At 55.3% G+C, this 60948-nt stretch overlaps 1 protein-coding gene across 1 annotated transcript; it reads left to right on the top strand.

The window, feature by feature from the left end:
- Positions 1 to 13048: 13048 nt before the first annotated feature.
- Positions 13049 to 60208, top strand: ACSF3 (acyl-CoA synthetase family member 3). Its single transcript, XM_008491269.2, has 10 exons — positions 13049 to 13074; positions 15990 to 16724; positions 18194 to 18349; positions 27731 to 27885; positions 28353 to 28498; positions 33667 to 33779; positions 42880 to 43006; positions 57889 to 58023; positions 58419 to 58530; positions 59949 to 60208. The coding sequence occupies exons 2-10, from the start codon at positions 16020 to 16022 to the stop codon at positions 60064 to 60066; spliced, it is 1767 nt and encodes a 588-aa protein (XP_008489491.1). The 5' UTR covers positions 13049 to 13074; positions 15990 to 16019; the 3' UTR covers positions 60067 to 60208.
- The last annotated feature ends 740 nt before the right edge of the window (positions 60209 to 60948 follow it).

The raw sequence follows: 60948 nt of genomic DNA on the forward strand, positions 1-60948 counted from the left end.
GTGGGGCACAGGGGGAGGGATCAGAGCAGCGGTGGGGTGGGGGGTCGCGGGAGGGGGGGTGTGTGTCTCTCGTTAGAGCTGGGTTATTCATCAGCAGCTTCTGGAGGGCACCATCTGCTCCCGGCGGTGTCCCGGCCCGGTGGGGCTGCGGTGGCCCTGATCGGGCTGCCACCAGGGCTGGCACCAGGGCTGGCACCCAGGGAAGGGTTTGCACCCTCTGGGACATGCAGGGGGTGCTCAGCCCCGGCCAGGATCGGGCTCTTTGCAGCTGCTGCCCCAGCCTGGGATGGGGCTGTGACCCTCCCGACGGAGCCTTTTCCCCTGCAGCCGAGTTCCCCCTGCACCCCCGGCAGCACCTTCACTCCCTCGGTTTTTAATTAAACCACTTGATGAGCTGAATCCCGAGAGCTCAGCACCCCCGCCGGCTCTCCCCGGGCTGTCTGTGCTGCAGGAGAGGTGGCAGCCCAGGGGACATCCCTCGTCCCGTTTCTGCATCCCGCCTGAGCACCAGAGCACTTGCCGGCCCGGGAGCTTGCTGCTCTCAATTGATAATTGCCAGGTTTTAATTACTCGGCGGCCAAATGACCTTTTACATCTGCCAGCGAGGCCAGGAAACATCTCCCCGAGGGCAAGCAGCAGACGTGCAGCAGGGGACAGGAGGGGAGCAGGGGACAGGAGGGGGCTGCCACGGCCACCAGCTTCACTGAACACACAGGGACAAAACAAGGGGATGAGGAGCTGGAGGATGATCAGGGAAACCCTGGACCTCATGTCCCCGGCACCCCCGGGACAGAACCGGTGCCTGCATCCCGGCAGGGTGCAGCATCCCCGGGGCAGAGCCACGACCACCTCCCCCCAGTCCCCAGCCCAGCCTCAGGGGGTCCCTTGCACCCTTCCACCCCTTTGCTCCTCCCGCAGCACCCACATCCCACTTCTTTTCCTTTTTCTTTTTTTTCTCCATATAAACCCAGCTTTTAATAAGGCAAATCTCCCCTGTGCCAAGGCTGGGAGAGCAGCCCGTGAACCAGGCAGGGCTCCTGCCTGCACCTCGCGGAAAAAAATCCCTTCTCCTGGCGATAATTACTGCAAAGTTCAGTGCAGAGAGAGACGGGGGGGCTGGGGGGGTGGGAGCAGGGGGGATGGTGGTTGGTAGGGGGGGGATGTATTAAAATGCATGTGCACAGCTTGGGCCTTGCAGCAGATGTTGGCATAATTAGAGAGGAAAAAATTATGAAATTAATTTGTGGTTGAATGTAAATTTCCATTTTTTTTTTTTTTTTGGGGGGGGGGGGGGAAGTGCCGTGCCGCTCACTGCCGCCGGCACAGGGTACACACCCGCTGCCACCGGGACCCTGCTGGGGGGGCTGGGGGGGACACCCAGCCCGAGAGAAGGGGACAAGGGGATGGGTCTGGCCTCAGGGGGGGGGTGTTTGGCAGCGCTGCTTCCGGGCTCCACACAGAGGGGGTGTGGAGAGGTGGGGACTCGGCTACCAACCTAGAGAGATGGGCTACCAGCCTGGGGAGGTGGGACCACCGGCACAAAGGGATGGGCTGCCAGCTGGGGAGCTGCTGTGCCAGCCCAGGGAGATGGGCAACCTCGGGAAATGTCCCTGGAAATGAAGAGGCAAAAAGAGGAGATTTGAGGGGAAAAGGTAACAAGCCCTGGCCGTGGTTGGTGTCTCTGTTGACTCCCTCAAATCCTGGTTTGCTGCCACACTTGGTGGCACCATGGGCCCGGGGGTGATGAGTGAGCTCTCCTGAAGGAGAAGTAGGATGCAGGATGATGCTCCCAAAGGTGGGGATGAGCCAGCCCTGGGGTCCACAGAAGCTGTTGCCCAACCAAGAACTCCCAAAATGTGTCCCCAAAGCACAGCCCCATGCGGGAGGGAGCTGCAGCCCCCAGCACCTCTGGGGATCCTGCTCCTTGTTCCCCCCAGCTCCACAGTGGAGCTCCTCTGGGCAGCCCAAGGCACTGGGACCCCCAGGATCTTGAGATTTGGGCAATCACAAGATTGTGGCAGCCCCTCCTTGGCTGTCCCTTCCCTCCTCTTCTTCAAGTGTTTCTCCAGAGCTGGCCCCATGGCCCGGGGGTCCTTCCCACCTCCCAGTTAATCAGCATCCAGATGGGAGCACGGCGTTAGGATTTATGGAGTGATGTGCTGGGGCTGCCATGCTGGGCACGGGGGGGACAGAAGGAGGGGTCTCGGTGGCCCCTGCACTGGGCAGCGTGGGGATGCTCTGAGCATCACTGCTGGGGAGAAATAGGATGGAGAGACCCCAGCAGTGCCCCCCACCCCCCCCCCGTGTCCCTTTGTCCTCTCCCCCCGCAGTGCTGAGCCGGGCACGGGCAGGCTGGGCACTGGCACCCCCAGGCAGGGGCTGTTCCTGGTGCCCGTGTGCTCCTGGTGTGACTCCATCTGGTCCCATCTGTTCCTGCCCGGGCTCGGCGGGACCAAATGTGGGTCGGGGCGAGCAGGGGTGACACGGCGTGGAGCAAGAAGGGAGCAGCTGAAACCAAACCCCCCCCCCCCCCAAGCCCCCCCTGAAAGGCTGCGGCGGGTCCTGCCGCCGGCCGGGATTACCCAGCTGCTGCCAAGCTGGCAGAGGGACCGTCTCCTCCGAAAGGTTCCCTTCCAGGGGATTATGGATGATGCATCTGGAGCAGCACTCGCTCATCCAGGTTTGTGATTTATCTGAAAATCAAATTGCAGTAATCTCGCCTGCCATCTGGCCCCTCCGACACGGCCCCGACCCTGCCTGCGAGCCTGCCTGCTCCAGCCCTGTCCCCTCCCCAAGGCATCGGCCCCAAGCTGCCATGGGGGGGGTTGTGGGGTCCCTGAGAGTGGCATGGGGCACCCTGGGTAGAAGGTGCTCCAAGAAAGAGTTTTTGGGATGGTGAGGGGTGTACTAGGATGCTCCAGGGTCCCTGTGTCCTCACTCTGTAGATACTGGGATGCAGGTGGGACCTGGGGAGCTCAGCCCCTTGCAGGGATGCTCCAATGTCCCCACACATCCATGGATGTCATCCCACGTTGTTTCAGTGTCCCCATGTCCCACACATCCCTGGGTGCCAGGGTGCTCCAGTGTCCCTGTGTCCCCACACCCCTGTGGATGCCAGGAAGCTCCAATGTCCCCATGTCCCACACATCCATGGATATCATTCCAGGATGCTCCAGCGTCCCCGTGTCCCCACACCCCCCTGGATGCTAGGACAGGGGCAGGATCAGGACAAGCTGGCAGCAGGGATGTCCCAGGCCCATCGAGGAAGGCAGGAGGAGGCAGGATCCATCCTTCCCCCCCAGGGAAGGCCACAGAGCCCCCCAGGGGGGTCCCCCCCCCGGTGCTGCCCTCCCCAGCCCTGGTTCCCAGCTCATTAAGGCTCTCCCATTATTCTGACATTTGTGCGCGTCACGTAGCGGGAAGAAGTAATTTACTTAGAAGAAATTAAAAGTTCATTTTAATTGAGCGCACACTGCAGTATGCAAATGAGGGGCGCATTATGTACACTGATGCGGAGACAAAGGCTGCAATCAGCTGTTAACCCTCGGTGTGCCAGGCCTGCAGAGAGCCACAGAATCATGGACGGGTTTGGGTTGGAAGGGACCTCAAAGCTCACCTGGTTCCACCCCCCTGCCATGCCCAGGGACACCTCCCCCAGCCCAGGGTGCTCCAAGCCCCATCCAACCTGGGCTGAGACACTGCCAGGGATGGGGCAGCCACAGCTTCTCTGGGAAACCTGGGGCTCAGCACCCTCACCCCAAACAATTTCTTCCCAGAATGTCCTCTTAATGTCCCCTCTTGCAGGTCCCTCCAGACCCCTGTCCCAAGTCCCTCCACAGCTTTCCTGGAGCCTCTTTAAGGAGTGGAAGGTGCTGAAGGTCTTCCTGAAGCCTTCTCCAAGCAACCCCAACTCTCTCAGCCTGGCTCCAGCCCTCAGATCATCTCCATGGCCTCCTCTGCCCTCACTCCAACAGCTCCATGTTCTCCCTGTGCTGGGTACACACAACTCCAGGTGAGGTCCCATGAGAGCAGGATAGAGGTGGAGAGACACAAGATATAGAAGATATGTTGAAGCTGGACCAGGATGCCAGTGCTGGAGGCTCAGATCCTTGGGATGTGCTGGGAAGGCTCCGTGGTGGGGCAGGGACATTCTGGGGGTGATTCAGACCTTGCAGGTAGCACGGATGGGATGAGGATGGAGCCACAAAGCTCAGATGAGATGAGGATAAAGCTCCAAAGCCCAAAATTTAGCTTGTCACACCTGCGACCCCAGGAATTCTTTTTTTAGGCTTTTCTCCACATTTTTTTTTAAGGGATCCAGTTCACAGCTGCGAGCTGACAGCCCACTGTAGGAGACAGACAAATTGCCTCCAACCTCGCCTGGAGACGCCCACAGACTCCCAGACAAAGGGAGGTGGTGGCAGGAGGAGGGGGCTGTAATGAGTTGTGGGTGCTCAGAGAGGCCACCCCCCCACCCCAACCCCCCTGGGCCTGTGGGTGCTGTGTGGGTGCATGATGCCTGCAGGAATTTGGTGTCATTTATTCTGTGGGAATTTGGTGTCATGTTCCGGGTTAGTGATGCTAAAAACCAAGGGGGGGTGGGGACAGAGCTGGGGACAGTCACAGCCCCAGGGCAGACTTGGCAGGGAGGCAGGAGGGGTGATGCTCTTGGGGAATCCCTGCGTGCCGCCTCGACTTTCCCAAAAAATCGCAGGGACAGACCCAAAATGGGACCCTGGCCCCTCCGGGGGAGGTGTCAGTGGCACTTTTCACCCCAGGGCCACCGGAGGAGCTGGAGGTGCCAGCTCAGAGCTTGCACTGCCACCTCAGCCACCTTCACCTGCCCCGTGCTCCCAAGGCTGCAGCCCTAGCGCTCCCAGTCTGCTCCCAGTAACAAAGCCAAGCAGGGTGGTCCCGGGGAGGATTTAATTGCCTCTGGGTAACCTTTGGGCCCCGTCCCACGTGCCGGGCTCCCGGCTCGGCAGCTCCAGATGGCACCGGGGAAAGAGTTAAGTCCGCTGTGATCAACAGCAAGAAGCAAGTGGTAAACAATTTTTCTCTCCCTCTGCTAAATTAATATGCAAATCCCCACCCCCCACCCCCCTCCCCGAACTCCCGAGCTCCCCCCCCCCCCCTCAACCCCCCGTTCTTGCTTCGAAATTAGCGAGGTAGAATGCTTGGGCTAATTATGCATTCAAACGAGCAGGCTTCGTTAATGTGGCACTAAGAGGAGCCTGGAAAATGATTGTGAGGCGATGAAATTGAAATTGGAGCACGGCACTTGGAATGCATCTGGAGTCACTCTTTCGTGCCCCCACCTCTCTCCTTCCCCCCCCCCCGGCAGATGTAACCTGGCAGTGACCGGCAGCCCCCCCAGCACCCTGCCAGGCCACCCCCTGCAGCACCCACAGCGACACCCACAGCACCCACAGGGACACCCACAACACCCTCCTCCTGCTTTTCCCCTTCTCCAATCTCCCAGCCTTGGGATGGGGGGGTGGGATATCCCAGAGCACCAGTGTGGGGTGGGAATGGGGCAGCCCCCCCTGGAGCATCCCCAGGACATCGGGGTTAGGACTGAGGGTGGGTGCTCTGGGTGAGCAGAGGAGCTCCTTGGTGGGTCCCTGTGGGTCCTGCTGGGTGGTGCCACCAGCAGCCTCCGTGCTGCCAGGGGCTGGAGCAGAGCTGGAAAAAGGTTTCTCCTCTTCAGGATGAATCCTCACCCCTGGGGTGGCCAGCAGGGCCTGAGCATGGCTGGTAAAGCTCCACATGTCCTGGTGTTTGTGTGGAGAAACCTCTGGATGGACAAACCTGCTGTTCCTGGACCTGCTCCTGGAGATGCCAAAACCCAACAGCTCTGGGGGGTCCCATCCCCAAGTCCCAGAAGGTTCAGTGTCCAACAGTTGTTGCTGCATCCCAGCAAGGACCAGCCTGGTGGCACATCCACCCTTGTCACATCCTGCCACCATCCCAGGACCGGTTTGTCACAGGGCAGGGTGGCACAGGGGCATCCTGGGCTGCTCCATGCTGCAGGACCTCGTACTGCCCCAGGAAGGTGGCACCCTGGGACCTGCAGAGACAAAGGCAGGAGAAAAGAAGAGAAATACTGAGATGTTTTGCACTTATGGGACAACAGACACGGGGGTCTATGAAGGATTCATGGGTGAACCACCCTGGGGTGTCACCAGTCCCAGTCTGCTTGGGGTTAACAGCTCCCTGCTCCCTGCAGGGGCTTGGGCTTTGCTGTGGAAGGGCTGAACCTATTTTTTTTCCACCCCAAAGGCACGGAATTTGCCCAGGAATTTTCTCCCCTCATCTGGGGCACACTGGGGCAGGGGGAAGGAAGAGGGATGCTCTGGAGGAGCTGTGAGCCAGCAGAAGTGTCAGTCAGCAGGGAGGATCTGCTCAACTGCCAGGAATAAACAGAAGAAATAAATAGAGGAGGAGATGAAAGGGCCCCAAAAAAGGAGGGAAAGGGACTGGGGAGCAGCGAGGATGCTGAGCCTGGAGCAGAGGGTCCCTTGGAGCAGGGTGGGATGCAAAGGCACCGTTTGGTCCAGAAGGGTGTTGAGCACCCTGGGGGGATGCTGAGGATCTCGGAGGGATGCTGAGCACCCTGGAAGGAAATGGACCATCCCAGCTGGATGCTGAGCATTCCTAAGGACACACTTGGGCAGAGGAGGCCGCGGGGCTCCGAGCAAGCAGCCTGCCCTCCGTGTTACAGCCGAGCAAGGCTGGGGGGGGGCAGGGCAGCCCCCGGGACCCGCAGCAGCCGGCTGGGCTGGGCAGGTCGCCCCGGGGCCGGGGCTGGCGTGGGGCCGGGGTTGTTTCCCTCTCCCCCCCCCCTCTTCCTATCTCTCCGGTAATTTTTCCCTCTGACTATGATGCATAGCAGTGCTAATTCGGCACGTTGCCATTAATTCCAGCACAGCTGCCGCTCGCTCCCTCAAGGCATTTCGCTAATACTCAGCTTCAGAGCCTCTCAGCAAATTAACATCATTTGTTCTGCAGAACATGTTTTATTTCTACACTACATGCATAGCTTATTACTCCAGCAGCAACTCGGGGCGTGCGGGGAGGCAGCGCCGGCGGGCACGGCTCCCTCCGGAGCCTCCCTGTCCCCGGGTGGGTGGGGGACAGCGTGGCACAGTCCCCTGTGTCCCCTCCTGCTGCCGTCCCTGACGCGGGCTGGAGCTGCAGGTGTTTTCGGTGGGTACCGGGATGCTCCGGTGGTGTCGGTGCTGGTGCTGGTGCTGGGGGGCTGGGGAGGGTGGTGGCAGCGTGCTGGCACCTTGTGTGTCACCTCCCGCACCCCCCTGGCCTGGTGTCACACCTTGGTGCCAGGGGATGCTCCCACCTTTATGGAGACGTGTGGGACGGTGGTGACAAAGGGTCCCGGAGGCTCAGAACTGGAGGGTTGGGTGCTCGGACCTGCACCCCAGCACCTCCCTACTGCCCCCTCCTCCACAGCCACCCCACGCAGACCTCAGGTCATTAATGGCTAAATAATGGCTCTGGAGCTGCAGCTGGGGATCCCTGGATGAGGAGGAGGAAGAAGCAGGAGTGCCAGGCACCCACAGGGCAAAGAGACCGTGACCCCCAGCACACCACGGCCACAGGGCTGGGGCTTGCAGGATGTGTCCCCAACGGGACCCCCGTGACAGGGGAGGTGGCTCAGACCCTCCGGCAGCAACACCAGGCAGAGTGCCACGATCCAGGCTGGGTGTCACGACCCAGGCTGGGTGTCTCGATCCAGGCAGGGTGTCCTGCCCCCACCCAACAACCCCCAGCCCCCACTGGTGACAGTATCAACTCTTTCTCTTTGATTAAGGTTATTTAAGCTTTTTACCGAAACATAAAACCTGATTGTTTGCATAAACAACCTAATTGGATTACAGTGCTCAGCATGGCTAATGCCGAGGGCTGGCTGGCAGCCGCCGGCACCATCGGGGTCCCACCAGCAAACCGGGATGGTTTGGGCAGGGCATGGGTGAGACAGCTCCGTGCAGGGGTGTGCACCCACCCCCCGCCCCCCAGAGCCACGCGTGGACCCAGCCTCGGGGTGGGTGACAGCCACCGGGGGCCCCAGCACACGGCCCATGGTGATGCCTGGATGCAAGGGGAGAGGAGATGAAACCCCAGCTCTGGGATGGCTGTGGGGAGGAGGAGGAGGAAGAAGGAGGAGTGGGATGAAGAAGCAGGGAGCTGGGAGCTTTGCAGGAATGCTGCCGGCAGGGTGTTTCCATGGCAGGGAGCTGCAGAAGGCTTTCATGGCAAAAAAAAAAAGCGGAGAGGCTCCATGAATATTTCATTAGGAAAGCAATGTGGTGTGCTGCAGAGAACATCTGGCTGGAGTCCCTGGAGACCCTTGCCTTGTGCAGGAAGCAGGAACTGTGAAATATGGAGGAAAACGAGGGAGAGAGGGAGCTGGGGGGGGGGAAGCATCCCACACAGCACAGGGAGCGTTCCTGCCCTGCCGGCCCCGTGACGGGCAGGTGTGGGACTCATCCTCCCGGGAAGGGTTTCTGGTGGGGGGCTGCATGAGGCAGGGGCTTTTTCTGATCCTTCTGCAAGGGCTGCTCTGGGGACTGCTCTGTCCCTCACAACCAGGGTCCTGCCTTTAATCTCAATCCAACAGGGAAATGGGCAGAGCTGCTCCTCCAGCTGGGAGGTGAGGGGTGGATCAGCCTGGGCAGCAACACCTGAGAGTGGGATGGGATGAGGTAGGATGGGATGAAGTGGGATGGGATGAGGTGGGATGAGATGAGGTGGGATGAGACGGTGGCTTTGAGACATCAGGGGTTCTGCTGGGCACATCCTGGGTCCCTCAGGGGTGCAGAGCAGCAGGCAGCACTCAGGGCTGTGCATGGGCTCAGCACTGCCAGCATCTCTCTTTCCCTGAGATGTTGGCTCCTTCCCCTGTTGCTGGGCAGGTTTGGTGCTTGAGGCCTGGCCAGAGCCCTTTTCCTTCACGTGATGCTGCTGGAGCTGTGAGGCCACGGTGCTCCCAGCACACCCGTGTCTGCTGCTGGCTCCAGGGCTTCTCCTGCACCCAGGCTCTGCCCTGCACCCATCATCCCCCTCCCCAGAGCCCCCAACACCCACCTGCAGCCCCAGCCCCCTCACCCAGCACCCTGTGGCCATCACAGTCACCACGTGGCTCGTGGCCACAGGGCCATCAGCTTCCCAGCCCCTTTCCCAGTGCCCTTCACCTCTCTCCTTCCCTTCTCCTCCTCCCCAGCATGGTGGTGGCTGCACTGCCCACCCTCCCCTTCCCCCTTTTCACCCATCCCCAGGCTGGGCTGTGCCATCGCCCCGGTGTGGAAGCAGGGGCTGGGTCCCAGCCCTGTTTTGGTTCTTTGGTGGCACTCTGGATCACTTTGGCTCCGCCACGGCCGCCCAGCACCCCATGCAGCTCCCGGCAGACAAAGCCCAACCAGACAAAGCCACAGCTTCCCTCCCAGCCTTTGTGGCCAAAAAAAGGTGCCAAATCCCCTTTCCCAGCCACTATCCCAGCCCGGCTGGCGCTCAGAGCCCGTGTCAGACAGCAGCCAAGGGTCTGGCAGTGCCAGGAGCAGGAGGGTGATGGGATGGCCGGGGAGGCCGTAGGCAGCTGGCGGGGTGAACATCCCCAGCAGCAGCAGACACACGCACACGCAGCCCTGAAAACGAAGGCAAATACCTCTTCTCCTCTCTGGCTCCTCTGGCCTCCCTGGCCACGCTGTCTCTGCCACGCTGCCCGTCCTCCATGTGTCCCACGCCGGGACGGGGGCTGCCAGACCCTCCTCTCCACCACCAGCAGGTTTTGGCCCCGTGCTGCCTGCTGTCCTTCTGTCAGCCTCGCTGCTCCAGCCATGGCACGTGTCCATTATATATATATATATATATTTTTTTTTTTTTCCTTTAAATATATCTCTCTCCCCTTTCCATCCTCCCCGCAGCCTTCGCCAGCGGTGGCTGTGGAGCTGCCTGTGGTGCCAGCTCGCGGGGGGAAGTTGGCAGCGAACCCGGCGCAGGGATGGATCCTCCCGCAGCTGACGGAGCCCTTGCCAGGAGAGCAGGCAGAACCTTCTGCCAGCCACCAGCCTTGGCACAGGGGGCCGGGGGGCCGCGGGGGGCTGCCGGGCTTTGCCAGCCCAATCCTGGCACCGGGTGCCCCAGCCGGCGCGGCGGCTCCACTGCCAAGTGCCAGGAGAGGGGGAGGAAAAGGGGAAAGCGGCGGCGAGAGGAGCTGGCATGGCCGGGGAGACCCTTCCCCTCGCCATGGACGATGCCTTTGTCCCTTGGTGGAGGGCATGGGGGATGCTCAGCCATGTCTGTCCCCACTCGTGTCCCCAGCCCGGCCACCAGAACCCATCCTGAGGATGCTGAGCTCCGGCACAGCCCGGCTTGGCGATGCTGCGTGGCAAAAACAGCTCCCCCAGACACACCTCTTACCCAGCATCCGTCTGCTGCCTTGCAGGACCTGGGAAATTGGGAAGGGGAGAGGGGAGGAGGGACTTGTGGTGATGGGGTGGGTGGTTTTGGGGTGCTCCTCCAGCTGCCTGCCACCCTGCATGACCGCCTTGGCCTCGTGCACCACGGTGTCCCCACCCCAGGCCAGTGGTGCCATCCTGCCATGGCTGTGTCCTGGACAGCCACCAGCGTTGCAGCCATCGTGTCTCACTGGTTTTCCTTCCCCAAACTCCTGTTCTCGGGGTCTTTCTGAAGGGAGAAGCAGGAGTGTGGCGTGAGCCCAGGTGCTCCTGGTGATGGTGCCCCAGGAGAGTCCCTGAGGCCAAGGGACAGGGGTGGGGACAGCCAGGCAGGAGGCATGGCACATGCTGCCACCCAAAATAAGGCATTTACTGGGAGGCCCATTCACTGGGAGCTGCTGGGGCTGCCCTTTCCCCAGCCCCACGGCACAACCTGGCAGGATGGACCCGTGGGAGCACTGGCCCGGGTGACAGCACAGAGGGACACTGCTGCCACCGCCATTTCACAAGGGATGTGCTTAATGGGGTTGGCAGGAACCACCAGGAGCTTGCTACGGGGCAAGCTGGGGCTCGCCGTGTGCCGGTCACAGCGGTGTCCCCATGCAGCACCCGGTGTCCCCATGCGGTGGCACTTCCCGGCCCGGCTGGGGCTACAGCAGCTCCCGGGATGGTGGTGATGGAAGCAGAGCCCCAGGAGGGGTTCCGGGGTGCCCCCTGCCCACGTCCCCGGTGTCAGAGGTGCGGCTGCCACCTCCCCGAGCAGCCCCGCATCTCCTCCCCTGGGCACCCCGCACAATTTTGGTCACAGGGGACATTCCCCACTTCCACTCCCACACCCAGCTCCGCTTCACACCCGGCAGCTCCGAGCTGCTCCCAGCCCCCGGGGAGCCCCGACGGCGACCCCGGCCCCCCGAGAGCCCCTGGGGGACACAGAGGCGTCCCCTGCCACCCCTCGGCGAGCAGAGGGGGAGGGTGGCAGGACCCTGTCCCCAGCACCGCAGGGTTAAGCCCCCGGGGGATGGTTAATCCGGTTCCTGGCCCTGCCAGGGGGGTGCAGCCCCTCCGTGGAGCCGGTGCCACGCGGGGACACGGAGAGGAGCAGATTGGGGGGGTCAGGAGGTACAAGGGGCACGGGCAGGGGATGCAGATGAAATATTTCTTGTTTCCCTCTCCCTCCTCCCCGCGGCCGAGGACCCCGGCACGGGCTCTGTCACTGTCCCCTTGTCACTGGGGACACAGTGCCCACAGCTCCGGGGTGTCACGGGGGGGATGAGCGGGCTCACTGCGGTCCATCCGAGCCCCACGCAGCACCCTGGTGACAGTCCCTCGTGTCCCCATCCCACCACGGAGCCACCAGCACCCACAGCACGTTGAGTCCCCATCACCCCCCTATCACCCCCCATTTCTTGCCTTTTTATTTTTTAATAACAAACCCGGGTGTAGCACAAGTGACCCCGCTGTGACCAGACCTTTCTGCTCCACCCATCAGTCACCAGGGAGCTGCCCACGGGGAGAAGCACCGAACCCTCCTGCCAGGGGGGCTGGGGGGCTCATCCCTGGAGGTGAGTGAGGAGCCTCTGGGGTGGCAGCCTGGGGACATCCCGCTGCCTTGGGGACATCCCGCAGTTCTGCGGACATCCTGCTGGCCTGGGGACATCCCAGAGCTCTGGGGACATCCTGCAGCAGCCCCCCCAGCCCGGGGTAGGGGGTTCCGTGGGTGGGCTGGGCTGCAGTGTACTCGGGTCCCTGCTCCGTGGCTGTTTTTGTCCCAGCTCTGGTGACACCTGAGCTGACCTCCCCCACGCTGCCACCACCTTGAGGACACTGTGTCCATCACCAGCATAGCAGGGGATGGCCAGGGGGTGGGCAGGGGGCTGCTGGTGGCTGTGTCTGAGCAGCACCTCAGGGGACGTGGCCACCACCAGATGGTGATGGGGACAGGGTGCCAGGGGACAGGGCAGCAGAGGGTGGCTGGGGGTGACATCTGCTCTGCAGGCAGCCAGCTGGAACCACAGCCATGGCAGCTGGGGGGGAGAACGGCCCTGTCACCCCCTGCCAGGATCAGGGTGACCAAAGCCCTGTCACCCCCCTGGCAGGATCAGGGTGACCAAAGCCCTGTCACCCCCTGCCAGGATCAGGGTGACCAAAGCCCTGTCACCCCCCGGCAGGGCAGGGGTCCTGGCAGAAGCCAGAGGGGCTATGCAGCTGCAGCAGAGCATCTGTGGCTGTCACAGCCTTGTGTGTGTCCCCCACCCAGGCACCCTGACCCCCCCTGGGTGAGAGGGGGACAATGTCACCCTGATGCCATCAGAGACCCCCCTGCTCTCCACCATCTCCCAGGGGTTTAACCCTTGCAGCCCGTGGAGTCTGAGGGTCCCTCAGGCAGCAGCTCTGCGTGGGGCAGGTGTGACATGGAGGGAGGGCTGCACCGGGGAGCAGTGCAACAGCCGTGCAAGGGGAGTTGTGCAACACTTGTGCAGTGGCTTTGGGGCTAAATCCCCATAAAAAGGGTGCCGGGAGGGCGGAACGTTGGGACTCAGGGTCGTGTTTCTGCCGGAGCTCGTTCCGGGACGCACCGGTCCGCCGGGGCCGCCGTCAGGTGAGGGGAGGCGGCAGCGGGGCGGGAGGGCCCGGCCTGTCCCCAATCTGTCCCAGATCTGTCCTAAATCTGTCCCCAACCTGTCCTAAATCTGTCCTAACTCTGTCCCCAGCCTGTCCCCGTGTGTCCCCTAAGGGGCCGAACCGCGGGACTGTGCCCTGGGCCCTGGCTCTGCTCCCCAGCGGGACCCCCGGGCTTGGCGCCGGCGGAAGAGGTGTAGGGGGGGGGGGGGGGGGATGTCGGGGTTAATTGGTGGCGTTAATTAAACATGTTGTACATGGCGTCAGGCTGCGAAGGAGGGGAGCGGGGAGGCTTGGCTGGGACTGCGGGTGGGGGGCTGAGGGGGCTCACCCCGGGAGCTGAGGGGATACCAGGGCCAGGGGGTTCCTCCTCCTTCTCCCTCCTTCTCCCTCCTTCTCCCTCCTTCTCCCTCCTTCTCCCTCCTTCTCCCTCCTTCTCCCTCCTTCTCCCTCCTTCTCCCTCCTTCTCCCTCCTTCTCCCTCCTTCTCCCTCCTTCTCCCTCCTTCTCCCTCCTTCTTCCTTCTCCTTCTCCGGGGTTTGGGATCCTGGCTGGGAGGAAGGGAGAGGTGCAGGTGAGGGGGCAGGGGGTTGCTGTGCAGCTCCTCAGCCACTTCCCTGCCTGGTGCTGGGAGGGCTGAGGTTGCTCTGCCAGGGCAGCAAACACTGCGCTGCCATCACCTCCCAAAGCCCCCCGGTGACAAGATCTGTCTCTGGTGACCCAAACCCTGGCAGAACACACCAGTTCTCCCCGAGCCACGGGCAGGGGAAGGCCCCTGGTGTCACTTTGCCCTGTTCCAAGTGTCTGCAGGTCTGCACACACCCGGCCAGCACCAGCCCTGAACCCTGAACCTGGCTGAAGGTGCCCCAGGTTTTTGTTCCATTCAGTCCAGGCTGATGCTGGGGTGCAGAGGGGAGAATGGGATTTTTGGAAGCAGCTCCCACCTGCTCCAGAGCACTGGGAGGGGCAGTGAGTGCACTGGGGACATGTGGCAGTGCTGGCCTGGAGCAAACCAATCACCTCTAATTAATGCCCCTCCTCATCTGGGACATTACCACCTCACCAGAGAGCCCAACCTGTTGGCTTTGGGGTGCTCTGCCTTTGTGTTACGTTTTAGTCTCTACAGAGATGTCACACAGGCTCTGTCCTGACCCTTTTTGGGTTTGTTCCACCCTGATGGTCACGAGTGGACGTGGTCACCACCCTCAGGGGCTGCAGCATCCCCACCTCCCAGGTGCTTCCATGCAGGGAAAGCCCAAATCACAGCCTTGTTTTGCAGAAATTGGGGTCAATATGCAAAAGGAAATCTGTGTGAAGCCCATGGCTGGCTGGAGAAATGCTCTGAAGGTTGGGGGGGATCTCTGGGGGGGGCTCCCAGCTGTGACTGTGCAGAAACAAACCCTTGGGGTGCTGTCAGGGGGGGTCTGAGCAGCCTCTGCTGGGTTCAGCCCTGCTCAGCTCTTCCTTGAGGAGCTGCCAGGTCCCCAGATCCTTTTTGTTTCAGCTCCTCCCCATGGTGGGAAGCTGAGCTGGGAGGCTGCTGGGACCTGAGCCTCTCCTCCACTCATCAGCATTTATCAAAAACCTGCTGGAAAATGAAGTCATTACTGCTGGCACCAAGGAGGTGGCACGGTCCCTGGTGCAGAAGGAGGGGCTGGCTCCCTCTGGGCCCCTCCTCATGTTGGAGCCTCTCCCTGGGGACCCTGCAGTGGTGGGGTTCAATCCCAGCCATTAGCTGGGCACCAAACCCCTTCTCCTTCTGCCCCAGCTGCTGATTCCCTCCCTGGGTCCCTCTTGGGGTTGGTCCCTGCCTGGAGAGGAGTTTGTTTGTTTGTTTGTTTGTTCCTGCTGAGCTTCCAGCTGCAGCTCTGGGCAGGGAGGGGTGAGGATTCCTCCAGGCCATCCCCTCACTCCTCTCAGCTGATCTCTCCCTCCTCCCATCTTCCCTGGGAAGCATTCCCATAACCCCAAAGAGCAGATTTTGGGTATTCCTTCCCAGTTCCCACAATTTTATTTATTTATTTCTTTATTTTTTCTACCTCCTGCCAGTGCAGAAGTTGGTGTCACCTCAGTGCCTGGATGACACACAGCTGGATGAGCCATGGCTGTGCCAGGCACTGAGCTCCCTCTGCAGCCTTCAGTGTCCGGGCTGCCCCTTGCTGCCCCTGCTTGGGGCTTTCCTTGGGCTCAGGTCAAGCTCTGGGTGACTCCTGGTGCTTGTCCCCAGCTCTGGCTGCTCCCAGGTTGATAATTCCAGATGTTTGGGTCAGGGGGTGTGAGGCCACTGTTTCCCTCTTGCTGTTTGCAGGAAAGCAGCTGCTGGGCATGGGCAGGGAGGGCTCTGGCTGCCCCTGGTGCTTTGGGAACTTCTTAACCACTCCTTTGTCACCCAGGGAAGCTTTGGAGCTGTCAGGTTTGGATGTGCTGTGGCTCAGAGGAGAGCTGACCCAGGGGGGAACTCTCCAGTGGGCTGAACCTGAGGGGTTTTGGGTCCCAGCTCAGGCTCTGTGCTGCCCAACTCAAAGCTCAGAGGAAGGAGGTGAAAACCCTGCAAATGGGGAGCCAGGTGCTGCTGGAATTACTGAATTTCTGTCAGTGCTGGTCCTGTGGAGTTGGGGTGACACCTCAGGCAGCCACTGCTTTGTGTCCTGCCAGCAGTGAGGGAGGAGGAGGAGGCTTTGGGGCTGTTTGTGGGGCTGTTTGTGGGGCTGTCTGTGGGGCTGTCTGTGGGGCTTTGTCTCCTTTCCCACCCGGGCAGGGATGGGCACTCTGAGGCAGAGACATAAATAATAGAGTGGGCATTATTCAGATGGAGGCTGCCACTTCTCCTGTGTGGGAATAAGCCCCTGGGTAATTGCTGTGCTCACTTATCTGTTCCTCTCCCTGCTTTCTGCAGGATCCCTGGGAAGGCAGCAGTGCTGGCAGGATGATGGTTTCCCTCCTCTTCCTCCAAGCGAGCCGACCCCTTCGATGCCTCACCCGGGACTTGCACCCGTCCAGATGGGAGCTGTGTGTGCAGAGGAAGGGGTTTGGCTGTCCCCACAGGGCTCTGCAGACTGCCCAGGAAACCTCCAGCAGTGACATTACCCCTGTCTTCACCAGGGCTTTGGCTTTTGGGGAGAAAATTGCCATTGTTGACCAAACTGGTGAGCACAGCTACAAGGACCTGCTCAGCAGGAGCCTGCGCTTGTCCCGGGAGATCTGCAGAGCTCTGGGCTGCTCCAGCAGGGATCTGAAGGAGGAGAGGATCTCCTTTTTGTGTCCCAATGATGCCTCCTACGTGGTGGCCCAGTGGGCCTCCTGGATGAGTGGGGCCATAGCTGTGCCCCTGTACAAGAAGCACCCTGTGCCAGAACTGGAGTACGTGATGCAGGATTCCCAGAGTGCTCTGCTCATTGCAACTGAGGAGTATCTGGAGAAAATATCCCCTAGTGCTGAGAAGCTGGGAATCCCACTTCTGCCCCTCCTTAGGTCTCCTACTGAGGGGTCCTTGAGTCAGGCAGCAGTGGAAGAGGGTCCCTTGACCACCTGCTCCTCGTGGAAAGACAGAGGGGCCATGATCATCTACACCAGTGGGACAACAGGGAGGCCAAAGGGTGTCCTGAGCACCCATGAGAACGTCCAAGCTGTGGTGAGTGCTGCTTTCCCTCTGCCAGCTCACTGAGGTCTTGTCCCTCAGAGGAGATTTGGGGTTGCAAACACCAAAGCACAACATGTTTACCACACCTCGTTTCCTACCCAGAGCTTTGGGGTGTGAAAATCCTCCTCACTTCCAAGGGGAACCCCCAGGAGGGTGAGGCTCCCAACCCTTGTCCTTCTGGTGCTGCTGCAGCCAGGGGCAGGTGGGCTCCTCCTCCCCTTGCTCTGGGAAGCAGGAGGGGTGAGACCTGTCAGAAGAAGCTGCTCTGCTTTGCAGCTGGATTTTCCTCACTGTGACCAGGGGAGAATCTTTGCTCCTGACTGGAATATGAGGAAGCCCAGTGCTGTGTGAAGCCTCTGCATTATTCAGTTATCTGAGATCCCTGAGGCAAAACCCTCTCCTCCCATTAGCTCTCTGAGCCAAAAGGAATGGAGGGTTGTGCCTGCTGCCTCCCTCCCCAGTTGGCTACCTGCTGGGCAACCAACAGCCTCCTGCCCCTGGGGAGGAGAGGGCAGGGAATGCATCCAGCCTCACCCAACACTTCCCAGAGCTTTTGCTCTTCTGGGTGCTCAGGATCTGCTGCGTGGGGAGTGAGATGAAAGCCTTGATGGATGGAGCCAGGGCTTGGCTATCTTGGGCAAAGAATCCCTTGCAAATATGTTGATCATTTGGGAGGAGGCCTGAGTGTTGTCACTCTGCTGTGCAGAAAGCCTAAAAGCTGCTCCCTGCCCTGGGGAAGAGGGCTGTGAATGGCATGCCTGGATTCCATGGCTCAGATGTTTTGGGTGCTTTGGTTGGGGTTTTTTTTTAATTTTTTATATTTTTAGATGGCTGGAAATAAGCTTTGCAGTTGCTGATGCTGGGCTCTGAAGTGCACTGTTCACCCAGCAGCCTGAGGGTTAAAGCTGTAGATAATTATCCCTTCATATTTTAGAATTTTTTTCATATTTTAGTATTTTAGAAGCTTGGTACATTAATATTTTTTTACACTAACCTGAAGCCTGCTTTCTGTCCATCACAGGGATTTCCTGCTCTCCCTGTCCCTGTTCCCTGGCAGAAACCCAGCATCATCAGTGTCCAAACCATATCAACAAGAGTCTTGGGAAAATTAGGGTTTTTTTTTTAATTACTATTTCTGCCAGCTCTGCCTGTGCTGATAATCCTGCAGTCTCTGCTTGGAATTGTTGTTAACTGGTTACTTCTCATAACAAGGGGGGACTTTGCTGATGTGCACATCCAGGCAAGGTACAGGGGGTGTTCCCCTTGTATTCTGCTGCTGTGGTGGGGATTTTGCTTGTGGGGACCCCAAAGAAAGCTTTTTAAGTTTGGTATCCAGCTTGAGGTTTGGGATTTCTGCTGCCAGCTCTGCCCAGGACATCCAGGACCTGGATAATACCTGGGGCTGGCCAGGCACTGAGTCTGCCTTTCCTCCTGCCCTCACCTTGAGCTTTCTTCTGCAGACCACGGGGCTGGTTGAGAAGTGGGAGTGGAAGCAGGAGGATGTTATCCTGCACGTGCTGCCTCTGCACCATGTCCACGGGGTGATCAATAAACTCCTCTGCCCTCTCTGGGTGGGAGCAACGTGCATCATGTTCCCTGAGTTCAATGCAGAGAAGGTGAGCCTGGGGGGGATTGGGGGGGTTTGTCTTTGAAATTCAGCAGCCAGACCCCATGTGCTGTAATTAGAGTGACTCTGGATGCAACTGCCTGGAGAATTCCAGCCTCCCCAGCCACTGCCTGCTTGCAAACTGGTTGTTAAAAACCAGGCTGGGGCACCCAGCCTGGGGCAGACCTGCTCTTCAGGAGGCCACAGCTTGCTTAAGTGTGACAGAGGGAACTGGAACCTTACACTGCCCCTCCTCCTGATGTGGAGGGACTCTGACTGGAAATGGGATCTTCTGAGCACCCACTGAGAGCCTCTGCTCCCAGAATTAAGGGTTGTTGATTTCCCAGTGCCTGGAAGAGTGGGAATACTGGGATTTTCTCTCAGGTGTTATTGCTGTGCTGCCTGGGGGATACTTTGTGTTTGGTAGCTTGTGTTTTCCCCACCACTCAAGTGTTTTGTGTTCCATTACATGACACACCACAGGCTTTGGAGTTGCTGGCAGCCCTGGTAAGGACAATTTTGGTGGTTATCACTTGCATGGAAACATTGCTCTTCCTCTGTGGAGAAACAAAGGGTAACAGATCCCTGGGTTTAGGCTCAGCAGTGTGGGAGAGGGTTTGCAAATGGAGAGTTTCTTGCAGGGAAGATGGCAGGAGGAAAACCTTCCTTGAATGCAGCAGAGACACACTTAGAATATTGTTTCATTGCTGAGAAGCCAGTCCCAGCACTCTGCTTCTCTTGCTGTTCCTTTGCCACCGTGGCAGACAGCCAACCCAGAACCAAGAAAAGGACCTAGAACCAAGGCAGCCAGCAGGAAATTCCCACAGTTCCTGGTCCCTGGGATCCAGTTCCATTTGTCAACCTGTCTCCCAGAGCTGTGGGTGGTGTGAGAGACTGTTGGAGTCTGCAGTGTCACTGGGAAGGGAGCAATTGGGTTTGCAGGTGCTGGTGCCACCTCATAGCAGAAAGGGAATGTTGTTGGTACAGAACTGCTTGGGAATGTGAGAAGAGCCTGGACTTTGGAACTGGAGAGGGTGTTTTACCCACTTGTGTTTGTTCACATGCTGAGTGAACTTGTCACACTGAAAGGACAAAGTGCAGAGGTGTGGGATACACCCAGGAGCCTCCGACTGTGCTGCTCTCAGGCAGATGAGCTCTCATCTGAGCCACTGCAGGACCCTGTGCCTCTTCACTGCTTGTTTTTCTGCTTCTCAGAGGAGCAACCACAGAAAGAGAACACTTCCCTTCTTGTTTCAAGATGGCTCAGACACCTGAACACCGGGTTGCTGCCTGAGCACTGAGCTTTTGCAGGGGGAGCAGCCCCAGACTCCCAGAAGGGCACCTCTGGATTTCTGTGTCCAGGGTTAGGGTGCTGTGGTAGAAGGCAGGAAGGTCCTCTGGCTGTAGCCTGTGCCCTCTCTTCCATGTTTCCTGCCAAATTGTCTTCCCCCATGTGTAGGGTGTCAGCCCAGGAGCTCAGGGTGCTGTAGGGATGTGTGTCCCACCGAAGGTGTCCAGCCCTGGTGCTGGTGAGGTGACAGAATGACATTGCTGGAAGCAGAGCCCTCTGGAGGGCGCATTTCTCCACGTCCTGTGCCACTGCTGATTGATTGTCCCTTCTACCCTTGTGGTTTTTCTCTGCTCTCCCAACATCTGCAAATCAATGAGCTGAGGCTGAAGGGTGGGTTGAGGTTGGGAGAGCAGGACAGCCCCTCCTGCTGCCTCTGATCCCAGCTCTCCCCACTGCTAGACACCCAAAGGCACCTGGGGAGGGTGCTGGAGGGCACCCACTTGACCCTGAAGGCTGAACTTGAACCAGGAGGTTAGCAAGGCAAGTGTGTGCTATTCCAAGGCTCTCAAGTGCATGTTCAGGCTCTGAAGGACATCATCTGCTTTTCTAGTTTGTTTTGTTTTGTTTTTTTTTAATTCCCTTTATTTTTCTGAGGGCCTCCCCTGGGAGCAGAGACTGGTTTGATCGACACTACAAAGCCAGCACACGAGGGCAAATCAGGCTTTCTGGTGGAGTTTAATGCAGGCAGCCTTGCAGCTCCAGCCTATTTTCACCAGCTGTTTGCAAAATGCCCTTTTGCTACTGAAATCAGCAGAGTTTCAGTGGAGGATTGTGCAAAAGGAGCCCGAGTTGGGCTTGTGTGCTCCTTTTTTTTTCTTTTTTTTTGTTTTTTTGCTTTTTCCTCCTCCCTTGGCTGCACCTTGAGAAGGCAGCCAATTATAGTGTGATATACAGAAACTCGAATGGCAGCTAAAACACTTGACAGGCTGATCAAAACAAGGCTAGGAACTTACTCTCAACCTGCTGCAGACATATTTAGCCTTGAGTGATCCTGGCAAGGGTTCAAGAGAAACCGCAGCAGCGTGCCCAATGTGTGTTTGGTTTCTAATCACTAACACTTCATTATACAAAATAAATACTTTATTATTACAGTGTTTATTAAATTACACAATTTGTGGCGTGCCTTATAGTCAGGGATGCAGATGCTGGTCTGGTTTTGGTGCTGGTTAATAATACACTTTTTTTTTTTCTTAGTTAGATGTTCTGAGCCCCGGGCCAGGGCTTCCTTGTCATACCCTGCAGTGCAGTGTTAGGAGGTGGCATCTTCTCAGCCCCTTTCCATCTGCTTTTTGGTAGCTGTCCAAGGAAAGGTTAAAAATCCAGAGTGTGGAGTAACCCCAGTGTCCTGCCCAACACCCAGGCTCCCACTCCAGCAGCTCCTGATGGCCGTGGCTGCCTGAGAGCCATTGCTGAGGCCACAGGGGCTCATTACAGAGCATTGAGATGCCTCAAGCGTGAAAGTTGCTGCATAAAACCAGGTCCTTTTTATTAAATGAGGACATCCATTACTCTGTACTAGCTACTGTACATGTTATAATTCACTTTATAGCACCATCTGTTAAGGCTGCCTTGCTTAAGCTTTTCGTAGCATCTTCTTTTATTGTAAGTTATTAAAAATATGGCTGTGTCTACTAATCATTTATTAATAAAGGGTTTATAAGCAGACCCTTAATTTCCATCATTACAGTCAGCTCAGATGTGATGGGCTCTCCTCTGGTGTCTCCTCTGGTGTCTCCTCTGGTGTCTGCTCCTTGGGATGCATAATGTTGTCTTTTTTTCAGGTAAGAGTGAGCACTGGGAGGGCAGAAACCTCCTTTGGATCCAGAGCAAGCCAAGCACCAGCCCTGTACCATCCTCCCATTGTACCTTGTTTCCAAGCTGAGTTTCCTGCTCCTGTTTGCAGGCAGGCAGCATTGCTCCTGGACCTCTTTGACATCCCTGCCTTTTGTGTTAGGAAAACTGTGTGAATCCTTAGAGATTTGTACAATTTGGTGGCCAGAGGAGAAGAGATTAAGGCAGGAAGGAGTGAGCCTTCTCCTGACTGGCCATTGGAGAAAGCTCATGAGCAAGTTTTTCCTGAAGGCTTCTTGGGGCTTACAGCAAGCAGCCAGGAGAGCACCCATTCCCCAGTGCCTCCCCCTTTCCATCTCCCTTCCCCACACTGGTTTGAGCACACCCTGTGGGGTGGAAATGTCAGTGAGGCTGGAGAGACAGAGCCAGGGGACTCCAGGTGTCCTCCATGCTCGTGTTCTTGTCCTGACAGTCGTGTGTTGATGTCCCCAGTGTGGACCAAGTCGTGGCTGTGCTGGGCACCCCCTGGACTGGAGGAAGTGGTGAGGTCAGTGTCTGTTTTGCAGGATGCTCTGCTGAGGCTTGGGGCTAACATGGGTCTGCTCCAGGTTGGAGTGGTGGGAACAGCTTTGTCTTTGCTTTGGGCCACCTCTGCTCTCACCCTAAGGGAAAGATGTTCTGAAAGCCCAGGGCTCCCTGTCAGCCCTGCATGATGATAACCAGGAGATGGGACCCTTTCAACCTGAAGTGCAGAAAGGGGGGGAATAAAAAAGTATTCAAATACACGAGGGGAATAAAATTTGCTCTGATGAGTGACGGGGGAAGCTGAGAGCCATCTCCCCTCCCTGTGACCTAGTTGTGGCCTGTGCTGCCTGCCTGGCTCTGCTGGGCAGGTTTGGAGCTGTGGTGCCTGCAGAATGACAGCACTGCCTCTGCTCTGCAACTGCTTCCAGGAGAGATCTGCCAAGATGCAGACTGGTTGCCCTAAAGTTCCAAAAGGAGCTGTTTTGGTGCCAGTGTTGCTGCATGTCTGAGTGAAGGTGCCTCCAAGGACCAAGCCCTCTAAAAGTCATCCCTGGTTTATGTGCAAAGCCATCAGAATTGTTAATTTGAGTGTGAGGCTTCTTTATGGGTGTTTGTCCTGCTGCCCCAAGGTGGTGTGTGACTGGGGACTGAGTCCCCTGATGTGCTGGCAGTGTTGTCCCCCTGGCACGGGGGGTGACACAGACCTGATGCTTGTCAAGGTTGTGTGGGAGATGTTCCTCTGGGGTCTCTGCTGGACCCTCCCACTCCTGCACCAAGCTCATCTCAGCTTCCTCCTGAAGCCCAGGGTTGGATCCCAGCAAACTCTCTGTGCTGCTGCTCTTACCTGGCCAAGGTGAGGCTGGGGCTGGGTGCTGATGCTTTATACCTTCCCCAGGAAGATCCAGGGCTTGGCAATCACTGTTGCCTCCAGGAAGAAGCTTGCACTGCAGCTGCAGTGGCAGTGCATCTGTCACCTCTGCAGACATCACCCTCAGCAGCTCTTTTGGTTTCTTTTTTAAAAGAAGAGCAAATCCAAGCAGAGGGCTTTGGTCTCCAGTAAGGCAGCAGGGTTCAGAGTGCATCTCCCATCGTTTCAGCAGGAGAAAGGCAATTGTCTCCCCATCCATTAGTGGGGGGCTCCAGAGCAGTAATTTTATTTCAGACTCAGAGAGGAGTCAGTGGAGGGAGGAGCAGGTCACTGCTGAATGGATTACGTTTGATCACTTCTCACAGACCTGGCTTTACAAGTTGGAGTTTTTCTTGCCCTCTCCCCAGCTCTGCTGCCTGTCCTCAGCATCTGGCTGGGAGAAATGGCTTTTGAGGTGTGTGGGGAAACATGGAAACCATGGAACCAGAGCCTGTCATATTTACTTACATTCCCAGCTCCCAGGGAAAGCACTTGCTCCTTGCAATGTGCCTGTAGCATAGGAAGGGTTTAAAAGCTTCAGCCTGGAATGCAGAGGGGCCGTCAGGCTGCACTGATGAATAAATGATTAAAACCAGAGTCATGCAGAGCACAAACAGTTTGGGGAGATAACAACTGGGAGACAAAGCCACGGAGGACCCCATATCCCTTTGAAGAGAAGAACATTGCTCTGTGCATTGCTCCCCAAGATTCCGTGGCTCAGAGCTCCCCATGGTGCTTTCCCATCTCAGGTCATCCCTGTCTCCCTTTGTTGGGGATAACAGACCCTGGGGGTGGGTTGTGTGGTCCCACTTGCTGCCAGTTGCTCCTGGAGATGCTCCAAAACTTGCAGGCAGCCCCTTCTTTGGGTGGGGGAGAACTGGAACAGGCTGCCCAGGGAGGTGGTTGAGGCCTCATCCCTGGAGATGTTGAAGGTGAGGCTTGAGGAGGCTCTGAGCACCCTGATCTGGGTGAGGGTGTCCCTGCTTCTTGCAGGGGGTGGCACTGGGTGACCTTTGGAGGTCCCTCTCAACCCCAATCATTCCATGATCCTCTGATTTTCCCTGCTGGGGCTGCTGCCCACACGGCAGCGATCGATGTGAAACACAAACCCAGCTCCCCTGCCAAAAGGGAAGTAAAGGGATGATTTAACCTTGCATTAGGGGTATTGTTCCTTTTGAAGGGGTTTTAAAAAAAATTCAATAGCAGCTGAAAATGATACAATAATTTTCTAGAAGAGAGGAGCTGTTGGAGCTGTCAAGAGAGGCGGCAGCGTGGGCTGTCTGCTACGTTTGTGAGCTGATGGGAGAATCCAGGCTGATACTTGCTTCCTTTTCAGCTTTTTAGATGTTTTTGCCTGCATCTCTCCTGGCTGATTTGGGAGCCCTGTATCAGGCAAAGTCTTGCAAGATTTACCCTACAAAAGGTTGTTGCCACTTTCCCTTTGGTTTGTTTTTCTGTGTGTCAGAGGATGCCCAAGTGCTGGAGGATTTGATGTTTTCTGTCTAGTTTACAGCATTCCCCGTCTCCCTCGGAAGGGGAGGCCTCTCTAAAGGAAAAAAAGGTTGTGGCCTTTTTTCTCCTCTGTGTTTGCATTTCTTGCTTATGTATTCCTCCATCCTTGTTCACCATCCTGCTGTCTGTGTGTTGGAAGAGATGTGTGGGAAAGATCTCACAGCTGTGTGTTGTTGTTGCTTACCCACTGCTGTCATTTCCTTCTTTTATTATTTATTTATTTTCCCACCTACTGATGACAAAATCCCACTGGCCAGCCCATGGAAATGCCCAGAGATGCTTTTGTGGAGTGGGAGGGGAAGAAAATCAGGAATGTCGGGCTGGTGGGAAGGCTCTTGGGAACAGAAAATCTCCCACTTCTTTTGCTCTCTCCCATGATCCTGCCCTGGGCTTCCACTCTGTTATTGCTGGTAGGAAGCTGTTCCCACTCTTGCTTTCTTGCAGTTGGAGATTTTTTTGTTTCTAGCCCTTATTCTTTTTTAATCTGAAAAGGGATCTTGATCCATCTCCTGAGCATCTTCCATCCACACCACTTCCCTCGTGTCTGGGGAGCCCGTGGTGCAGTCAGGCAGGCAGGGCCCTCTTTGCCTCCAGAATCCATGGCTTCTTAAAAGCACTTGGAGTCCTGAGGTCTCAGGTGAGCAACACCCAATGAAATGATGGGCTGCCAATACCCTGTCCGGGGGGAATTGATGTGGTGACAGTGACACAGAGGATAAGGGAGGGGGAGATTGATTGTGCTCCCCTGAGCCTGATGCTGTTGGAGGATGCTGTGTGCTGGGAGGGCAGAGCTGCCCTCTTGCTACCAGCCTGGCCGAGCCCCAGGTTTGATTGATGAGTCTCAGGTAACGAGACTTTCCCAGATCCTTCCTTCAAACCACGAGGCTATGGTTATAAATCAGAAAGAGCTGTAAAGCAGCTGGCAGGGCAGTGACAAACCCTCCAGACAGCTCGGGGTCTGCGGAGGGCTCGGGGCTGCCAGCTTCCTACCACAGCTCGGGGCTCTGTACCCTTAAAACACGTGTGGTAGGATCCAGATTTGGCAGAGCAGGAGCAGAGCAGGTGGAGATGTTTGGCTGGCAGCAGATCCACCCCGGCAGCTGGTGGCACAAATCCAAAGGCAGCTGCTTATCTTGAGGGAAAGAGGCTGCTGCTGGGGTGAGACGGACTGACACAGAAGAAGCTGTAAGGGAGGGTTTTATCCAGGGCAGGAGCTGAGCAGGCGTGCAAGGACAAGGGACTCTGAGGTGTGAGAGGGATCTGCTGTGGTTTGGAGTGATGGATTTGGTTTGTCAAATCCAAATCCACCTGAAAATAACGCTGCTGCCTGGCCAGACTGGAAGTCTGCCTGCCCTCCCCACAGCTGCTCAGGACTTGGGAAGGCAAAAATAAATAAATAATAAAAATTCCAACAGCCCCAAGCATCTGTCCCCCTTCAGTTCTTTCAGCACAGTTCTGATCCCTGCTTGCCATCACCCAGCTCCCCCTGCACAAGGCTCTTGGGAGCACCAGGCTCTGGAGAACAGGTCCCTCAGTTCAGCCTCTGGCTTTGGAGATGTCCTGCTGCATCCTGGTGCCTCCAGTGGGAGAGGCACTGGGGGGCTGAAGGGAAAAAGAGCTTTGGGGAAGAGGTTGAGAGGAGTGTGGCAGGGGTTAGATGCTTCTAAATGAATCATATAATCACTGAATGGTTGAGGCTGGAAGGAACCTTAAAGATGATCTAGTTTCAACCCCCCTGTGTGGCCAGGGACACCTCCCACTAGACCAGGTTGCTCTAAGCTCCCCTTTTTTTGCCTATTCCAGCTTTTTCTGAGGGCTCATGCTGGTAGGTGGGGTTTCTGCAAGGGACTGTGATGTTCCCTCCCTGAGAGCAGAAGTCTAGGCCAGGCTTATTCCTCCTCTGCTTTCCCTGATGCTCAGGAGGTATCTTGCAGCACTTGTGTCCCAGCTCCTGAGGTATCCAGGGGGTTCCCACCTTGTGCATTTGTCTCACCCCCTCATGGAACATCTCCAGGCTGGGGGGCACCATGAACTCCCTTCTGTTGGGGGGGTTGGTGCCTTTGTTGGCCGTGTCCTGCTCTATTAAGTATAACAACATGATGCTGGTGGGGTTTGTTTTGTTGTTTGGTTTTTTTATTATTATTTTATTTTTTCAGGAGCTGATTGTTCTGAAGCAGTGGAGTGAGAGACACAGGGAGGGGGGAGGTGGCAGCAGCACCGGTGCAGCCAAGTAGAAAGTAATGAAATAGAGCCCAGGCTGGAGGGGAAGGGGGCAGAGTGACAGCATGAAGGAGAATCACTTGTTCACCTTCAATCAATCCCTCCTCTTTCTGGCCAGGGTGCATCTGAGCGTGGGCAGGCAGGGGAGAGGAGCTGTGCCTTGTCAGGAGCTGTTAGGAAATACATTTGTCAGCAACGGGGCAGGGACCTGAGCAAAAGGCGGCCGTCACCGGAGCCTTTTTTATTTATTGATGCCTTTGGATCATTCCTGTCTCCTGGGAAGAGCTTACTGAGGGGGAAGGGTGGTGAGGTGTGGGAGGGATGGGCCCAACTGCAAGATTTGTTGGATTATCTTAAAGGTCTCTGTGGGAGCTCACCAGAATTTGGCCATTTCTGTGGCAGTGGGGTCTCACTCCCATTTCCAGTGCATGATGTCTCTCTTCCCAGCCCTGTCATCCATCTTAAAAGCATTTTTCCTCTCAAAGGTTTGGGTCTGTGGCCTCCTGTTTGTGTTTTGTGGTTTTTGGGTGTGACTTAATGTCTTTCCAAAGAAGAGCCCCCTTGCTTTGAGAAGCTGGTGGCTCTGTGTGCCCTCTGAGGAGCTGTGCATGACAAGGGAACTAACTGGTTGTGCCCCAAACTTGTGTCTTCACAAGCAAATTCTTGGCTGTAACATGACAGTACTAAAAAATGGCATTTCCATCATCCTGTGCTCATTGAGAGTGAAAGCAGGTGGGTGATCCACTGGTGGGATGAGAGAATAGAATATTGTGCTTTGGGTAATAAGGGGCATGAAGAGGACTGGGAGCTGTATTCTGGATGTGGAGGAGGTGCCTTCCAGCTGTTTGTTCTTTCCAGGAATCTTAGAGAGCAGAAGTTTGACTCTTTTATGTCCAGCTCAGGTGGGTTTGCTTTGGACAAGGCTGTTGCACTCCTGTGCCTCCATTCCTCCTCTGAAGTGTTTGCAGAGCCCTTGCTTGTGAAGCTCTTCAGAGATGCTGAGCAGTTGGCAGGACAGCTCCAGCCATCACTTTCCTCCCCCTTTCACTTGAGGAGTGTTTTTATACAGGTCTGTTCCTTTCTAGGTGTGGAAGAAGCTCCTGAGCTCCCAAGCTCCCCGTGTCAGTGTCTTCATGGCAGTGCCCACCATCTATGCCAAGCTGATTGAGTATTATGACAAGCATTTCTCTCAGCCACAAGTCCAGGATTTCGTGCGTGCCTTTTGCCAGGAGAACATCAGGTGGGTGAGCTGTGCCCCTCTGGGCAGGGCTTGCTGCTGGCTGTTTCCACGGTGGGTCTGATGAGGTTTCTTTTCAGCATCACCACTTTGCAGTGCTGGTTGTTGTGCTTTAGTGTCTCTTTGACAAGAACCAGGGTGACATTATTTAATTATGAGCCACTCTTGCATGGTAGAACCAGAAGGGGTCTGTGTGCTCATTATTTGTGTCACCCTACGTGGAACAAGACTAAGGACTTTGTCCTGCAACCCAAGCTTGTGCTGCAGGATCTCTTTTAGGGGACTGATCCATCTTAAATTAAAATCCCTATCAGACAGAGAATCTGTATGGGAGGAACGTCCTTGGAGGTGGTTAAAAGGCTTTGGTGGCTTCTGTCTTAAGGCTTCCTCTAGGAGCAGAGTTTATGTGTTAGCCTGCCAGCAGCACAGGGGCTCTCAGATCCTTTCTGACATGGGGCTTCCTCGTGCAGGTTAATGGTGTCAGGCTCAGCAGCTCTGCCCGTGCCTGTCCTGGAGAAGTGGAAGAACATCACTGGGCACACCTTGCTGGAGAGGTATGGGATGACTGAGATTGGGATGGCACTTTCTAACCCTTTGCATGGAGTCCGTGTCCCAGGTAGGAGTCCCCAGAGGGTGCACGCTGTTGGGAGGCATTTGCCTGTCAAGTGGTGTTGGGTTTTCTCATCACAGAGAATACAGAGCTATTCAGCATTTGTCCTGCTTGAGGAGCAGGCTGTGGTAGGAATAATGATGCTGGTCAGGGAGTTGGCACTGGGAAGGCAGGAAGGGGGTGTGGGAAGTGGCTGGTGGGCTTCCCTGCAACCACTGATCTTGGTGGATTGGCAAAGCTGGGAGTGCAGAGCTCACCGTGGTGCATGCTGACCTGACCAAGCTGGCTCTGTCCAGGGGGCAGAGCCCACAGTGCTGCTTTGGGATGTCCAAAGTCTTTGTTCCAGCAGTGTGGTGGGGCTGCACCTTCAGCTCCTGCTCTGGGAACTCATATCCCTGTGCAGTGCTTTGGCAGGATTCCCCACGCAGTGGTTTGTGTCCAACTGATGGGTACTGAGATGGGTTTAAAATAGGGTGTCTGCTCACTCTTATTTTGGTGCAATAATTTTCTTCAGGAATTAGAAACTCTCACACCTCGTTGTACACTCTGATTCTGTTCTCTCCTTGTCATCCCTCACTTCTCTTGACTACGCTCTGGGACTCCTCAATATCTGTACTTTATGTAACCTAGAAAGAAATTGATCTGAAAGATTAAAAATATCAAATGCCCTCACTTTCCCTTTGGTTAAATCGTGGCCATCTGTCTGCTGAGCAGCCCAGCCCACCCCTTCACCACCATCTCCTCCCTGTGTGCTGGCTGGGCCTGCAGGGCTCCATATGCATCCTCTTGGGCTCTGGTTTCCTGGGGGGCTGTCCTGAGTGTCGTGGCTTCCCACAGCACCCAGTCCCCATGGGATGCAGAAGCTGTGTCCTGGAAGGGATCAGACAGGGAGAGGAGAAGCTCCAGGTCTCCAGCACTTGGTTCCCCAAGCTGAGAACAGCTCAGGGGCAGCTGTGAAATGCAAACTCCAGTTGAATTCTGTGGAGTAACTGGATTTCCCCCAGCTTCAGCCACTCTGTCCTTGCCCTAGGAGCCCCATTCCTGCAGGCAGGAGAGGGAAGCAGGCAGGGAACAGGATTCCCACCTGCAGGAGCTGTCCATGAGCCCCACGCTGCAGGGTGATGGTGCAGAGATCACTGAGATGTCCCTGAGCTCTGACTGTGTTTGGTTTTCCTTCATATTCAGGAGGGGAAATAAGCAGAGGCTCCAGAAATTTCCCAGGAGACAGGAGATCAGACTGAAAGCAAGCTGGGCAGGTCAGACTTTGGCACCCAGAAGGAAAGCTCCTACTTGAGAGCTGGGTGGCCATGCTCCTGCACAACAGAGCTGGGACAGGGTCCCTGGAGGTACCAGAGGCTGCCAGGGAGCTGGGACAAATCCTCTTGTGCAGCTGGAGAGAGGCTGGAGCTAAAGGCCATCTGACCACCACTCCTGCCACCACCCAGGGGCTCCCTGCAGCCCAGAGGAGCATCTCACAAAGGTATGGATCAGTGAGAGACCTTACAGAGAGAAGGCTATAATTGAATAGGCTTGATTAATTTATTTCAAGAAGTGTCAGCTGGGAAGCAGATGGGTGAAGCTGAGGCATAATTTACTGGAGCTGTGAAAAAGCTTTTGATAGAGGAGCCCATTAGAGGCTGGGATGTAAGGTCACCAGGTACCAGGGCCAGGAAATCAGCTGAGAATCAGATGCAGTGATGGGCTGGGGGGGTGAAGTGGCCAGAGGAAAGACCTCAGATGGCACTGGGGTCCCAGGGGCAGCTGCTGGGCAGTGGCCAGGGCTGGTCAGAGCCCTTCCTACCTTGGCTTTGAAGAAGGAGCACCACAAACCTGGCACGTCACCCCCTGGGTGAATCCAGGGGTCCTCGTGCTCTCCAGGGGATCTCTCTTGGAGGAGAAGCAGCACACGTTCTCTGCTGCTTCTTCACCGGCTCTGAGGAGGGGTCTTCCCTCACCTTTTTGGTGTGGCTGGGGAAGGGGCAAGTCCTCAGCCACCCCCCTATGTCACCAGCAGTGTCCCAGCAGCCTGGCACCGCTCCCTCCCCACTGCACAGCTCTGAGAGGGACAGGGGCGGGTGGGGAGCTTTCAGTTCCAGAAGAAGAAAAGATGAAAGATTTGAAAGATAAATGTTTGCTTGTATATGGTTAAAACCCTGCTTAAAATGCCTCTGTTTTCACCAGCTCTCATTCTAATCCCCCCTGGTGCTGTTACTGTGAAGGGAGATGAATAATTCATGGCCGGAGGATGCCTCACTGGGCCTAATCACCACTTTAATTGGAGGTTTAGATCAGAGGCAGCTAATAGCTCCTACAGTGGGGACTCCCTGGATTGTTGACAGTGAGATCCTTGAGTGCCTTATCGTTGGCCTGGTTCAATTCTCCCAGGACACCACCACACATAACAGCATCCAGGTCCCCAGACACCGCAGGACACAGACCGCAGGGCCAATTAAATTTATCTGGCAAGAGTTGAAGAGTTGACAACTTTTTTTCTTTTTTAAACAGAGGGGAGAACCAGTAAAAGAAATAATAGTGTCAGTCCTGCCCTGCCTGCAGCCTGGCTGGGCTGACACCACGGGCACATCACCAGCCTTTCCAAACCTTCAGGAGCCTGCAGATTGGAGAGAGCTCGGGGAGGAAGCGAGAGGGAAAGAAGGAGCAGGGATTTCAGGGGTTTCTCCCCAGCTTCCCCTCAGGATTATGGCTGGGGACAAAAGGAAACCAATGCTGAGAGCTGACCCCCTTCTGATCACCCTTGGTTGTGCTCTGGGGGAAGCCAGGGCCTCCAGTGTCGTTCTGTTGGGAATGAGCTCAACCTTCTGCTGACCTGTTGGAGCCTGGGAAGCTCCAGGCTGTTGTCTTTGCACAAATGTTATTAATGCAGTCGGGTTTGTGGAGCTCTTATCAGCGTTGTGAGCATTTTCAGCCTTTGCAGATGTTGATTTCCAAGTCTGTCATTTTTCCTAAACAGCAGAAAGCCTTTTCCAGGCAGACTGGAAGGAAACAGCTCACCATGAGGGATGTGTTTCTGCATCGTGGTTTTACTTCAGCCAAGCAGGGAATAATTTGTAATGGTCCTCTGAAGCACTGTGTGAGAAGCACATTGTCTTCTCTGTGTTTTCAGGTTTGTTTGGCAGCACTGTGCTGATCTTTGGGGTTTCATTCCCCAAGGCTGAGAACAGAAGTGGGCACTAATCCTTGCTCCTGCTGCCCAGGAATCACTCTGATAGTTCCACGCTGAGGTCAGTAGCTTGCTGGTTGCAGGGAAAAGCATCTTCCAGGAAAGCATCCAGATTTGAAGGCTTCCAGGGATGGCAAATGTGTGACAGGCCGGGGCAGGGTGGGCAGGCTGGGGGCTGGCTGCTCAAAGCAGTTTTCATACTGGAGAAAATGTTCCCAGAGAAGTCTGGGAGGTGGCCTCAAGCAAGCTTGGCATGCACACGTTTGGCATCTTTTCCCATGACTTCTGACTTGCTTTTTGAGTCCTCCTGGAATCTCCCACGGCAGGTACCAGCCTGTTTTAAATAGATAAACACCTCTACATGCACCTCAGGGCACTTCCTGCAGGTGAGCTGTCCTGGCACATGTTCTCCCTCTGTACTTAGTCCTGTCTCTGACCCCTGACAGTGTCTGGCCAGGAGATAAGAACAGCCCAAGTGATGCTCGTGGTGAGAAAAGGACCTGCCTGACCTGTGTGCTCCAGGCAATTTCAGGCTGAGCAGACACACTTTGCAGAGCTGCCACCTCTCTTTCTGTTTATTTCGTGCCAGATTCACTAATTGTTCGGGTAGTTTCACTGCAATAAAATCTCACTCCCTCGTAGCCCATCTGCTCTTAGCTGATCCTGCAGGGATGCCATAAATCTGGGCTACCACGACACATCTATTGCCATGGCAACTGACCAATGTAGCAAATAAAATCATGATGTCATGGGTATCGAATCTCCAGGGCTTCAGCAGGAGAATGAGGCTGGGGTAGGGAAAATGTCACTTGACCCCAAATGCCTGAAATGCAGGGGACAAAGGGAAGGCAGCACTGAGCTCTGGGTCCTTGCTGTAGGGACTTTGCAGTGTCAGGTTGATCCTGCTGCATGACCAGCAGAGCTAGGAAGCCACACCAACTGGGGACTCTCCTCCAGGGGTAAAAAAACCCAATAGTACTCTCTTGTAAATAAAGAAAAGACTTAGCAGTTTAAGCCTTGACCTGCCCAAGTCCTCCTGAGCCACAGGTTGCTCTGTGCTGGTGTCTCTCTGCACCCTCTGCAGGTTTGTGCCTTGCAGGGAGTGAAAGTCATGGGCTTCATCTTGCAGTGAGAGCTGTCTCAGGCTGTTGAGATGTAGAATCCTGCTGGGCCAGCAGATGCCCACAGCTCCTGGTTGCTGCTGAGCCTGGAGGCCCCCGTCAGACAGAGGTCACAGGAACAAAGCTGTCCTTCCTGCTGGGCTTTCAGCTGCTCGTCCAGGAGAGCATCCACTAAACCAAGGGGTGGGAGTGCTGCAGGTTGGGGAGCTCTTGGACCATCTTGGAGCTTAACAGCAGTTGTTGTTGACACTATGTCAGGTTCCTTGGCTTTGAAAATTGAAACCTGTGGAGGGACGGTGTGGTTTTGATCTCTGCTTTGTGCCTGTGATGTTTTATATACAGTGCATTGATGTCTCATAAAACTGAGATAATCCCTGGCAGTTCTCACACTGTTAAGCCGTTGCCTTCTCTGTCAGTCCCAGGCTACAGAGCAGCACTGAGCCACTGCAGTAATCATTGTGCTCTTTCCTTTCACATCTTTGTGTAGCTTTCATGGTGCTTTTATTTTCTTTCTTTCTTCCCCCCACCTCCAAAGACAGCTTCATTACTGAGCTACAAAGCTGCACTGATGCCTTCAAACACTGGCCCAGAGAGACTCTTCAGGACTGGAGACACACTTATTATTATTTTTCCATAGGCATTCCCAGCACTGCCTGCTCAGCACACACTGGTGGGTGGCACTGCAGTGACATTTGCCTGCAGACCCACGATGGGATGGAAGCCTTCCTGGGGGGTAACCCCCTGCCACGAAGCTCTTTGGTGCCAGCACAGCCTGCAGATGCCACTGATGGACAAGCAGCTGCTCTGTTGGGGCTTTGGTGCTGTTGCTCCCCAGAGCCTGCCCACTGACTGACTCTTGTTTTCCTTTTCAGGCTCTGTGGGCACCCCTCTCCCTGGGGTCAAGGTGCTCATTGCCACTGAGACCTTGAGGCACGGGGCTCGTTCCTACACCATCCACGCTCAGGGAGATGAAGACAACACCCAGGTAGTGTCAGCACATTCTCTGCTTTATCTCCTGAGAAAGTTCTCTCCTTCCCAGCCCTTTGAAGGCTCAAGGATTGAGGCTTACTCTGCTGGTGTTCCTGGAAACTCAGTGGTGGAATTTTGAGTTTTCTTGTATCGATTTGTGGCTTACTTTGTGACCCACACAAACGTTGTCCTTGCTGTGTGGATGAACAACATCTGAGAGAGAACACCTGCATGAGAGTGGGAGATGAGGGCTGTGGTGTAAGAAGATGCTAGTGTGTCTGTTGAGGCTGTTGGTGCCTCAGGTGATGGGTAAAGTGTCCCTTGAAAGCCAGGAGAAAAAGGATGTCACAGGAGAAGGTAAGAAGAAGGCATTGATGGGATTTGAGATGGATCCTGCTCTGGTCTAAGGAGTCAGTAAATAGCCCGGAGGAGAGGATGAGTGCTGGAAAATCTAGATGTGGGGTCTGTGTGTATTTTGCTGGGTTTGATCTGGGAGAGTAGCTGGTACCTCCAGGGCATTGCCAGGAGTGGAGGTGGCTGCCTCTGTCCCTGGCACTGTCAGAAGGGCTGTGGTGAGGTGGGAAAAAGAATTCCTGCTCTCAGTGTGTCTTGGCACAGCCGTGTGGGGACAACAGGAGTTTGGTTTTTACATGGCCTGAGTGTGGAGTGTGACTTTCCACAGCGTGGCCTCACTGTCAGGCAGGTGGCACCCATGGTGGCACCCATCTTGTCCCAGCCATGGTGTGACAGAAGTGCTTCACACCTGTGGTCTCCTCACCCACTGCCTGGTCCTGCCCCGAGCTGCTGCTGGCACGCTCTGCACATCATGCTTGGTTAATAATTGATGTCAGAAGAGAGCACGTCAGTGGAATTTATTTCAAACAAGGAGGAGCTGACAGTCTGAGTGCTCACCATGCTCCAGCAGTCACAGAAAGGCCTGGCTCTGAAACACAGCTCCTCCAGGGTGGAGAGGCTGTCCCAGAGGTGAGAAGATGCCCTTGGTGTCACCGGACAACCCCTGATGTGGCCTTTTCTTTGCTTCCTATGAGGAGGGACAAACAAATACTCCCTCAGCTCCCTTGCAGGAGGGCTGTGAGGCTCACAGCACATTGCTTGAGGGTTGGGAGGTCTGTGGTGATCCCAACCAGAGTGGGGACTCGAGGCTGCTCGGGTGGGATGCTGAGCACCCGGGGAGGTGTTGGGCTCAGCGATGTCTCTTCTCACCAGGCTCTTGGCTGATCTGCAGGCCGGGGGTTCAGCACGTTGTCAGGGCAATGTGGGAGTTGTTCACACCTCTGCTGGGCTGTGCAGGAACCCTCCCCACTGCCAGCAGGAGAGCATCCATCTGCCTCGGCTTTGCATCGCCCTACGGAGCCCAGCGAGGTCACCGCCTTCCCGGCTCCCCTTGGGCCGAGCTTTCTGCCTCCTGCTGCCCCTTGACACCAGACTTGGAGCTGCTTTTCCCCCTTCTGACACTGTCTCTCCCCGTGGGTGCTGGGGGTGGTGCCATTGCACACACACTCTCGCCCTGTGGACGCGTTCTGCGTGTCCCACTGGAGCAAGATGCAAAGGGGAGCTGGGTGTGGGTGCAGGGGAAGGTGTGGGTGGGGAGCAGGAGAAGGGGGGGAGTGTTTCTGCTTTGCCATCCGGTAACTGCCTGAGCTTGCAGCAGGGGACTGCTGTAATTTGCAAAGCTGCTTTCTGGCACACCCCGAAGATCAATAATTACTTAGCGGGAAGTTTGCTGGATCCCTGTTCTTCCCTTCATTTTCTCCCATCCCTTGATGTGAGTGCTGGATTCCTTTCATGAACAAGCTCCAGCTCTCCTGTCTCCTTGCAGCTCTCAGGAGCCCTGTGCTCCCATCCACCCAGTTTGCTCAGGTTTTTGTGCTAGGCCTCCTGCAGCTTCCTTCCTAATTCCTGCTGTGACCTGGTTTCCTGAGCTGACCTGGCCTGCTCTGCCCTGCCTGGAGCTGCCCCCTCACTGCCAGCACCCAAACCAAGTGCTCCAGCTTCCTGGGACCTTCTTGCTGCATGGTCCATTCCCACCAGAGGATGCTCTGCACCCTGGACTGGGACAGGGACAAGACCAGGCATTGTGGGGCAGCACGGGCAGGAGGTGACACTCATCATCAAAGTGACAGTGCCTGCACCCTGCCAGTGACCCCCACCTCCCCCCAGCAGTGGGCTGCTGGAGAACTTCTCCTCCAGTGCATCCCAGGGGAGCAGAGGTGTGGGAGTGGACATTGGGATAGCAACATCTTTGCCTGCCTTGAGCCAGCTCCTGGAGCTTCTTGCATCCAGAGCAGCTCCTGAACATTTAACCTGCCTCCAGCAGCCCTCCTGTTGAGCTCTCCTGATCCTACAGGATCCAGCTCTGTCCTGGCAGATCCTGGCTGTGGGTGGAGAGGAAGCTGCCAGCTCTCCTCCTAACCCACAGCCTCAGATGGTTTTTTCTCCTGCCCTTTTTCCCCCTTAAGTCTTTGGCAGCCAGGGAATCTGTCTCATCCTGTGCCCGGCACCCAGGAAAGGGTTACAGCTTCCCAGCACCCACCATTTCAGTTTGCTTTGTTTGGTGTGATGCATTTTTCATAGGCTTAGCTTCCCAGCTGGCAGAGGCCTGGAAACCCTTCAGCTGTCGGGTATTGTCTCTCTCCTCCTTTATTTGTTTGTTTGTTGGTTGATAGGGTTTTTTTTGGATTGTCATTTTTTGTGGTTTTTTTTTATTTTATTTTACTTTGCTTTTTTTTCTTTTTTTCCTTTTCCCCCCTTCCTTTCCCAAACTGCTCACTCACCCAGAAGCCAAACCCCAGTCCCTCACAGTAGGGATCTGTCAATAGACAAATGGTCTCACAGCTGTATCTAGTGCAAAGCTTTAGCCAGGGCTTTTTCTGACGAGTGATTTGCTGGTGCTGAGGCTGGGAAGGGCCGGGTGGGTTGCAGGAGCTGGCAGCAGGAGGATGCTGCAGCCATGGGCTGCTCTCCCCCCTCAAAGGTTGTAATTATCTCCTTGTTTATCCATATGCAAGCTGTCGGCCTGGATGGGAACGGGCTCGGCTGCCTCCATCCCTCCTGAAAGCCACCAGCATCTCCTGGCCCCACCTCCCCGTGCCCCCCGTGTCTCTGCCATCTGTTTGCAGCTTGCTGCTGCCTGCCAGCATCTCAGTGGAGCTGTGGGCACTGGGGGCTGCTGGCACTGTTGCCCTTTGTTGAGTCTGGAGGTCTTGGCCATCCACGGCCTTGTGTAGGGGACCAGGGGGGGCTTCACCTTCCTCACGTTCAACCCAGATCTCTGGAGACCCAGTGGGAAGGTGCTGGGTGATTACTGAGCTCTTGGAGGCTCTCCTCATCTCATCCAGCCAGGGGGTTTGAGGTGACTGCTGCCTGCTTCTTCTGCATGTAGCTCCTGAGGCTGGAGACAGGGACGTGACTGACATTTCCTGAAAAAGGGACAGGTACAGACATGCTGGTGGAGATGTGACCCCCTGGCCTGGGGAGTCCTTTGTCTTGTTTGTCCCCTTCATATCCTGTCCATGGCCCTGTGGAGGGGACCAGGAGGGGCTCCACCTTCCTCACGTTCAACCCAGATCTCTGGAGACCGACCCAGTGGGAAGGTGCTGGGTGATCACTGAGCTCTTGGAGGCTTCCTCCAAGGTCTGGGCATCTCTGCCCATGGGTGGGGGTGGTTGCCCTGGACTTGAGTGCTTGGCAGCTCTCTGGCCAGGTCGTGGCTGGAGGTGCTGTGGTTGCACATGCACTTCTTGTGTCTCTTCATCTCATTCAGCCAGGGGGTTTGAGGTGGCTGCTGCCTGGCTCTTCTTCTGCATGTAGCTCCTGAGGCTGGAGACAGGGACGTGACTGACATTCCTGAAACAGGACAGGCGGTGGTGGGGATGTGACCCCCTGGCCTGGGGAGTCCTTTGTCTGGTTTTCCCCTTTCATATCCTGACCAGAGCTCAGCCTAAACCAGTTTGTTCTTTGTCTTCAATGCTCCTACACTTCCAGAACATCTCTTGTCCCAGTGGTACAGTTTTTCATCTGTTGTCTCTGCTCGTGGAGTACCTCCTGGAGGTCTCTCCCTGGTGGACCTTACTTCCCAGTTCCATCTCCCATCAGCAGCACATTTCTGTGGGTGGAGGATGTGGTGTGTGTGGTGCTGGTGTGAAGCCAGAAGCAGCAGAAGGGGCAGTCTCTGCCCCAGAGCTCTTCCAGCCTCAGGGAGGGGGCAGCAGCCTCTGTGGCAGGGTTTAGCACAGGGAAGCAATTAGAGGTTCTGGGGCAGACACAGAGCTCATCTCAGACCCCCTGGCCCCCACTTTTAAGTGAGGCTTAGGCAAACCCAACCCAAGGTGGGCCACTAATGAAGACCTTGCCTGGCCCCCTGCCTGCTCTGGATGGGTACATGGGGAGCCTTTCCCTGGTGAGAGCTGAGGGAGTGGGGAGATGTGCTGACATCTCACCTTGTTTGTTATCTTCTGCAGCCTGCAGACAAGAGGGGTGAGAAGAGCAGCATGGAGAGCTGCTGGCATGTCAGGAGTAGTGCTACACCTCTAATTTATGGTGTTAATATAGATGAAGAAGTTTGGGGTCTGTGGAAGGAACTGCAAGGAGAGTTGACCTTTCCTAAACTTGGGTTATTTTCTGTGGTTCTTTTGGGATCATCTGGAGTTAATCAGTTGGGTAACTTGTAAAAAGCAGTATGGCCTATAAGGATACACAATCACTTTTGTTTTCAACAGAGCAGTGTTTGCTCTAAGTAGAGGGTTGGGTTTTTTGAAAATAAGTTTCAGTGTTCCAGCTCCACTGTGCACCAGCCTTGCCTTTAAATTTATAACCCTCCAAAATGAAAAGTAAATTGATTGTGTTATTCCCAGCCCTTTTATAAAAGTTAACATTGCAAAAACAGATGTGAGATGTGGCCTCATAGATTACAGTCTAGGCTTGGGGTTTTTTTAGTTGGGTTTGGTTATTTATTTTTTTCTTTGTGCTCTGTCCCCAAGGAGCAGAAAGCTGCCTTTTTTTTTTCCAGCAGGAGGAAAATTGTTCTGTGTCTGAATTGCCTCCTGCTTGCCTTCTGCAGGATGCTGCAGGACACAGAGAGCAGAGGAACGATGATGCTTTTACAAAACCACCCAACTTAGCAGGGAATTTTTAATTCTAGATGTTCATGAGAGTTCAGATGTGCCTGGGAATTGGGGGGTGCTCTTGCAAGCCTCACACCTCTAGGACATCCGTTCAAACACAACCCAGGGAGATGGTGATTAAAAGGCACTTTGAAGCAGATTATTGCTCTCCAGCTCCTTTTTAGGAGGCAAGTCAGCATGTCCTCACCTCCCTCATCACCCACCACACCAGGGGGGAGCTGGAAGAGCAGGGGCTGAGCTTCTTCTCCTTCCTCCAGGTTGGTGGGGGCTGAGGATTTGGGTGCTTTGTGGGGAAGCCTTTGCTGTGTCCTAGTGCTTTCCAAGCCACCAAAATCTTGAAATGGAGAGTGAGGGGCAGGGAGAGTGTCTGGAAGGGCTGGTGGAGAGCGTGGCAGGGCATCCATCAGGAAAATAGGTTTAGACTGGGTGTTAGGAAGAAGTTCTTCAGTAGGAGGGTGCTGAGACTCTGGAACAGGTTGCTCAGAGAAGCTGTGGCTGCCTCATCCCTGGAGGTGTTCAGGGCCAGGCTGGATGGGGCTTGGAGCAGCCTGGGCTGGATGAGAGGTGTCCCTGGGCATGGCAGGGGGGTTGGAGATGAGCTCTGAGGTCCCTTCCAACCTCAGCCATTCTGTGATGATTGATCCGTGCTCTGCAGCTCCATCCCAAGAGCAACAGGGAAGGTGAGAGCAGTTCTTCAGGCTTCATTATATTATTTTCTGTGCATTGGAATGTTAAAAGAAAACAACCCAAAAGCGGAACAAACAAACCAGAAAGAAGTTGCTGCTCTGTGAGAACTGCTGAAAAGGCTCCATCCCTTCCATAAACCTCACAGATATAAATGATTGTCTTCTATTAGTCACTTAAAAGGCTTGGTTGCTTAATTATTTTGATCACAGTAATCACTTATTTACAAGGTGGGGAAAAGTGCCAAGCACTTCCAAGCTGAGCAGCACAGTAGGGCTGTGGCAGAGGAGCCAGAGCTGCAGAAACATTTCCTTCAGCCCCACAGATGGAGATGGTTCTGCTGGTTTTTGCTGTTCTTGCTTGGCTCAGGGATGGTGCCCAAGCCCCTGCTCTCCTGCCTGGCAGCAGTGGTAGAGAAGGGCTCTGGGCTGGTGGGAGCTACAGGAGTGGGGTTGGCTGCTGGGAACTGGTTCTCTATGGAGTGAAGTCTGGGGAGGAGAGTGGAACAGGGAGTGGGAACCCAAGGATAGAAGTGGAAGGAGGGAAGAGTAAAAGGAAAATTCTAGGAGAACTGCAGGCCCTTGCCCTGTCCTCCTCCCTGCTCTGCTTCACCCTGTCCTGGGAAACCATTCCTAAAGGGCTGGAGCTCAGATCTGCCCAGGAGCTGCTGAGGGCCCTGGGGGTGTTGATCCTGGAGCAGAGGAGGCTGAGGGGAGACCTTGTGGCTCTCTGCAACCCCCTGAGAGGAGGTTGGAGCCAGGGGGGGTCGGGCTCTGCTCCCAAGGAACAAGGGATGGGAGAAGAGGAACTTTTGGCCTCAAGCTGTGCCAGGGGAGGTTTAGGTTGGAGCTTGGGGACAATTTCTCCCTGGAAATGGTGGAGTCCCCATCATCCCTGGAGGGGTTTCCAGGCCTTGGAGATGTGGTGCTGAGGGCTGTGGGTTGGTGGTGGCCTTGGCAGTGCTGGGTTGGACTGGATGACCTTAAAGGTCTTTCCTGACCAAAATGATTCTGTGATTCCATCTATGAACACACTGCCTTGCACTTCTGGGGCACAAGACTTGCAAGGTTTTTTTTAAGGTCCCTCCTGAGAGGAGATGCTCTGATCTGCTGTGTTTGGTACTGATCCAGGAAAGATGTGCAGATCATTCTGGGGTTTCTGGGGGGCAAGGGTGAAGAAAGGGATCTGGTAGAAATTAAACGTGTCCTCTGAAACCTCCTGTTTGCAAGCTAAGGGGGTTTTTGTTGGGGTTTTTTTTGGTTTTTTTTTTTCCCTAAAAGTTTCTTCCTCCCAATCCTCTCAGCCTGATAACAAATCATCACCTCCCCTCACAAGCTTCACCCCCCAGCTTTTCCCACTGGATCTTCCACATGTTTCTCCTTAGGAATCAGCCGTGCTGCCTCTGCTTCCCAGCCAAAGACACGCTGCTCCAGAAAAGCCCCTAATTCCATTAAGATCCATTACAAGCTCCTCTCCCCCGGCTCCCAGAGGAACGGGGGGCAGTGTCTAGCAGAAGACCACAAGAAAACAAATGGCCCCTTTGCACAAACCCCGGGGCCTCTTGCCAAGCGGGGTTCCCAGCTCTTTACCAGCCGCCCTCACTTCCTCCTAATGAAGAGGTAAAATGGAAGCAGAGGGGGGGGAAAACCAAGCAAACAGAAAAAAAAAATCTTATACGGATTTTATAACCACCCAGATTTGGTCCTTCAAAGGGTTTATTACAACCTTTTTATTTTCAGGCGTGGAGAATGGAATCTTATCTGGTGTGTGCCAGCTGGCCCGGCTCAACCGAGCGGGGCTGAGCTGTCAAACAGCATCCTCGGGGCACGCTGGGCCCGGGGTTCAGCTCTCTCCTGACAGCAGTGGCAATGTGTTCATGTGTGGCACGGGGAGATCTGCACAAGCAGCACAAGCAGCACAAGCAGCACAAGCAGCACAAGCAGCACAAGCAGCAAGGTGATGCTTTCAGGACAGGCAGAGCCAGCGCCTCAGCTACTGCTGAGGTCAGAGAGAGAAAAAGCAACAAACCCCTTGGCCATGCTGCTGCAAAACCCCTGCTCTCTGAGTGGGCTGGCAGGCAGCTAGCTCGGGGGGTGTGGGATTTTAGCAGGGATCAGACACAAGGGGATGGAGGAGATAAATGCCTTGAACCTTGAATTTTAATTCCGTCTGCTTGCGAGCAGCAGAGGAGCTGCTGGGGTGGTTTGTGTCCCTTCTGCTGCACTGGGGAGCAGTGCCAGTGACATCCTGGGTTCAGCAAGCAAAATCCTATTAAGATAACGTCACGGCCTTTCTGTTTTACTGTTTGCAAGCCAGCCATAACATCATTAAATTACACAACAGGGAGGTGCCTGCTGCCAAGGAGCCCTGCTCGAGATAAGATGCGGGTTGAGCCGCTGCCAAAATTCGAGTTGATATGACAAGGAATTTGGAGCTGGTTCAAGGCTTGATTCACACAAGACATTGCAGCTTGCAGGTAAACACGGGGCAGGATTGGTCCCCGGGGCAGCTCTGCTGCTCAGAGTTGGTTGTTGCTGGTGCAGCAGCACCCGGTGCTGCGGTGCCTCGTGCAGGGCAGGGCTCAGCCTGGGGCTGAAGGTGTTTGTTGTAGCCAGATTTACACCCAACCTCGTGTTCAGCACCAACAAGCAGAAGGCAGAGCCTGGCAGGGCTTGTGGGTGAAGCTCGGGCAGGTGTTGGCACAGCCTCACCCTCCATACCTCCAGCACCCCTTCCCCAGTCCTTTCGGGGGGGAGTGGGAGGCATCCCAGTGGCTGAAGGGATTGACTCTGGGGGCTTGCAGGAGTAATTAAAACTCCTTTAATGGTGTCATGTGGATGGTCTGTTACTTCCAGCTGGAGTGGGGGGATCCAGTGGGGCAGAGTTGCCCCCAGGTGGGAGAGGCACCTCTGGCAGAGGCTGATGGGTGCTGTGCTGGGAGCAGGGTGCAGAGGACTCTCCTGAAGTTGGTCTTCATCAGCCCATCCAGGGGTCCATCCAGGACTGTCCCTTTCCCAAGAGTACCTCCAGACCTTTTTCCAAGAGTATTTCCCACATCTCTGCGTGCAGGGGTTCTTTGCCAGCAGCTGGAAGGTGTCACCATGCCTGGCCCGTGCCTTTGGGCTGGCACTTCTTGTTTTCACACAGCCCAGCTGTCTATTTGCAGTGCTTTTGAGGTCCTGCAGGCTGAAGGGAGGTAAAGACACGTGCTGGGGGTCCTGCTTGTCCCCCATGGTGCTGGGGGGGTGACTGCTCCCCACCACACATTCACCTTGTGCTTGCCCTTAGGTGACACCGGGTCAGGAGGGACAAGAAGGGGAGCTGCTGGTGAAGGGACCCTCTGTCTTCCGTGAGTACTGGAACAGGCCCAGAGAAACAGCAGAAGCTTTCACACCTGATGGATGGTTCAAAACAGGTACCACGAGGGCTTCCCCCTTGGCTTGGGGAGAGGGGGGAGAGCAGTTCTGGTTTGGTCCCTGGGGTTCCCCAGCTGCTCTGGGGGGGCTGGGGATGGGGGGGGTCATAGCCTGGCTGGGGGGGCAATGCTGGGCTTAGGGAGAGGGTTTGTTAGTGTTGGCCATAATTAGTGAGCCCTAAACCATGGGGTGTTTGGGTGTGTAAGTGTGATGTGCTGTGTGTTTCCTCCTGGGCTGGGCACTGCTGAGGCTGCATCTTGAATCCTGAGGTCAGTTCTGGGCCTCTCACAACATTGAGGGGCTGGAGTGTGTCCAGAGAAGGGCAACAGAGCAGGGAAAGGGTCTGGAGCTCAAGGAGAAGGATCTGGAGAACTTCTGATGAGCTGCTGAGGGAGCTGGGGGCGTTGAGGCTGGAGCACAAGAGGCTGAGGGCCAAGGCTGGCTTTATTTTGACGTGGTGAAAATGCAAAGGAAATGGTTCTTTTCTCTGGGTTTCTCAGGATTTGCCTTTCCCTTTCAACTAAGAGAAGTGTTTGTGAAACATGAAATGCTTCCAGGGATGGAAACACCTGTTAGTTGCTTCTTTCAAATCAGATTTCTCCAGGAGATAAAATAATAATAATAATAATAATAATAATAATAATAATAATAATAATAATAATAATAATAATAATAATAAGTATTGCAGGTGGGTTCTTTGTTCACCTTGGTAATTTTTAACAAATAATGTGCAAAAAGAAAAAAAGACCCTGTTACCTTGTGCTAGCAGTGCTGTTGGGACTGAAGCTGCTGTCACTGGGGTGGAGGAGAACTCCTAAACCTAATCCTGCCCATCATGTGGGGTAACAAATTCAGGAGGATATCAGGCTGAAGACCTTCCCCAGATGGAATCAGGCCATGAATAAGTCATGTGCTTCAAATGACCCCTCCAGCTCTGTGCGTGCTGAGCTGTCAGAGACCTCCTGGGTCAGAGGTTCCCATCCCCTGGCGCCGTTCTGCAATTCAGATTAAATATGAAACCAAGCAGAGGATGGGTCAGGAGGCTCTGGCAGCTGGGTGGGCAGCAGGTAAGTGCAGGCAGGGTGTTTGTCACTGCCCTGAGCCCAGCAGTGGCTCCTTTCTGCCTCACCTCCACAGAGCTGCAGCTCTGTCCCCCTCTGTGTTAGCAGAGTCAGGGGTTGGGCTGGGTTTCTGATGCCTTCAGTGTAATCTTAATTTATTTACAGCTCTCGAGGAAGCTGTGATTTATTCCTCTCCTTATCCCAGAGCAAACGTGGAGCTGCCCTGCAGTGTCACCACGGGTCCCCAGCCCGGGCAGGGAGCGAGTGCAGGGCAATCAGCTTTCCAAATTCTGTGTCTCTGGTTTTTTTCAATATTTTTTAGTCAATGCTCCTGATGAATATTTCAGCTGCAAAGGAATAGCACGCATTAATTATTGCAAAGAGATGTCTTTAGGAGAAAATGATTTTGAAATTCAGTTTAATTTCATTGTAATGCGCCGCAAACAGGAAGGGAGTGTGTGTGTTTAATTGGCTCTCGGGGGTAAGGCCGGGAAGATGGCAGTGCCTTTGTCACAGGCCATTAGTGATACAGGCTGCATAATGAGAGACTACAATCAGCTCACAGCTGCTGGCTCCTACGGGGAGAGAATGATATTAAATAGAAATCAGTATAAATTAAACTTAACCCTTTCCCTGGCTGAGCAAAGCTCAGAGCTAGAAATAAGGTGGGAGGGAGCAGAGAGAGACTTTTGCTTCTCTTCCCCATCCTGTCTTTACCTTTCTTTCAGAGAATCAGAGAATCCCAGACTGGTTTGAGTTGGAAAGGATCTTAAAGCCCCTCCTTGGGCAGGGACACCTCCCCCAGCCCAGGGTGCTCCAAGCCCCATCCAACCTGGGCTGAGCCACTGCCAGGGATGGGGCAGCAACAGCTTCTCTGGGAAACCTGGGGCTCAGCACCCTCACACCAAAGAATTTCTTCCCAATATCCAATCTCAAGCTCCCCTCATTCATCTTGAAACCTTTCCTCCTCATCCTATCACTCCATGCCCTCTCTTTCCAGGGGTGTCTCATCATAGCAGGTGAATTACCCCCATGAAGGGGAGCTGGTGGGTAACTTTGGAGTGGCAGAATCCAAAAAGGATCCAAAGGAGCTGCTGCCAGGCTAAAATCAGCTGCATCTCCAGGTCCTAGAGGTCAGTGCCCCAGGGGGAGGGCTGATGCCCAAACCTCACAAGCTTGAATTGCTCCATCAGTTGCTTTCCTGGGCTGCTTCCTATAATGCCAGGCTCACAGAAGACTCTTGAGGTTTTAAACTTTTTTTCCTGGTGATTTATTTCCCCAGTACCTTCCCCAGGCCAGTTCTGGCTGCTCTTCCTGTATATTGAGTTATCATGGGCTTTGTTTTTTTTTTTTTTGTCAGCAAGCAAAGGAAGCAAAAAATGAGTCCACACTTAATGGCAGCAGTCATTTTCCTTCCTGACTGACAGCTCCTTTATTAAAATCCCTTCTTCTCCCTTGAAACTGTCTTCCCCAAGAAAACAACCTCGTGTTGAGCACTGGGGCTGGTTGTTCCCTCTGTGACATGAGGACCCAATAGTAATGCCTGCTGTGGCCATCACCTCCCTGCCTGGTTTCCAGGGAAATCTTGGGAAGACCAAGGTCTTGGTCCAACAGCTGCTGACCTGTGTTTCCTCCCAGGGGCAGACACGGTGTGTGCAGGCATCCCTCTGCAAACCTCTCAGGGAAGGACCACGTACATGCAGATGTGTTGTAGGGGAAACAAACACAAGCAGACAGACAGCAGGATGCTGCAGGGACTTACTGATGGGATTTGAGATCGTGGCTCTTCAGGGAAGCAGCTGAACTCGGGGGGTTGTGTAGGTGATTTACTGTTGCTCCCATCCTTTTTATTCCCTCTGATGTGCACTGCTGCCTGCCTGGCTCTGCCTCTCTCTCCTTTCCATCTGAGTGGATTTGATTATTTTTATTGTATTAGCGCAGTTGACGGAGCTGCTTAGATCCAAGTCCCCTCCAGCCATTTCCAGGGAGACTGCTGGGGAGCCACCTGCTGTGGTACATCCACTGAGCCCTGGGAGACAGAGACAAACCCAAAGGAAAAATGCCTCTGGCTTCCTGTCTCCTGTCCCTGCCAGACCTTCCCAGCTGTCCCACTCCCTGTCAGGTGAGAGGAAAGCTCCCAGCACACTCAGGTGCCACTGGGCAGGAAGGGTGGAAGAAAGAAATAAGGGAAGAAGAGATCTATTTTTTTTTTATGCTGAGGTTGCTCAGATTACTGGTAGCTGCCCCGTGTCTGGTAGCTTTGATGCCTCAGGTTGGACAGGGCTTTTTGGGGCAACCTGAGTGAGTTGAAGATCAGAGTGGTTTGCGTTGAGAAGGACCTTAAAGCTCATCCAGTGCCCCCCCTGCCATGGTCAGGGACACCTCCCACAGCCCAGGGTGCTCCAAGCCCCATCCAGCCTGGGCTGAGACACTGCCAGGGATGGGGCAGCCACAGCTTCTCTGGGAAACCTGGGACAGGGGCTCAGCACCCTCACACCAAACAATTTCCCCATAACATCTCATCTAAACCTCTCCTTTTCCAGTTCAAAGCCGTCTCCCCTTCTCCTCTTGCTCCATGTCCTTGTCAGAAGTCCCTCTCCAGCTTTCTTGCAGGCCCTCTTCAGGTGCTGAATGAAGATGTCTCTGCTCACTGCAGGAGGGCTGGACTAGGTGACCTTTAAGGGTCCCTTCCACCCAAACCATTTGATGATTCCATGAGCAAACCCTGGAGGAAAGCAGCAGCCCAGCACCAGCTCCTCTGGGCACTCTGCTCCCTGATCTCGACCCCCCTGGCCCAGCCTGGCCCTGCTGGTGCTGCTGGGGTGCAGTGGGCAGGTTTGGGGGCAGGAGGCAAAGGACAGAGGGTTTGGAGCCTCTTTCCCTGCCCTTTTTCCTGCCTGCCCGGGGCTCTTTCTCCGGAGGAATCCGTCAGACCTGCGGTGTGCAGAGGGGGAGGGATGGGATCAGAAAGCAGACTTCTCCCCCAGGGAAGCCTGGCTTCCATTCACATCTGCCCATACACCCAGAAAATTAGAATCTGGTGTATTCAGGGAGATTTATTTTCAATTACAGGTTAAGGCTGAGACATGAAATAGCACCGGGTTTGAAAGTAGTGCATAAATCCTGCAACAAATCTATGTATCTCAGCTCCACATAATAAGATTTTATTGATTGCTATATTGTATCTGTCAGAATAAAACTCTCTTAATGCATGCATCAGGATGGAGAAGATAGAAAGCTTGTTGGTGGTAGAATCTGATTCAAGAATCAATGCACTTTGATTAATATGATGTTAAGGAAGTGAGAGTTATTTAACTTGTTTGATGCACGTTTCAAAATGATGACTCAGATCTTTGAAGTTTCTTTTTTTAAGCTGCACTGGAAAAAAAAAAACCAAAACCAAAACACCCAACCTTGTACCTGTTGTTGTGGAGGCTAAGTCCTGGTTTGTCACTGGATGTTTTGCTAGATTCTTTCACTCAGGTCACAAACCCCCCTTGACTCCCATTAACAATTGTTCCCATGGCCCATAAGGGTTCCCACATGGCACTGCTGAGGGCCTTGGAGGAGCAGGGTGCACCTGGACCTGCTGTCTCTTTATTCCATCAGGATGTTCTGCTGTGAAATAGGAAAAAATAAAAAAAACAAAAAAAGGAAAAAAGGAAATAAAAAAAGGTGAAATTAATGTGGACTAAGAAATCCCCAGGAGCAATGAGCGGGACCCAGCAGGACTGCCAGGCTCAGGCAGGTGGCAGCACACTGGGTGTCAGCTCTGTCACCTCCACTGTCACCTCCACACTTGGACACCCAGGAGGAGCCTTGGCTGAGCTGGGAGCATCCCACTGCAGAGCCCAGGATATGCCAGAACCAGAACCTGCCCTTGCAGCAGCCAGGAATCCTCAGGCTGGTTTCAGGGATCTCCTGGTGTCCATGTGTCCCACTCAGCCTGCAGATCCTTGCTATTCCCAGTCCCAGCTCTCTGGAGATTTCCACTGCTTCTGATGGGAAAGGCAGAGCTTCCTCCACTTTTCCAGGCTGGAGATTCCTGGTGTTTGTAGGAAGCACCCTGGGCAGGTCACTGTGTGCCAGACCTGAGCCATTCCTCCTCTCAGGCTGGTCCCCAAGGAGAAGGGGCAGGAGGAGCAGTAGGTGACACACACCCCAAGCCTCCAGCACAGGCTTTTCCCCTGGCTCTGCCTGTCCCCTGGGAGGAGCAGGTGTTTCCCTGCTAAGGGAATTGCCTCCATTTGTGGGTGTAGCACCAGCACCTGAAAGAGAAAATACTTTTCCCCTGATCAAGGCAGATTATAAATAGAAATGCATCTAATTAGCATCCTAATCTGCAGGTTTGCTGTTTGTTTGCAGTGCCTTTCCTAGTCACAAATCCGGTTAATGCAAATTTCCCTTTTTAAAGGAAATGATTCCTTAATTACAAGGTGGTGCAGACGAGGTGACTTACTGGCTGGGTAAGCCCCTGGGGTGAAGAGTTGGTTCCCTCCCACCCTGGGCTGAAGCTGATGGCACAACTCCCCTGCCTGCTTTGCTAGAGCCACAAAGGGAAAGGTGTGGAAGGACATCCCCAAATAAATGCCAGGCAAACCCCAAACACAGCTCCGTGTGCTGCCTGAGCAAGGAGATCCCACTGGATCTTCATGGGATGGGAACAGAAGCTGCAGGCATCTCCTGGGTGGTCTCTCCAGCCCAGCTGTGTGCTGCATTCCCATCCAAGAGCTGTTCCTAGAAGCAGAAGGATGGGATGTGGCATCAGCCATGCACAGAGGTTCATACATCACCTCAAATCTGACTCTCCTGCACTTCTCTAACACAGGAATTCACTTTTCCTGCCTCAGGGTTTAACTTTTCTCCTTGAGGAGACAACATTGCCAGGTTTGCCCAGTGGCTGGAAGTCCTGGGGTGACCAGGACACAAGGAGATGAAGCCCCTTGCCTGCTTACAGGTGTTTCCTGCAGCTCAGCAAGTGACTGGGGAGTTTCCTGGCTGTAAATGAGAGTAGCTTTTGGCACAGAGCTCCCTACTCCCTACAAAGCACTGCTCCCCTTGTATCAAACATCTTGGACCCCAACCCTTTACCTGTTTGAGAACGTCGGAGTCCAACCTGCAGTGGTGGGGAACAACTGCAGACAGCAAAATGCAGGCTCTTCCCTCTGGGTCTCAGGTTTCTGGGCAGCTCTGCTCTTGCAGCCCCAGGGAAGAGTGTGCTGGAGAGGGGCTCCTGCAGACTCTGAGTGCCAAGAGTCAGGTATCACATCCCAGCCCAGGGATTAACACAAGCAGCTCCAGCTGGGCTGTGTTGTGGAGCTGTCAAGCTGAGCTCTGCAAGCCTGTCAGGAGATGTAGTGAGGGGACTGCAAGTGGGTTCAGAGGGGAAGTGGAGGATTGAGCTCAGGATGTGGTAAGGGGCTGGGATGAACAATCATCCCTCTGCTCGTGCTTGGCAGGGGCTGTTGGGTCAGTGGCAAGGTTTGCTTTCAAGTGGCTGCTCACTGCTGTATAAGTAGCATCTCTCCTCCAGTGCAGAGTTAAAACCCCCCCCAGAGTTTTTCACAAGGTCAGTATCAAACCAGCTGAGTGAGATCTCCTGCAGAGGACAGGACTCTTGTCCCATCACAGGCTCTGGGTTGCTGTGAGTACAGCTGGAGCAGAGCCCCAGGGGGCTCCACTGCCCCATGCTCATGGTTTGGGGGCTGTGTTTGCTGTGGCTATGCTATGGTTGCACCATGACCAGGGGGCTTTGGAAAGCCCCTTCAGCAGGCAGAGACCCCTCCCACCAGCCCAGGCTGCTCCAAGCCCCATCCGTAGCAAAAAAGCCCAAAAATCAGATTACAGAATCACTGAATGGTTTAGGTTGGAAGAGACCTCCAAGCTCATCCAGTCCAACACCTGACCAGCACCATAAGCTGACTCCTAACCCATGTCCCTGAGGATGCCATCACTCTCACCAAATCTCATCCCTCTGGGTTTCTCTCAGAGAGAAAGGAGAAGATATTTGCTTACAGCTAATGGTGTAACACTGTAAGCACAAGTGGGGGCTCCTGGATGTTTAAGCAAACAATTGAAGGCAGATCTCATCCCCCAGATTCCCTGCTACCTCTGTAGTTCAACAGCCTCCCAATCCTTGTCTCTTTTTCGCCTCCTAATTCATCTCACCCAAGACTGGGACAGGGAAAGAGGAGGCAGTGGAGGTGTCAGTGATCCCTCAGCAGTTCTGCAGAGGGCAGGAGCCAATGCAGGGGGGGTCAGGCTGAGGTTTTCCTTAGCACCAGAGGTGTCTTCAGAGTTTTGCCAGCTGAGTGACACCCGTGTCCAGCTGGGCTGCCACACCTTGGAGCATTTACTTACGTGTTAGTCTTGGAGCTGCCTTTTTCATCTTGGTTTCTGCAGGGATTGTTAGGAATATTTAAATGTTAATGTGAAAAAAAATTATCACACAACCCCCTCCCTCCCAACAACCAAACATCTCTTTCATTTGTACCTACCTGTTTTCTTTGCTGGCTTGTCCTCTGGGCAAACCCTTCTGGCTGTGAGCAGGGGGGTTCCCTTTGCCTGTCCCTGTCACATCAGTCACCCAGGAGTTCTTGCTCATGAGGAGGGAACCTGCAAAGCTGTGGCTGCCTGTCTGCCAGGGACACTCAGAGGTTGGGCTGGTTTGTCTGCTGAGTTCCACTGGGGAAACTTCACCTGCTGCTTGTCCTTCAGGTCTGGGATGTGCTGAAGGGTTGGAGAGGTTCCTGGCCATGCTTAGTGCTCCCAGAAACCAAGGGTGGCATTTGTGCCAAGGGCAGGCAGGAGCCAAGGTGCTGCCAGAGTCTGATTTTCAGCTAATTCATTTGGTGCTTTCCTCTGCTGGCTGAGAGCTGGTGCCCAGGACTTTGGCTGTTTTGGAAGAGGGTCTGAGGCCAGCCCAAGACAAGACTGGAGCAAGTGCAGCAATCCCAGAAACAAGAGCAGGGAGATGGGGATTTGGATTTGCTGTCTGCTTGGTCTTGCAGGGGGTGGGAGATGGTTTGGGGTGGATGTGGTGGGTGATGCTTTTCCCCCATGACAGGAGAGGTTTCCCAGTGCTTCCCATCCTTACCTCCCAGCTGGGCTTTGCCCTCTCTGCCAGCCTGGCTCAGCTGGGCAGGACAGACCAGGTTGCCCCATGCTCTGCACAACAGGAACTCATCACAGGCTGGGTTGTGGTTGGTTTTGGGGTTCTTTCTTTTCTTCTGCTCCTTTTTCCTTCCTGCTGGATGCACCAGGGCTCTCTGGAGAAGTTCTGAGAGCAGGGAATCACTTGCTTAACCCCCTTCTCTCCAGGCAGCTGGAAGCTATGATGCAATTCCCACCTCCTGACCCAGCTGGGGGGAGAGGAACCCCCCAGAGCTGTCTGCAGCCCTGCAGAGCAGCCAGGAGGCCACGGGGAGGGTCTGTCCCCTGCCACCACTGCTAATGGGAGCTGAGCCCCTGCCTGGAGAGGGGAGGCTGCCCCTGAGCTACAAATCTCCTTGGCAATTTTATTATGTAAATAAATGGTGCTTGCACATACACACCTGCTGCTACTGCTGCTCCTGGTGATGTTCATGGCACGGGACATAAACAAACAGCAGTCCCCTTCTCAGAGATTTATTTCCTTTCTCCCAAGCCATTAAATTACCTCCAGATCTCAGGTGGGCAGAAAGCTGCAATGGTGTTGACATCTTGCTCTGCCTCAGTGGCCTGGGAAGTGTGACAGCCACCAAAGTGGGGTTCTGCCCACCCAGCCATGCCCTCCAGCCCCCCATTCCTCACCCAGGACCTTGGGGTCCTGCACCCAGACCTGGGTCCTTCCAGGTTCCTCCTGAGCCTTTCTTTGCTGCAGCATCTTCTCAGCTGGTGTTGTGAGGCTCAGGGGAGCATCTCCCAGGTGGGACCAGGTGTTGGGTGCCCTCCCTCCCCCCAGGCTCCATAAATAAATCCCCCCCCCATGTCCATCCCAGCAGACTGTATCAATCTTGTTTAATAGACTGGAAATCTGATTGCGTGGCGCGGGTCGGGGTGATGGATTGTGCCTTCCCCCAGCAGAGCAGCGTTGATGTATAATGAAATATTTATGATTTATTCCAGCTAATAAACTGGAGTGAAGTGTGTGATGTGTGAGAGCAGATGGGGGATCTTTTGATGCAGTTTTCAGGGCAGGGAGCAGGGGAGGGCTGGGTTTCTGTCCCTCTCACACAGCCTCACAGCCCTCTGCCCAGCCAGGCTGGGGGCTGGGCTCCAGAAGCACAGATCTCATTCCTACAGATGGCCTGAAAAATGGTTGTGCACCCCACATCTCCTCCTGGGGCTTTTTCTCAGCTGCAGGAACCCCTCGTGGGAGGAAAGGTTTGGGGGAACTTTGGGCTTGGGGCAGGTGCCAAGAGGGATGGGGAAACCATTCCCCTCCTTGCAGGAATGTCACTGCTGTGCCACGTTCTCCACCTTCCTGGTCCCACTGGGCCTGCCTTACCTACAGACAAAATATTCCCATGGGTTTAGGAGAGCAGGGAGACACTGAGCAGGGAAGCTTGAAAGGTGTGGAAGGGCTCAGGCATGGGATGGGTGATGGGCACCTGGAACACCTTGCTGCAGGTGCCAGAAGCTTGGCCAGCAGAGCAGGAAGGTCACCTCGGGTGGATCCCTGGGCTCCTCACCTTGCTGGTTTGCTGCAGGCACTTCTGAAACCTGGAAAAGTCATTCCAGCAGCCAGGAAAGGGTTGAATGAGCAGCTCCAGCCCCTGTGGGCAGCAAGAACCTTCCATCAGGAGCTCCCAAGGGCAGAGTGGGAGGACAACACTCACCATTCCTTGGGTTTTTCCAGCAGATCCTTGGCAGTCTTGGCTCTGCATCTAGGCCAGGCTGAAGTCACTGTTCCCTCATGATTTACCTGAGCAATCTCATTTTTTTTTTCCACTTCTGCTCACCCAGAGCCTCTCCAAGCTCCTCAGCATTTCATTTCTTCAGCCCAAGTGTTCTCTTGGTCAACAGTTGGTTCAAAGCTTTGCTGCTGGCACCTTTGATGTAGAGGTGCTGCAGTGTTTGCCAGGAACAAGCTGCCCCATGGGTCAGGGTGTTGGCACAGGAGCTCCAGGGAGGGTTTGCTCTGCTCTGCTCTTGGGAGCAAAGAGGTTCAGCAGGTCCTGGGAAAGCAGCTCAGGCTCCGTGCTGGGTGCTGGGAGGTCTCTCTCAGCCCTTTCATCTTTGCCACAAGAATTTGGCAACTTGAAGGACCTGATTGCAGAAATCAATGGGATTTGAGCTTGGAATGAGGTTCTCCATTGCCTGTCTGCTTCGTGTTCCTTTGGGCAAGGTTTGCATCTCCAGCCCAGCAGTTACAGACAACCTGTCCTTAAAGAGACATTTTACCCCAAAAGGCTGATTTTAAAAGCAAAGGGGAACCTGGAAAAGGTCTTTTACCTTTCACTCAGCACCTGATGATTCCTGGTGTGGTTCTTGCCATGCTGTGGTCTTCTGTGGTCCCTGCTGAGAAATCTCTATATATATTTATATAAAAATGGAATCTATTTATATATACAAATAGAATCTTATACTGGTTTTGGTGGGAAGGGACCTTTAAAGAGCAGGGAATGTGTTTCACTAGATCAGGTTGCTCTAAGCCTCATCCAACCTGACACCTTGGATGTTTCCAGGGATGGGGCATCTACCACCTCTCTGGGGCAACCTGGGCCAGGGTCTCAGCACTCTCAGTGTAAAAAATATCATCCTTCTGTGTAGCCTGAAGCTGCTCTTTTAGTTTCAAACTGCTAACCTTTGCCGTGTCTCTATAAAGTTGTGTCCATATATACCCATACATAAAACTAAATAAATACATTTAACAGGCCAGGCTGGAAGGGGCTTGGAGCAACCTGTGCTGGTGGGAGGTGTCCCTGCCCATGGCACTGGAATGAGATGATCTTTAAGGTCCCTTCCAACCCAAGCCATTCCAGGATTCTGAGATAGATATATTTAAAAAAAAATAATAATTGTAACTCCAGCAAAGTGCAGCCCCCTGCCCAGGGCAGGAGCCTGCTCAGTATGCAGCTCAGCAGAGCCTTTACCATTGCAGGGAACAGATGCCCACCGAGCAGCTTGAACCCAATCCAAAGGTAGCAGTGATGGCTGCTGTCAGGGAAACATCATCCCTGGCCTGGCCACATCAGCTGTGTGCAGCACAGGGACCCTGCTACCACCTGGGCTCCTGCTCCTGCCCCTGCCTGCTTTGTCTGGGAGGGATGGGGAGTGGGTGTCAGGGACTGGAATCCTGGAATGATTTGGGTTAGAAAGGATCTTAACCATCACCCAGCCCCAACACCTCCCCAGCCCAGGGTGCTCCAAGCCCCATCCAACCTCCCAACACCTCTAGGGATGGGGCAGCCACAGCTTCTGGGGGCAACCAGGGCCTCAGCACCCTCACACCAAAGAATTTCTTCCTGATGTCTGAGCTGTGTAACTGAGCAGAAAATGCCTTTGGGGATGGGCAGGAGCCCAGCAGCAGGGATGGCTCTGGGGGTTATGAACCCCCAGCCACAGGGACCCACACGGGTGGGAGACAGGCACAGCCCTTGCCTGGAAATAATCCTCTTAGCACTTAAAAGCAGCGTGGGGTGGAAGAGGAGGAGAGGGAGTCACTAAGCAAACACCAGCATCCTTTGAACTCCTCTCCCTGGCCCAGGAACCACCCCCTGGGCTGGGAGGCAGCGAGAGCTTTGCTGGGCAGCCAGTGAGTGGTAGCAGATGGTGGGGGGCAGAGGGTAATGGGAGTGTCCTGAAGTCCCCTGCAGCTCCCTCCTGTCAGCCTGGGAAGTGACAGCAAGACCCTGCTGCTCAGCTCTCGGGAGAGAAGAGATGGAAAGGAAGAGACAGGGGGCACATTACAGAGCTCACAATAACAGTGATAAGAACAGCACTGCCAGCAGGGCTGGGACCTGTGTGAGGAGCACGGGGGGAGGAGTGGGGCTGGAGGGTGAGGGGCAAGGAGGGGGCTGCTGTCCCTCTCCTGCAATGGCTGTGCAGGGATGGATGAAGGTGGTGGCTGTGCAGGGATGGAGGTGGTGGCTGTGCAGGGATGGAGGTGGTGGCTGTGCAGGGATGGAGGTGGTGGCTGTGCAGGGGTAGGGGTGGTGGCTGTACAGGGGTAGGGGTGGTGGCTGTACAGGGGTAGGGGTGGTGGCTGTGCAGGGGTAGGGGTGTGGATTTACCCCTCAGCCAGCCTGGCCCCAGCTGCACCAGCTCCAGTGCCAACCCCACCACATCCCCACCTCACCTCAGGGAGGATGGGGACTCCCCATGTCCCCAGGAGCTGGGGCTGCTGCCAGCTCAGGTGTTTCTTTACAGCACAGAGCCCTCAGTTCCCCCTCCAGCAGGCAGAGCTCAGTGTTCCCTGGCTGGAAAGAGGATCCAAGGCCAGGAGCCTTTTTGCTTTGGAAACACCTCCTGGAGACCCCAGCCACGGCTGCCAGCTCCCCAGCAGCCCAAGGACAGGCAGGGGTGGGAATTCATCCCTTGCTGGCTGGGAGGAGAGAGATAAGGTTGTGTGGGCAGGCACAGAGCCCTTCAGCTTTCCCATCAAGAGACCTTGGGGCAGAGAAACCTCCTGGTCTGTCCCACAGACCCCTCGGACCTGTCCCTGGGGCCGTTCTCCAGAGGAAGATGCAAACATGGCAGCTTTGGTCTTTATCAACCCTTAAAGAGTCCCTGCCCCAGCTCTGCATTCCCTCTCCTCTCTCTATGAACAAGCAGCTCCTGATCTCTCCTGATCTTGGGGCTCTCTGCGCCTCCAGTGCCACCTTTTAATGAATGTTCACTCTCCATGTCCCTGTCACTCACCCACAGCAGTACCAGGCACAGAAGGTCATTTATCACCCCAGCCCTGGATTCTTTTCCAGCCCCCCCCCCCAGCAGCCAAACACCCAGCGAGTCCAAGTTTAAACCTCTTCCAAAACATTAAAATATTCCAGACATCCAGGAGAGCACCAAGAAGCAGGCAGATAAATAGAGGATCAATTCATCACTCCCTGGCTGGGCAGAGCAAGAGGAGATGCCCAGGGTGGTGGCAGGGGAGCAGGGACACAGCTCTGCTGGGGAGCAGCCCCTGTTTCAGGACTGATTTCTGGTGTTTCACTGCTCTGACCCCATAAATCTCAAGGTTCTCATTTTCTCTGCCTGCAGCTCTGCTGAGCTGGGGGAGGAATCCAGCAGGAACCTGGGGTGGGCAGAAGGAGCATGGGGAAGGATGAGAACAAGATGGGGATGAGGATCATAGAATCCCAGACTGGTTCTGGGTTAGAAGGGACCTTAAAGCTCATCCAGTGCCACCCCTTTGCCATGCCCAGGGACACCTCCCCTCAGCCCAGGTTGCTCCAAGCCCCATCCAACCTGGGCTTCATCTCCATGATCCATGGGGTGGCCTCACCTCTGCTGGGATGACACTGAGGGTCCTGAGAGGTGACCTCTAAAGGAGAAAACCAGGACCCACATCAGGGGGTGCTTCCATGGGTCACCCAGTGATGTCCTCAGGTCTCCACCTATCCCAGAGTCTCCTTGGCATGCTCCTTGCACAGCTTTTCCCCCAAACCAAAGGTTCAGCAGGTCCTGCAAGGCTCCCCAGGCTCCATCCACGGGGGTGCTGGGGGCCAGGACCTCAGGCTGTCCTCATTCCCTGGATTTTGAACACATCCCTGGATGAGGAGCAAGGCAAACACCTGTGGGAGCTCCTACCTCTGTTGGAAGCTGCTTTCCTCCTGCTGCCCATCTCCGTGTCAGCTCCACACTGGAGCATTCCAGCAGGATGAGGGCTGCAAGGGAAGGCCCAGCAGGAGCAGGCTGTGGCCAGGCTGGCAGCGTGTGGCATTAAGGGGAGGATGGAGGCTGACATGGAGTGGAGGGGGCTGAGGGCCCCCCTGGTGCTGCCATCAAGGCTCTGAAATGGAAATAGGAGGTGTTCCCCCCTCCCCCTCCCCCCGGTTGGCAAAGGCTCCATTAGCAGGATGTGAGTAATCATCTGAAGGAGCTATCAGAGTGCACCAGCTTGTTAAGCAGTTAGCCAGGGTGTGCTGACGTGACCCCTCTCCTCAATCATCCCAGCAACTAATTACCCCCTCACACCTGCCACACACCTCCCCCCCAGCTCAGGAAGGACAGGTCAGAGCCAACATGGTGCTCAGGATGGTCTCATCTCCCCAACATAATCCCACACAGGATGGGGGTTTTTAGCAGCAGGGGGAAAGCCCCCATAACAAACCACGGGGTCACCAGCTGGTGGTCCCCAGAGCAAGGGGGGGATGCTCCAGGGGGGGGGCAGGGACTGATGGCTGAGGTTGGGCACACACATGGTGCTGGAGCTGCTAGAGAAGCCCCACCATGGTTTGGTAGGGGGCTGGAGGCTCATTGCTGAGCAGCCCCAGTGGTGGCAGAGGTCCAGGAAGAGGTCCATCCTCTTAAGATGGGACAACCAAGGTCTTTTTGCTTACCTGGATGATGGGGAAAAGGCTGAGCCAGAGCCTGCTTGTGGTTCATGTGTGAGGGTGCTGGGCAACATCTTCACCTGCAGCCATGGCTCCCGTTGTCATTCCTTCTGCACTCAAGGTCTGCAGGGCCTGAGAAAAGCAGTGGCTGTCCCCCCTCTGCATGTCCCTGGGAGCTGACTGTCACCCGGGGAAGGCTGAACCCCCAAACCCAGAGGCTCAGGAAGGTCACAGGGAGCACAGCTCGTGCCATCCCAGGGTATGGCACTGGTGTCACAGCCCTGTGGGCAGAGGAGAAGGGAGGGGACAGCCCCTGATGGATCCCTCTTTGCTTTGCAGGAGACACAGCTGCCTACAAGGATGGGGTCTATTGGATCAAGGGCCGAACGTCTGTGGACATCATCAAAAACGGGGCCTTCAAAGTCAGCGCCCTGGAGGTGGAGCGTCAGCTGCTGGCACACCCCCACATCACAGGTCCCTGCTGTCCCCTGCTCCCCACGCCCCTCGGCTGACTGGGGGGATGAGGCCGTAATTAAATCAGGTCTGTGCTCAGGCCTGACCCCATTACCAGGAGGGGGAAGTGGTGCTCCTGGCTCCACACCACCCCATCCATCATGTTCTTCCCTGGGTGACTCTCAGTGACTCCAAGCACAGAGCTCCCTCCCTTCCCCATGGTGAAAAGCTCCAGGTTTGGATCCCATCTACACACCAGTCCTGGTGTTTGCCCACACAAACGTCCCATGGCAGCTGCTCCTGCCTCCCTGTGCCTGCTGGCATCTCCCAGGGGTGCTGAGCCCCTCTTCCAACCCCAGAAATGGATTTCTGGATTGCTGGGGTGGCTCAGGATGAGGCCTCTGCTCTCTCTGCAGATGTGGCTGTGATTGGGCCCCCAGACATGGTGTGGGGCCAGCGGGTCAGTGCTGTCGTGCAGCTGTCCAAGGGGGAGATGCTCTCAGTGAAGGACCTGAAGGTCTGGGCCAGGTGAGAGACCACCCCAGGGTGGGGAGTGACACAGGGGGGACAAAGCCACCCCGAAGCCTGCAGCACCCTCAGAGGGGTGGGGGAAGGGGTGGCTGTCCTTACCCCCAGCAGCCCAGAATGACAACCCCAGCCCCCAGCCAGCTGTCCCTGCTCCTTGGTGGCCTTGACACAAACCCCCCAGAGGGCTTGGGTGCCCACCCGGGCTCCATCTCCTGCCCACAGCAGCTCCAGGCACTCCCCCACCCATCTCCCCCCTCTCACCCTGTCTCTCCCCTTTATTTTTCACATCACTCAGGCCCTTTTTCTCACGCTGCCTGGCAGGAGACACACGTCCCTCCCCAAAGCCACATCCCCACTTGGGGACATCCGTATGGCAGAGGGTGCTGGTGGCAGGCAAGGCAGGGTGGGGGGGGACACAGGCAGCTGAAGGGCTCAGCAAACTTGGCATCTCGTGTTAGAGTCAGTGCCAGGAGCTGGGCACAGCCCCAGGGTGGTGACAGAGGGGTGGCAGCAGGCAGGACAACCCCCCCTCTGCACTCTGCAAAGGGCACAGGGATGATGCTTGGGAGTCAGCTCCCTCCCCCAGGGAGACCACCACCCCACATGGGGGGCTGCAAGTCACCAGTGTGCACCCAGGGAGGTGGCCACCAGTGGTCCCAAGTCCCCTGGGCTGGCACAGGACACGTGGGGATCCAGGATCCATCACAACCCCCCTGTTGTACCAGGTGATCCTTGAGACCCCTTCCAACCTGACATTCTGTGGTTCTGTGCTTGCTTGCTGAAGGGTCTGCATGTCCCCTCCCAAGGGCTCAGGGGGATTTTTGGGGTACTGCTGGGGTGCATGGTACTCACAGGGTGCTGGAAGGAGTGGTCAGTCCAAGGGAATCAGGTTGGGGACCATCCCCAGCCTCAAGCAGAGCCAGCAGTGAGCCAGGTCCAGGGTTCAAGCAGGGAGCTCAGGCAGGAACAAAGCAGATATAGCAAAGGAGCTGCAGTGTGGGAGTGGGATCGTCCTAGGAGACAAGAACAAGGCTGGAGAAGAGCTCCAGACCTCCAAGGGTCCCTGCAGGACAAACTGCTGGGAACACAGGTAGCACCCCATAGCACAGCTCAGGAGGAACTGGGAGCCCAAGGCTGAGCCTAAATGGGCTCCTGGGGAGTGGGTGTGGGCTTCAGGTGGGGCTGCTCAGGGTCATTAGGGCTGCAGGTGCTGGGCCTCTGGGTGTCTCCAGGGCACCTGGTCCTGCAGAGGGGCTCCTCACCAGTCCCTCTCCCGCAGAAAACTGTCACAGACACCAGTGGAGGGTGCAGTGATCTGCAGGGAGCCCTGGGCCTGTTCCGTGTTGACCCAAAGGCTGGAGAGCCAGGGCTGGAAGCCCCGGGCTGACGGGCACAAGGGGCTGATGTCTGCCTTGCAGGGACACCATGGCACCCTACAGCATCCCGACGGAGCTGATCGTGGTGGAGGAGATCCCACGGAATCAGATGGGGAAGGTCAACAAGAAGGAGCTTCTGCAGCGCTTTTACCCAAATTAATGCACGGCCTGGGGGGCCAGAACCTGGGGCCAGAACCTCCGTGGCATCCTTGGGGCTCCCTGTACCCCAGGGCTGATGAGGTGACCATGGCAGGGGTGAGCAGCCTGGGCCAGGAACAGTCTAATAAAAGTTGGATTCATCCCACGTGGTCTCCTCTTTGAGCTCCAGGGACACTCCTTGTGCAGGAGCTCCTTGCAATCCTGGGTCTAGAAGTGAAGCATGGGTTGAACTGGGGGTCCTGTGCCAGTGCTGCCCCCCATGCCAGGGCTGGCTGTGTCTACCTGCCATGGAGGTGGTGGCAGGCAGGTGACAAGCACTACAAACACCTCCACACCCATCCCCACCTGGTCCCAGCAGCCTTCAGGGAGGTCTCAGCCCTCCTCAACCATACTGTGTGTGCACCTCATGTATGGCCACTGCAGCTGGAGGACGTGGACTTCCCAGGATAGATAAACCCCTCCTTTAGGAACCATCCCTCTTTGACCTCAGGTGTGGTGGCCATGCCCATCCCAGCGTGGGGACAGGGCACTGGGGGGTAAGGGGCAGCACAGCAGAGGGATGCTGCTCCCACCCTACAGGGAGCCCCAAATTTCCCCAGCAGCTGATGGAACCCTGGGAACACTACAAATAATCCCCAGGAGCAGCAGCTGCGGGGGGGCCCGAGCGGATCCTTTGTTGAAACATCAACACTGCAGTAAATTTTTTAACTTACCAAATAGATCAATATCAAATTATCATGTCTCACATTCATAACTCTTAAGCAAGCAACAATGGAGAGAGACAAGGTCACTGGAGAATAAATAGCAGCAAAAGCTCTTAATGATCTATCATTCTCGACAACCCCAGGCACCCAGCACCAGCCTGGTGACAAGATCATTAATA

The sequence above is a fragment of the Calypte anna genome, chromosome 11 (assembly GCF_003957555.1).
Source record: "Calypte anna isolate BGI_N300 chromosome 11, bCalAnn1_v1.p, whole genome shotgun sequence".
NCBI classification, from domain to species: Eukaryota; Metazoa; Chordata; class Aves; order Apodiformes; family Trochilidae; genus Calypte; species Calypte anna.

Coding starts and splice junctions, on each gene's coding strand:
- ACSF3 (XM_008491269.2), top strand. CDS start 16,020: ATGATGGTTTCCCTCCTCTTCCTCCAAGCGAGCCGACCCCTTCGATGC. Junction 28,499..33,666: donor GCATGGAGTCCGTGTCCCAG/GTAGGAGTCCCC, acceptor TTTCCTTTTCAG/GCTCTGTGGGCACCCCTCTC. Junction 58,024..58,418: donor GGCACACCCCCACATCACAG/GTCCCTGCTGTC, acceptor CTCTCTCTGCAG/ATGTGGCTGTGATTGGGCCC.